Source organism: Rattus norvegicus, chromosome 10 (genome assembly GCF_036323735.1).
Source record: "Rattus norvegicus strain BN/NHsdMcwi chromosome 10, GRCr8, whole genome shotgun sequence".
Taxonomy (NCBI): Eukaryota; Metazoa; Chordata; class Mammalia; order Rodentia; family Muridae; genus Rattus; species Rattus norvegicus.
The window spans coordinates 104030213-104089788 of NC_086028.1; the positions used below are offsets into that span (position 1 = coordinate 104030213).

The 59576-nt window shown below is 51.4% G+C and overlaps 2 protein-coding genes across 15 annotated transcripts; both read right to left on the reverse strand.

The window, feature by feature from the left end:
* Window positions 1–11391: 11391 nt before the first annotated feature.
* On the reverse strand, window positions 11392–59002 carry Timp2 (TIMP metallopeptidase inhibitor 2). 14 transcript variants are annotated; one of them, XM_039085773.2, is made up of 6 exons: window positions 46114–46358; window positions 45339–45471; window positions 24428–24528; window positions 21862–21970; window positions 14300–14424; window positions 12152–12460 (listed from the first exon to the last, which is right to left on the reverse strand). In XM_039085773.2, coding segments are annotated over exons 2-6 (534 nt in total). In that variant the 5' UTR covers window positions 45340–45471; window positions 46114–46358; the 3' UTR covers window positions 12152–12262. The 14 variants fall into 14 exon arrangements, with proteins under 14 accessions (NP_068824.1, XP_038941701.1, XP_063124909.1 ...); XM_063268839.1 differs by having other exon boundaries at window positions 45339–45431; window positions 46114–46338; XM_063268841.1 differs by having other exon boundaries at window positions 45339–45435; window positions 46114–46338.
* Window positions 36440–49575, reverse strand: Cep295nl (CEP295 N-terminal like). The gene is made up of 2 exons (NM_001017481.1): window positions 49481–49575; window positions 36440–38122 (listed from the first exon to the last, which is right to left on the reverse strand). Exon 2 carries the CDS (start codon window positions 38118–38120, stop codon window positions 36495–36497), a length of 1626 nt encoding a protein of 541 aa, NP_001017481.1. The 5' UTR covers window positions 38121–38122; window positions 49481–49575; the 3' UTR covers window positions 36440–36494.
* Window positions 59003–59576: the final 574 nt, after the last annotated feature.

Genomic DNA, 59576 nt, shown 5'->3' on the forward strand with positions numbered 1-59576 from the left:
CCCAACCCCCACCTGGAGCTTCTTCTACATGTGTACTGTACACTTGTAATGAGGCAGGCAAGACCTCCAGTCCCTGTGATCTCCTCCTGCGGTCCTTGGAGAATGGTGTGGGCAGACAGCCAAAGGTATGAATGGGAGCCACTTCACAGTCAATCAGGATTAAAATAAGACAGATGGCCCACCTGCCACCAACAGTAATCCAGAATTGGGATGGCAAGCAGAGGGAACATCCCTGTGGCTGGCTGTCCAGCCAGCTTAACCTGTGTGTGGTAGGTTCAGGCCGTTACAAAACCTTGTCTCTTTCTTTTTGTGGCATTTCTGGGGAATGACACCTGCGCTGATTTCTGGCCTCCACATTTACCCACACCCACACAAACACCAAGATTTGTTACAGTTGCTGAATTTATTATTAAGTGGCAAATACCGCAACCTACAAAAACAAAAAACTGTTGTGGTTTTTACAAATGAGAAATCCAAAAAGGAGCCCAGCACCAGGGCTGGTGAGGTGGCCTAGTAGGTAAAGGGACCAAACTGAGGCTCTGAGGTCAGAATCTGTTCAAGTAGTTCTGCCTTTCCACCCCACCCCATCTTTCAAACTTGGGCCGGTAACTGCCAAACTGGGTAGCTCGCCTTGAAAGCTCCCCTGAGCAGTTCAAACTTAACCATCTCCACCTTCTCTGAAGAGGCCATTCTGCCCTGTTGCTCATTTCAACTGCTGGGGCAACACTGGTGAAATCTGCCCAGTTCCTTCAGCTGGTCTTCAGCTAGGTGAGGCGGTACCTCTATTATCCTTCCTCTCCCCTCTGGGATCTAGCAGTGGCCGTGGCCACCGGTGGGTCTTCTCCTTAGACTCTAACACACCTGCCTCGATTCTCTCCCTCCAACTGAGACAGTGCTAATTTCCTGCTGTAGCTAGTTTCTGGGTTGTCCATTGTTCCCTAGCTGGCATTTCTGGCGTTCTTAGATGGGGACACGACCAGTTCCTGCGTTGATTATGTTTTGAAGGCTGATCACAGAAACGTTATGGTTATTTTAATTGAGACCATACCGTTACAACTGTATACCTACTGCGGGCCCATGTCCTGAGCCTTCTTTCTCAGGTAAATCACCAGCCTGGTGTGAGCCAGCTCAGTTGATAGAGTGCTTGCCTAGCTTGCACAAAAGCTTGCATTTTGTCTTAGAGTTTCCGTTGCTGTGAAGAGACATGGCAACTCTTGCAAAGGAAAACATTTAATTGTGGCCGGCTTACCATCTTCACCAACATCAGTAGAGCTGCCAAACACATTGCTCAAGTGCCAAACAGAATCCCATATTTAAGCAGGGTGTGGTGGTTACAGATGACTTAATCCCAGCACTCAGGTCAAAGCGGGAGGATCAGGAGTTCAGGGTCATCCTCAACTACATAGCTAATCCAAGGCCAGCCTGGTCTACACAAGACTCAATCTATGATAATAATAGCATTGATAGCTTACCCTTGACTGCATAGCCCCCTGACTGAAACTGCTTCCTGCCCCTGGTGCGGACTAAGAAGCTGAGAGAGGGGGAGCTGGAGAGATGGCTCAGTGGTTAAGAGCACTGACTGCTCTTCCTGAGGTCCTGAGTTCAAATCCCAGCAACCACATGGTGGCTCACAACCATCTGTAATGGGATCTGGTGTGTCTGAAGACAGCTACAGTGTACTCATATACATAAAATAAATAAATCTTAAAAGAAAAGAAAAAGAAAAACAAGAAAACAACCCAAAACTTAAAAAAAAAAAGAAGCTGAGAGAGTCTCTCATCTGCCCCCCCACACACACTCCCCTCCCTACCCCGCCTTGCAAGTTGACCTCAGCCTCAATCCAATTCTGGATTCTTCACAGCCAAATCCAAACTCTCCATCTTCGCCCCAGTCAGACATCCCTGCTCCAGGATCAAGCTGGTCTTTGACCAGGAATCCCTTTCCCACCTGCCTCTCAACCCTCGGCCCAGGCACTGCCCACTCCTAGAAGTCACCCTGAATTCTTTACTTCCTGGCCATTCTTTTGGAATATTCCATGGACTTCTCTTCTGTCCCTACCATGACTTGCAAGAGCCAAAGAGCACTGCGTCTCTGGAACTAGTGTGTTTCGGGAACACTGTGGATAAAATGTTTCGGAAGAGACAGAATTCAAAGCAAGATATTTCTAGGGGAGACAACTGAACACTCTATGAATCATAAAAGAAAGAACAGGAGAGATTTTGTAAAGGAAGGAACTAGCTTTGTCGTTGTTTTTCTCATCATGTAGCCCTGGCTGTCCTGGAACTTCTTCTGCAGACCAGGGTGGCCTCAAACTCACAGAGATCTGCCTGCTGGGATTGTAGCTGTGAGCCACCGTGCCCAGAGGGACACGTTTGTTTTAAAGCTATACTCTGAATTTATGGAATTAGATTCAACTTGGGAAAAAGTTGAATTGATGGAGTAGTAATGTTGCCATTATTTGGTCTCCTCCCTGCCTTGAAGGTCAGGTTGAAATGGACTCAGTCCCTCTCTCCAAATTCATGCACCCTGGATGTTGGAAGATGTCTCCAAACACCAAGACGGACTGGGGCAATGGCTTAGTGGATAAAGTCCCTGTTTAGCATGAGAACCTCATTGTAGATCCCCAAACCCCCATAGAAAAGCTAGATTCTGTGGAACGAGTCTGTAACCCCAGCACTGGGGGAGGTGAAAGATCCCAGGTCTAAGTGAAATGCAAGCCCCAGGTTCAGAGAGAGCCCTGATCTCAAAATATAAGATAAACTACTAAGGAAGACAACCGGATGTCAATCTCTGGCCTTTACACACACACACACACACACACACACACACACACACACACACCCCACAGACCACACACAGAGAGAGACCACACACACACAGACTACACACATACAGAGACTACACTCACAAAGTATATACATATACAGACACACACACAAAGTACACACACACAGACCACACACACAGAGACAACACACACACACACAGAGACCACACACATGCACATACACACACCATATCACACAAACCACACACACACACACAAACACACACCACTCCACACCACACCAAAATAAATAAAAAATGCAAAACCTAGCACTCCCTGTGGTGGTTTTTAATGAGAATGACCCCTGTGGGCTCACATATTTGAAAGCCACAGCTCCATCCAGTTGGTAGAACTCTTTGGGAAAGTTTGGGAGGTATGACTTTGTGTTGGAGACCTCAGAAGGCCATGCCATTCCCAGTTAGTGCTCTCTCTGCCTCCTGCTTGTGGATTAGATATAAACTCTCAGCTGCAGCCCCAGTACCATGCCTGCTTGCCTTGCAGCCATACACGGTAATGTATGTTTAACCCCCGAGAACTGTGAGTTTCCAAATTAAATGCTTTTATAAGTTGCCTTGTTGTGGTGTCTCTTCATGGCAATAGAAAAGTAACTAAGTCCCTCCCACCATCATAAACACTGCTGGTGTCTCTGCATGTGAGACGGCTGTGCCAAATTACATTAACTCTGCCAGTTTAGCTTTAGACTCCCTGCAGCCCTAGCAAGCTAAGGGGTCACCTTGTCCCTGAGTTGTCATAGCAACTGACCCTCCCCTCAAGCAGAATCATCCATGTGACCTTCCACTGCCTTGAAGTTTTCATTCATGGGCAATGGTACCAACCAGGCACAATGGCACGATGTATTCTGTGCTAAGAGTGGAACTCCCCTCGCCTGAACCTGTGTTCACCCAAGCCCCACCCCATTCAGATGGGGTTTACAGCCCAGAGCCTTTTCCCTGTAGGGCATGGCATGTGCTGACAGCCTTGGCCCCTGGACTCTGACCTAGAGCATCCTCCCTGTCCTTAGGAACAACAGTGGTACATACCATCTTCCTTACCAGTGTAGACAGGACCAGTGCAGGCGCAGACAGTAACAGGTTCCGGGTGGTGGTTGCCTATTAGTATTGTTCCAGAGACCTGTGGAAGGCAAATAAAAGCCCATACTGCTAGCTTCCATCACTCTGGGGAAAATGTTTCTTGTGCTACTGTTACTGATTGGGACCCGAAATGGATACTTCACCCAGGCATTTGGCAATCTTGTAACAACCACCACCACCACCACCACCACCACCACCACCACCACCACCACCACCAACAACAACAACAACAAAGTACAGTAAACCTACTTTCCTAAATGGTAGTGTTTCTCAGCAAGGCAGGCAGAGGTCCTGGGCCCCTGAGGACCTCGGCAAGCTCAAGGACTGCCGTGGAACTCTTCCACACAGCCAGGACAAAGTTCGTAGTTTTACATTATGCTAGCAATGTGTATTTATTTAATGTCCTCCCACCATAGTGGGTGGGAATCGAGCTTCATTCATTTGGGGCTCCCTTTCTCTTTGAGATACATCAGTCCACCTCTAGGGCTGAGTGAGGGTTCAAGATGCCTGTTCATTAGACAGGAACCCCCGGGCTCCTAGATCCTTACATTTTGTCCCTTGGGACTCCCTCCCCCCACCCGCCTCTCCCCCTACCCACCCCGCACCACCTGGCCAGCTTGGGCCCAGGCTGGTAGGGCCCTTTTCCCAAATGTGGCTGAGTAGGACCCACTCTCTCCGTAAGTAAGTTGTCCCTAGGGATTGCTGACCTACACATGCACACCCCTGGACAGACGTCTGTAATACATGCCGCACGTCTCTCACGTGTTCAGCAACCTTTCTCATCATGGATATCATACAACCTAGTGACACTCATCTCCTTGTGCCCTCATATCTACCCTTTGCCCCTGCAACCTCCCCCCAAAATAACACACACACACACACACACACACACACACACACACACACACACACACGGAGGGGGGGAGAGGGAGAGAGGGAGGGAGGGAGAGAGAGAGAGAGACCATAGAAACCATCTTATCATGGAAGCTGTAGTATGTCACAGTGTGTCCCACAGCCTATTCCTCTGTCCACACATCTCACATCTTCACTTGCAAATGTTCATTGCAATGAGTCATTGGTCTGGTTCGAGATCTCTGGCTTCTGTGACACCATCAATACTGGTTCGTCACGAGGCCTCCTCTGGTTGTTCTGCTGTTGTCCAGTGTCATGGAGATCCTGCAGCTTCAAATCGGCAAAACAGGCTCTTCCAAGCTTCCCAACCATTTGCAGACGATAAAGATGTTGCGGTGGTCCAGCTCAGAGCCCGGGGTCTGGGTCTGGGTGATAGCTGAGCTGGTCAGTGTGCCGGCTCCCCGCTAATCCACAGCACCAGGGCAAGGCCCCCAGCTTTATTCTGGCTAGGCTACACAAAGCCGCCATCGGAAGGAGGCAGGGTCAGCTCTCCTGCTCATCCGCACACAGTGCTGCCCAGTCAAGATATGTGGTCCATTCTCCCAGGAGCTGGAGCCTGGGAGGGGCGGGGCCAGCTCTCCCGCTCCCAACCCCCACATAACCTCATAACCTCGGGGCTGGCTCACCTATGCCTTAGCTGTCAGGGCCAGCTCCACTGTGTTCGCTAGTCGAGGTTCAGGGCCTGCTACAGCCAGTGAGGAGACAGGCCTAGCTCTTCTGCTCTTATGCCCTGGGGGTTAGCTGCCCCAACTACCAAAAGTGGCAAGAGGAGGGCACCAACCCCCACACCCAAGCTACCTCACGGCGGACACGACCAGCTCCCAGCTCTCCCACGATTCCACCCTCAGGCAGGCTCACCTGCGCCCCCACCAGGAGGGTCAGCTCTGCTGTGCTGTCCAGGTGAAGTGTAGGGTCGGCTCTAACTACACCTCTGTAGCTGGTGAGGGAGGGGTAGCTCTCTCGTACTCATGACCATGTAGGCGGCTTTCCCAACCACCTAAGATGGTGTGGAGCAGGGATTAGCAGAGGGGCATCGTCTCTGCACACATACCACCCCACAACAGACAAATGGGGGGGGGGGGTCAGTTCTCATACTCACAGCCTCAAGGCCAGCTCACCCACACCCTGCCACCAGGGCCAGCTCCACTGTGTTGCCTGAGTGAGGCTCAAGGCCCAATTGCTTGCTCTCCTGAATGCTGTTGCCTGTGAGAGGTGGGGACAGCTCTCCAGAGCACCAAAGCCAATGAGGGGCGGGGCCAGTCCTGCACAGCCCCTGAACATCCGCATGATACCCAGAGGCTGCCCTGACCAGGGACATCCCCATGTTCTATAGTGCCAAGATGAGCCATCGACACCGAACCCTGCCATTGCATAGCATTGGACCCAGACATGGCCCGCGGGGACAGCTCAGGCTAAGACATCTTCCATGACCCCAGGGAGCAGGGCTGGCCACTCACAACAGGCTATCCCTCTCCAGCCCCCAGTCCCATCTCTCTTCATACTCATCCGGCTGCGTCATTTCTCTTTCTCTCCCATCTGTCCACCATATACTCACACACTGTGGTAGCTCCCACTGCAGGCAGGTTGGCCACACTGCTGGCAGACTCCTTGGTGACATCCTCCCGCAAGCGGGTGACTATGGCCCTCCTGTGCCATGTACTGGAGGCAGGTGTCTGTCTTCCTCTCCTCCTGAGCTGCTTGGTGGTAGGCAGGGCTCTGTGGGTTCTATGGCCCGCCCATGCTGTGGGGTGGAGGGCAGACCTGCGGGTGGTTTTCCCTGCCTGAATCATGTGGCATGGCAGAAACTAGGTCTCTCTCTGTCTTCCTTCTCTCACGCTGTGCTGCCTGGATTTGATTCCATGGGATTTTTATGTGTCCTAGGTGTAAGGCAGCTCTAGCCACACCATTAAGCGAGGATGAACAAAGGACAGCCATCTGCTCTGCCTCTGACTGATACAAGAGCAACAACATCAACAAAGTATCTCTTTGCCCATTGCCGGTGGGTGTGGGGTGAGCATGGGGTGGGGATGTGGAGGGGAGGTGTGGGAGGGAGGTTGTATCACTCTTTGAGATAGTCTTGCTAGGTTGCACAGGCCAGTTTTGATTTTTTTTTAAGATTTGTTCATTTATAATATATAAGTACACTGCTGTCACTGTCTTCAGACACACCAGAAGAGGGCATCAGATCTCTTTACAGATGGTTGTGAGCCACCATGTGGTTCCTGGGAATTGAACTCAGGACCTCTGGAAGAGCAGTCCGGGCTCTTAACCACTGAGCCATCTCTCCAGCCCCGATTTTTTTTTTTTTTTTTTTATCCTTTTGCCTCAGCCTCCCAAATAGCTAGGGTTACATTCCTGGCCCAAGCCCTGTGCTCTTTAGCTCTTATACACCTGCAATATTCATCCTCAGTCAGACCTACAGACGCTATGGAAAGCTTGCTGAGAGGATCCCAACCCAAAGCTCAGGAGCCTCTTCCTTTCCTCAGAAGATCTCAGGCCTTTGACATTAGCTTTCCCACTGTTCTGAGGTTACACCCCTTCCACCCATGGCCCTGCCCATGGCACTAAGCCTCACCTCTTCCAATAGCCCCCCACACAGCACTAAGCCACACCCCTCCAAATGACCTCACCCACAGCACTAAGCCACACCCCCTCCAGTGGCCCCACCCACAACGCTAAGCCACAATCCTTCTAATGGCCCCACCCATGACACTTAGCCACACCCCTCCCAATAGCTCCACCCACAGCACTAAGCCACAGCCTTCCATTGGTTCCACTCACACCACTAATCACCTTTAATCACCGTTTTTTTTTTTTTGTTTTTTTTTTTTACTAATCACCTTTTTTAATTTTCCACATTCCATGCCTGGTCACTCCTTCACCCTCCCCCACAGGACTTAAATGTATTCTAGCAACATGGGATGATTCAGGGCTCATAATGAGGTTTACAGGTGACAGCCACACCCCAGTCACCTCCTACAAGTGTGACACTTACCTTAAGAACCAGGTCAGGAATGTGAAGAGCAAGGGCCAGGAGTAGGAGAACAGGGAAGAGGGCTCCAGAAGGAGGCTGAATAGAGGACTACGGTCCAGGACAGGAGGGGCTAGCTCTTTCCAGGACTCGAAGTAAAGGTTATCTGGACATCAGCCAGCTAAGGCCGGTGTGTCTCCGCAGCTTGCCTGAGGTCCCCAGAATCCTTGACAAATGTGTATGGGAGACAGTCATGATTCATAACTTTTGATCTGATTCAGGTGTCTTGTATGTGTATGTGACATAGGTGCCGTGTATGCATAAATGCTCACACCCGTGTCAGGGGCACCCTCTATCACTCTCTGCCTTCTTCCTTTAAAAAACACTTTATTTTTATTACCTATTTTACTTACATGTGTGCATCTTTGTAAGTGTGTGAGATGTGTGTGCGGGCATCCATGGAGGCCAGAAGTTGTCCAATCCCCGGAGCTGGTCATGAGCCACGGTGTCTGTGCTGGACACTGAATCCAGGTCCTCTGGAAGAGCTCTGAGTGCTCTTAACTGCTGAGCCATCTCTCCAGCTACTGCATACGCCTCACTTATTTGAGGTAAAGCCTCCTCTGGATCTGGAGCTAGAGGGGTTTTTTGTTTCTTTGGTTGGTTGGTTGGCTTTTTGTTTTGTTTTTGTTTGTTTTTTGCTTTTTGCTACACTGGCAGCTAGCAAGCCACAGAGAGAGCATCCTGTCTCTTCCTGTGCAGCCCTGGGGTTACAGGGCTACACACAAGATCCCACCGGTTGTAAAATGAGTGTTGGGGTTTGAACTCATGTCCTTGCGGTTATGGAGTAAGTAAGCCCTTTCAACCACTGAGCCACTCTTGACTCTGGGTTTTGTTTGTTTTCTGGTTTCGAGACAGGATTTCACTGTGCAGTCTTGGCTCGCTGGAACCTATTACACAAGCCAGGCTGGTCTTAAACTCAGAAATTCACCTGCCTCTGCCTCCTGAGTGCTGGGATTAAAGCATGGAATTAAACCACTGTAACCCAGTGGGTTTCTTATCTGAAGATAACTTCAAGGTGAACTTATAACTGAATTTAGAAAGTAGGAGATATTTGCCGCACACTCTGGACAGCAGCTTTCCTGGCAGATGTATTACCTGCCAGGGTTTTGCAGGAGTTGGGGGGCTGTACATAGCTCATTGCTGGAGCACCAAGAATGTACCACTGACTCTGTACAGGTATTTGCTCCGACAGACATATTCCGTCCTAGAGTTAGCAGGAGGCTAGGAAGCTTCAGCCACAAGATTCACAAGACCCCTCCGTCCTCGAGTTATATAAGAAGTAACCAATAGCTGGTGAGAAGAGAATCTGATGGTCCTGCCTTCAAACCAAGCAGGGATTTCTAAGGGTGTAGCATCAGCTAGGGTAGAGCACCCTTTCTGGTGATACAGCTGCCTTTGAGTCACCCACAATCCTGTAGATGACCCCAATAAACTCACTGGCTCATCCAGGAAGACTGCTGAGTCACAGAGTCTTGAGTAGCCCAGGTTATCCCTAGGTAGCTGAGGATGGCTCTGAACTCCCGATCCTCATGCCAGGGTTGCAGTCATGCAGCACCACGCCCAGTGGATTCAGTCCTAGAGATCCTGTCCAGGGTTTCACACCTGCCCTGCGGGGCAAGCATTCTGCGGACTGAGGAGCACCTTCGGCTTCTGACTCCTCTGGTAGAGACTCCGCCCCCAATCCCTCAGCTTAAAAAAAGAAAACAAAACACAACTGAAGAGCCAGGGAGTCAACCTTGTCTTTGATAATATGATTTATTGTCCATTGACAGAGCAAACTCATAAAAATAAAAGTAAAGGCTGACACAGAGCAATCAGGCGCACTCGGCTTGTTGACTTTCAACAACTCTCATGTACGAATCGCCGGCGGCGTGGGGCGTGGGATGAGGGGGTTGGGGTGGGGTTACGTCTCGGACTTCATATTCCAGCACAGACATGGAGTTCCACCCCCTCCCCTCCCCCCCCCAACCCCCGTAACCGAAAGTTCAAACAGAAACAAGATCAACAAAGCTTTAAATTATGCAGCAAGCCCACAGATGTGTCTTAATACGCGTCAAGCAGCGGTTTGGAAACAACGACCGTGTAAACGTCATCTGAAGTATCTCGAGTCGCTGGCGGGAGGGGAGTAAGGGCGGGAAACCCAGGGTTTAGAACGCGACAGTGAAGCAACGCCTTAAACTGTATATGGCGACTGGTTTGCTCGCGAAGGCTTTTGAGTGGCTGTTGCTTAGCTGCCACCTGGCGCTTTGTCCCAATCGTTCGTTTGTTCGCTCGCTCTTCTGCCTGGTAAGGCTAGAGAACCCAGCAGGGGTGGGAAACAGAAAGGCCGTCTTTTCGAACTGACACACTCAGAGATATACACTCTCCCTCATAATGATTTCGAACCAGACACAAAAGACGGGAAGCTGGAAAGGCAGATATTCAAAGAACTCAGAGAAAGACTAGAAAGGGTCCCTCGGTCCCAGGCCAGCTACCGTGTCATGGTTTCCACTCTGGGTCCAATGCTCCCTCAATGCCGAAACGATCTTTTTATTTGTTTTTTTTTTTTGTTTTTGTTTTTGTTTTTTTTTTTTAAAGTGCAAAGTCTAATGCTACAAAAGGCATAAACACAGCACAAGAATGCTCACGGCAAACATCAGAAACAAACCAGAACATGTCAAGAGGTCAGCAGAAACGGGCACTGTTACATGTGATACCACGGCACAGGAAGCAAACAGGCAGGGTGGGATAGACTGCAGGGTCTTGTGGGCTGGTCCAGGACAGCATCCTAGGGAGAACATCACTGCACAACATGAAAATGCCCTCAGGTAGGGCAGGCTGATTCCTGGGTGTCCTCCCAGTCTGTCTTGAAAGGGCTGGCCAGGTCCTGGTACGTGGGTGTGGGTAGGGAGAGTCTGAGGGGGGTGGTCCTTAACAGTTTCTTTGGGGTTTCTGATGGTTAGGACAGGGTTGGAGCGAAGAGGTTTTTGGAAGCATCTCACAAAAGGGCCATTCACAGGCCGCGCAGACGTCGAGAGTCTGTGTCTGTGTGTGAGCATTTACATGCATGTTTGGATAATACACACTTGTGTCCTTGGGACGGCTTATTGTTTTTAAGACACAGGCAGAAGGAAGAGTGACTGTCTCTATTGTAGGTGATAAAGTTCTGCCTGGCTTAACCCCCATCCTATTAGCATCAGGGAAAAAAAAATCATTTTAGGGAGCAAGTAGATGCCCCAGTTCCCTACAAGGGCCTTAAGTGACGTTAAGACACAGAAGCAGAGCTGTATACACATTCCCCAAAGCCATGCGTGAGAATTCACCTTTAGGGAAACAGGCTGCAGCATCCGTGGGGGCTTGGTAGGAAGAGCTGCCTGCCTCAAAGTCTCTCCTGCCACGTGCTTAGTTAGTGACGCTTTACAGAAACCCACACGTCGTCATAAGGACTGCCACGCTAGCAGGGAGCATTCGCTAGACTTTCTCTAGGGGCCTAGGACTGGCCTTTTACCTCTTCAGTTTGTGCAACAAGAGGGGGTGCCAGAAGCAGCACCCCAACAGCGGGAGGGCATAACGCGACAGAGAGATGAGCTGTGCTGCTCACCCCAGGTGCCTGAAGCTTGGAAGGGGGTGAAGAAGCTTGGGAACCTTGAGAGTGATTACGAGGACAGCCAAGCACCCCTCACCACAGGTTCCTGCCCTCAGCATGAGACCTCACAGATCCCCACTGAGGGGGTGTGTAGAGACAGGGGAAGAGAGAGGAAGGAAGAAATATGAAGCCAGAAACACGGCTCAGGGAGGGCTTCCATTCACGGACGTCTGTGGGTTCGTAGGGCTGACTGGGACTCCTAGGCAAATGAAACACTGGTTGGAGGGCAATTCTTAGACCTGAGGGAGACTGGGTGCAGGAGGGATGGGGAGCATTTGCAAGGGCCTTGGGCCAGAGGGATGGCCACTGCAGAAAATGAGGGACATGACCCTCTCAGGATGAAAAGGACCTGGTAGGCCGGCTACACAGTCTTATAACAACCTTCAAGAGTTTCTGCAAAATGCACGTTCCCAGGCTCTGCCCTAACGGTGCTAGGGGACCCTTAATGCTGCCTGTCTGCTGCACGCAACAGGGCCAGAGAGGCCTGGTAAAGCCTGTGCTCTACTCCTGCCTGTACCAAGGATCAAAGACTGAGACACACAGTGCTCAGGCCGGCAGAGGGAGGGGGTATGGCAGGGACCCTGGCCCGCCTGTCCCTCTAGACCCACTACCATGTTTAGGGAAAATGGGGGTGGGGGGGCAGAATCACACTAGCGTGAACCCACTTGGATGATTGATGTTTTATTCATGCTGTTTCCAGGAAGGGATGTCAAAGCTGGACCAGTCTGAACCCTCAGAGGCTTTTCAATTGGCCACAGGGGGCTCTGTCAGCCTGCTTACGGGTCCTCGATGTCAAGAAACTCCTGCTTCGGGGGTGCCGCCCCGCGGTACCACGCGCAAGAACCATCACTTCTCTTGATGCAGGCAAAGAACTTGGCCTGGTGCCCATTGATGCTCTTCTCTGTGACCCAGTCCATCCAGAGGCACTCATCCGGGGAGGAGATGTAGCATGGGATCATAGGGCAGCGTGTGATCTGGGGGGACACATGCAGGAAGATTTAGTTTGGTCCAAGGAACAGGTGGGGCCGAGGGCACAACCTACTAAAGGTATTCAAGGACAGTAGTCCTGCTGAGTCCCTTGTCCCTGTACTATGGCTGAGGACAGGCCTAGGGGAAACCAGTGCACCTACCTACCTATGTAATTCCAGTATGATAGATGTGCCTCTGCTTTGGGCCATCTGGTCTACCTTAATTTTTTTCTTTTTTCTTTTTTCTTTCTTTCTTTTCTTTCTTTTTTTTTTCCCCCCCAGAGCTGGGGACCGAACCCAGGGCCTTGCGCTTGCTAGGCAAGTGCTCTACCACTGAGCTAAATCCCCAACCCCTCAGGTCTACCTTTTTAAAGGGTTAGTGTCAGCTTAGGCCCTCCTGAAACTACAGCCACCATAAGGGGCTTATACTGGAGACAGATTAGAACCAAATAATGCCCATACTTGTTCTAAGGCACCTGCTTGGTTCAATGGCTCTAGATTTTTAACAGAGGATTGTGGAGCTTCAAGAGTGTTCACCTCTAGCCACGCAGAGATGAAGAAAGCAGCTTGGGTTTTTTTTTTTTCATGTTCGTTCTTGAGATATAGTCTTTTGTATCCCAGGCTGGCCTGGAAGTTGCTGTGTAGCAAAGGATAACCTGAGATCGCCTGCTCTCACCTCCCAAACGTTGAGGTTAAGAGATGGGCCACCACAGCTGGTTTACGTGGTGCTAGAGAGGACTTCATGTGTGCTAGAAAGCACTCTGTCAACGGAGCTGCTCCCAGTCTGTCTTTCTTCTTGTTTTCTAAGAAAGGATTTCACTCTGTAGCCCAATGTGGCAAGGAAATCACTCTATAGTTCAGGTTGGTTACCAACTCAGCAATCCTTCTGTCTCGGCCTCCCAAATGGTGTGTATAACCATGCCCAACTAGTGTTTGCTTTTGAGGTGACAGGCGCAGTGGAGCCATGCTCACCCTGTACAAGGCTTGGCCACCTGGGCTTGGAGTCACACCTTTGATGACCAAGTGATGGGAAACACCAGCCAGAAGGGGAGGAGGCACCAGAAAGTGTGCACAGTCCTATGGCACAGGCTCTTAGGACATGACTCTACGACCACCTCCCAGTCCCAGACTCACTTCTGGTATCAAAAGGGGATGCTGGCTGTCCAGTGATGCATCCTGCACTGGGGAGGGAAAAAGCATCTGGGCCATGGACACAGTGGCTCCCTGTAGTTGACACAACCCCCAAATCTGGGAATGAATCCCACCCCTTTTTGGTCACATCTAAGCATGTGTGCATCTGCAGCGTTGCTCGGTGCCACCTCTGAGCAGATTCTGAGATGACAGGCAAATGCCCCCAGGATTCTCAACACCACATTTACAGAGTCTCACGAATGGAAGTCTAGAATGTTGGGAACATGCCTATGCTCTTCGACACACAATGTTTATGCCTGTACACGGTAGGAAACTATTTCCAGGACTGAATTCTCCCCCCACCCCACCCCACCCACACACACAAAATCTCCTTTCTCTGAGGTTTTTCTTCTTAGGAGCTTCCAGTCAAGTAGACTGATTTATAAGCTTTGTCCCACCCCACAACCCCTTATCTTCCAAATATTCCTTGTCAGGGACAAAAATTCAAGGCTCTCTGGGGACCTGGGACAAAAGGTTTTGTCTCTAGACAGATTGCCTCACTCCCTTACCTTCTGAGAGTTCATTCCAAAACCAGGACTTGCTACCCTGAGGGGCTGGGAAGCCAAGGACCCATCCCCACTCCACTTGGATACCTCATGATGGCCAGGGAGGGGTGAGGACGCACGGAAGGACAGGGATGCAGATCTTGCTCACCTTGCACTCGCAGCCCATCTGGTACCTGTGGTTTAGGCTCTTCTTCTGGGTGATGCTAAGCGTGTCCCAGGGCACAATAAAGTCACAGAGGGTAATGTGCATCTTGCCATCTCCTTCCGCCTTCCCTGTGGGGAGAGTCACCAGGTCAAAGTGAGCAACAAGTCTCCCGCTTCTGCCTTCCTCTTGCATCTGGTAAAGCTCCTTGTGTTGAGAGTCAGCACTGATAATACCATGGTCAGACTACTCTGAAGTGTTTTTGTGACTGATTTTGGTTGGTTTTGGTTTTTGGAGACAGGGTTTTTCTGTGTGGTCCTGGCTGTCCTGGAACTCACTGGTTGGACTTGAACTCAGAGATCTGCCTGCCTCTGTCTCCCGAGTGCTGGGATTAAAGGCTGCATGGCCACCGCTTAGCTACTCTGAGTTTTAAAACAACTCATGTTAGGGCTAGAGAGATGGCCAGTGATTAAAGGTGTTTGCTTTTCTTCCAGAGGACCTAAGTTCAGTTTCTAACACCCATGTGAGGTAGATTACAACTGCCTGTAACTCCAGTTTAAGAAGATATGACAACCTTGTCTAGCCTCTTCTGTGGGCACTGCATCCCCAGCATATTCTCTCTCTCTCTCTCTCTCTCTCTCTCTTCTTCTTCTTCTTCTTCTTCTTCTTCTTCTTCCTCTTCTTCTTCCTCTTCTTCCTCTTCTTTTTCCTCCTCTTCTTCTTTTCTTCCTCTTCTTCTTCTTCTTCTTTTCTTCTTCTTCCCCCCTCCCTCACTTTTCTCTCTTTCTCTTATTAACATAAAATAAAACAAAAATACAGCCCCTCACCTCCATTTTTTTTTTTTTCTCGGAGCTGGGGACCGAACCCAGGGCCTTGTGCTTGCTAGGCAAGTGCTCTACCGCTGAGCTAAATCCCCAACCCCTCACCTCCATTTTTTTGAAGCAGTGTTTCTCTGTGCGACAACCCTAGCTGTACTGGGAAATATTTTGTAGACCAGGTTGTCCTTGAACTCACAGAGATCCACCTGCCTCTGCCTCCCAAGTGCTGGGATTAAGGGTGTACACTATTTTTAAAAAGAAAGAAATAATGCATGTTTGAGCCTAGTGGGGTGGGGTACAAAGAGGTCCAATCAGGAGGATCATGAATTGAAGGCTAACCTTACCCATACAGTGAGTTTGAGGCCAGGCTATGTGAATCTCTATCTGAGAAGAACCAAAGGGGGGGGGGGGGGAAGGGATGGGTGTTTAGTATGGTTAGCTTTAATTGCAACTTGACATAACCTAGAATTACTGGGGAAGACAGTCTCAATGAAGAATTATCTGCATTGGGTTGGCAGGTGGGTATGTCTGTGGGAAACTGTCTTAATCCATGTGGAAAGACCCAGCCCATTGTGGGTGTCACCATCCCTTAGGCAGAGATCTTGAACTACATAAGAGTGAAGCTGAGCTCAATACAAGCACTCAAGCAAGTGATCATGCACGTACTATTTCCCTCTCTGCTCTTGACTAGCTGCTTCAAGTTCCTGCCTTGACTTCCCCACTCTGAGATACTATAAGCTGTAGCTGTGAGTTAACCCTTCCTCCTCTGGGTTACTTTTTGTTAGGGTACTTTACCACAGTGACAGAAACGAAACTAAAATAATGCTCAATGGAGGAAACATAGGAGTCCAACATTGAAGGACAGGGGCTCCCCGTTTCCTTATCTGCAGCTACCATCACTCTTCCTGGCTTTTTACCTGGGTCCTGGTATCTGAACTCAGGTCCTCATGGTTGCGCAGCAATCACTCTGATCAGCTGAGCCCCAGATCAAAGTGCACTATGTACATGTATGAAGATGTCACAATGACTCTGATTTAAATGTTTGTTGTGTGTATGATGTTTATGTGTATGTGAGCACCCCTACACATCACACTACACATGTGGAAGTCAGTGAACAACTTTCTATTGTCTTCCCTTTCCTTCTACCTTTAAACGGTTCAAGGGTTGAACTCTAGTTAGGCTTCTTTGGCAAGCACTCTTATCGGCTGAGCCATCTTGAGGGCCTGCAATTATTTGTATAATTGGTGAACGACAGTACAAAAGGGAAAAAAAAAAGAAGCTCCTTTAGCATAACCACACTTGGTTGGGCTCACATGGCGTAATCGTCTGTTGCAACATTCTAACGTGGAAAGAGTCTCGGGTATGTTTATGGTTACATGTTTACTTTTCCTTTCTGGAGAGAGAAACTTAAAAGAAAATTACAGGGGAAAATCCATACTAGTCCGCATGTGGAGCTGAATTACCAGCCTGGAAGGAAGAGGCATCCACAGCCAGCTGGCAGGGCGGTTTGCTGGGCCACGTGATTTCTGGATAGCCCCTGGTTAAAGGGCCTTTCCTGGCTCTAAAGAACGGGAAACATTCTCTGCCTTGCAAAACAAAGGCACGTCCAATCAGGAGTTTCCTGACCAAGCCCCAAGACCTGAAGAAAGATCAGGGAGAGTTTTTTTTGTTTTGTTTTGTTTTGTTTTTTGTACAGTGTGCCTCAGGCCTGGTTCCCCTCACAAGAGGAGAATGGGACTGAGTTGTCCAAAAAATGGTCCTTATGGGGAGAGACCAAAAGAGGCACAGATGAAAACATCTTTGGCTGTCCTAACCAGCATACAGCTGTCTGTAAATATTCTAAGGATGGCCCTGCGTGGGTGCATGTGTGTGTGTGTGTGTGTGTGTGTGTGAGTATATGGTAGGTATATACACATGTGCATGTTCATATGTGTTTATGTATATGGTTATACATGTGTGCATGTGTGTGTATTATATGCATGGGTACATATTCATATATGTTTTGTGTGGGGTATATGCATGTGTATGTAGTGTGTGTATGTGTATATGCATATGCACATGTTTAATGCACATATACATGTTTATAAGTGTTTGTGCATGTGGTGTGTGTGTGTGTGTGTGTGTGTGTGTGTATAGGCCGGATGTTAGATATATTCCTCAGTCACTCACCATCTTATTTTCTAGGACAGGGTCTCTCACTGATTTTACCAATTCAGCTAGACTGGCTGACAGGGAGCCCCAGGAACCTTCCTGTCTCTAGAGTTACAGGCATGTGCTGCCATGCCCAGTGGACCCTTCTCCCCAGTCCCCTCCCCACCAGAGTGGCTTTCTTTTCTGAAATAGGGTATCTCTGTGTGACCCTGGCTGTCCTGGAACACACTCTGTAGACCAGGTTGCCCTCCGACTCAGAGATCCACCCGCCTCTGTCTCCTGAGTGCTGGGATTAAAGGGGTGCCACACCACTGCCAGTCTTGGGGGTGGCCTTCCACTGAGGTCCCCTGTTCTGCTGCGAGGCTAACCTGCTCTCAACCCAGCTGCCACATAACCAACGCATTGGCTTCTATTCAGAGCGGCACACACAGGTGCCTGTCACCTGGCACTTATTTATGAAACACACTTACTCCTGGATGTGGACCAGCCCTGATAAAGGGTCCAGCATCCCTGTCGTCTCTTACTTCCATACGACAGCAACGACCCCACTACTGGTCAAACCAGAGCAGGTGTGTCTTCAGTGTGCACCTGGCACATGTCCCACCTGCCACCTTTCCACTGTTCTTATCTGGTCTCTGTGTACAAAACACAGAGCCTTCTTGGCATCTTCAATTCTCCTCCACTGGGCCAGTGAAATAGCTCCGTGTATAAGGGCACTTGCTGCCACACTTGCCCATCTGAGTTCAATCCCTGGGACCTGCTCTGTAGGAAAGTGCTGACTCCCTCGAGATGTACTCTGACTTCCACTCAGATGCCATCATATGTGTGCATCTGCACATGTATACATCATATGTGTCCATCATATGCATGCACCTGCACATGCATACATCATATGTGTCCATCATATGCGTGCACCTGCACATGCATACATCATGTGTGTATATGCACATGTATACATCATATGTGCCCATCACATGTGTGCGCCTGCACATGCATACATCATGTGTCCATCATATGTGTCCACCTACAATGCATACATCATATGTGCATCTGCACATGTATGCATCATGTGCCCATCACATGTGTGCATCTGCACATGTATACATGGAATAAGTAAACAACGTGTAATTAATTCCTCTTTGCCATGGAAGTCTTCAATTGCCTCAATCTCAGCTGACTTAATGTCTGAGTTGGAAATCTAATGGAAACACCGAAAATAGGAAATTATGGGCTGCAGAGATGGCTCAGCGGTTAAGAGCACTGACTGCTCTTCCAGAGGTCCTGAGTTCAATTCCCAGCAACCACATGGTGGCTCACAACCATCTGTAATAAGATCTGATGCCCTCTTCTGGTGTGTCTGAAGACAGCTACAGTGTACTTACATATATAATAAATAAATAAATCTTTAAAAAAGAAAATAGCAGGGTTGGGGATTTAGCTCAGTGGTAGAGCGCTTGCCTAGCAAGTGCAAGGCCCTGGGTTCGGTCCCCAGCTCCGAAAAAAAGAAAAAAGAAAAAAAAAAAGAAAAAAGAAAAGAAAGAAAATAGCTCTTCAAATTCAATGGAAAAAGTATCACAAAAAATTTTATGTATCCGTACAGCACTAGAGCCCCTGGCATAGCATCTCTAAGGTCTTGGATTCCATCCCCAGTACCACAAAATATATGTGTGTATGTATGTATGTGTATATGGTATGTACATGTGAATGTATATGTATATATGTAAGCGTGTATGCATGTATATGTATGTTTATATGGTATATAAATATGTATGTATGCATGTAAGTGTATATGAGCATAATATATATGTAGGTGTAAATGCATGTGTATGTATGTCTTCATACATGTGTATATGGGTGTGCACATGTGTTCACATATATGTATGTATGCATGCATGTGCATGAGTGTATGTGTATATATTTATGTGTGTACATATATATGCATGGTTATGTGAGTATATGTACTTATATGTGTATGTCTGCATATATGTATGTGTGCACATGCATGTATATGTATGTATGTTTGTGTGTATATATGTGTGCACACATACATATAAAAAGGCAAGTCATAGATCTGCTAGAACATGAACAGAACCTGGCATCATGCTCAGTAAAATAAGCTGCCACAGAAAGATTTATGCATGCTCAAACCTCCAGCTGCCTAGAGAGGCAAGTCCACAGAAACTGAACATAGATGGAAGGGACCAGGATCCATGCTCTGGGGCAGGACAAGGAATGAGATGCTCTTGGTCAGTGGAACGGAGATGTAGTTTGGGAAGATGGCACAGTCCTGGAATAGACGGTGACAGCCACACACTCTCGTGGCTATGTTTAGTGCCACCGAGTCCTCTGATCAGGCACAGTTATAGTGGCACACTCCAGGTTACATGTTTCTGCAGTTTTCGTTATTTTCACGTATTTTGTGTGTATGGGCAAGTGTGCACGTGTGTGCGCATGTGTATTTGCATGTGTGTGCATGTGTGTATATATGGGTGAGTGGGTACATGTGCATGTGTGTGCATGTGTGTATATATGGGTGAGTGGGTACATGTGCATGTGTGTGCATGTGTGTATATATGGGTGAGTGGGTACATGTGCAGTGAGGGCGCCTGCACCTGCGTGTGTGTACGTCAGAAGAGAACTTGAGTTGCTTTTCTTCCTCTACCATGCAGGTCCTGCGGATTCAATCCAGGCTTCCTGGCCGGTGCCTTCGCCCAGGCTATCTAACCGGCCTAGATACCGCAGGAGTTTTGTGGTTTTGTTGTTGTTAGTGTTGTTGTTGAAACAAGGTCTCACTGCATACATAGGACCTGGCCAGCCTTGAGTTCACAGAGACCTGTCTGCTCCTGCCTCCCAAGTGCCAGGATTTGTGCCACCATTACCAACCACACGAGTGCAGTTTTTAAAACAGCACGCAGCCTATTTAAGTGTCGTTTATTGACACTATGCTCTGTGGCTTGTCAGGAGACCAAAATGTGCCATGTGTCTGGGGCATCAAGTGTGATACAGATGTCAGGCACCCAGTTACTGAGTGACTTCAGGTACCTTTCGTCTGCATTATACCTGTAGCTACAGCGGAGCTGGGTCTTGGCAGGTCTAGAAGACTTGTGTCATGCTATCTGAGTGACATTCTTCTAAGACGGGGGTAAGAGCAAGTAAGGGTGGAGTATGGACAGGAGAAAATACCTATGTGGGAAACTTCTGATGGCCAATGTGGATGACAGGAATTCAGCATCTCAGAAACTGTGACATCCGCACACACAGTCACTGGAATTATCTGGCCTACCACGTGGACCTGGAGCCTGGCTCTTGCAGAAGGGGAGCAGAGGCATGGAGAGCGCCCTAACGTGCACCCAAGCCTACAATGCACACCCAGCAGTGATCATGAAACTGCTGCCCTGCAAGGCTCGCCCCGACCCTGCTTTCCTCAGGCGTCCTGCAGCTTCCTCACACCACTGAGGCACAAGGGAGGAGTGAGGCACGAGTTTGAGCCTGCTTACAGCAGTCACTGTGTGTCGGGGCTGCTGAGAGCAATGCAGGGCTTACCTCTGTGTGGGCTGCCTGCCCAGAAGCCCCTTAAAGGTCCCAGTGGGCTGGTTTCTCTCTCACAGGGCAGAAAGCAGCGCCCGTGCTTGGGATATCCAAGTGATAAGCAGGTCTGGCTGACAGGTCTGGCCCCAGGAGGTAAAAAATACTCCCAGTGTTCACGTGTATGGGAGTTGACATGCCCGTCTCCTGAGGTAAGCCCCTCCTAGTATGCACCAACAGCTATCGGTAACTCTGGGCCGTTGTCAGGGAAGGTTCTAGTTAGAAACTGGCTCCTAGCCCTGACCACACATGGATTCTCCAGAGGAGATACTCCAGCCCTAGATTCTCCTTGACTTGGGTACAGCCTGAGTATCTAGTGTGTCGCAGGCTGCAGAGAATCCCGGTGGGTAGCGAAGCAGGCAAAACACGCAGATACATAAAGATACATTGGTTGCTTTTAAAGACTTGGTAGAGCCAGCAGGGACCCTCCAAGGCTATGCTGAGGAAGCTTTACCTACCGCCTTGCCCAGGAGGAAAAGGCTCTCTCTGCAGTAGCTGATGATTCTATGCCAGAAATGCCACCCCCCCCACTCTGCCTGTTTTTAAGCTGCTAATATGATCCCAGTATAACCATTGGCTCTTAGCAAGTGTTGCAAGGGGACCCCAGGCTAATCACTACACCTGAGGCAAACCCTCTTCTGCACTGGGGGATCACAGCAACACCTTTATAACATGAAGGCAGAGGACCTGTGCAATCTCTGTGGAGAAATGGGAAAGCGCCTAATCATCCAGCCAGTGCCTACGGAAGGAATGTGGCCTGCAGGCCAGGCTGCTAATACAGACAGCTTCTGTATAGGTGAGGACTTGGTGGGTGCCTCAGGCAAAAGGAGCTGGCAAGACTAAGGACATCATGTCTCCACAACATGGACTATCAGCCATCCCTGGCCCAACGCAATTTGCTGCTTTCACCACCAGAGGGCAGTGTGTAGGAAGTTTGTTCCTTAGGGATCAGGACACGGGAATTCTCTGCACCACAATTCAGCACTCAGTGGGGAAGGGTGAACTCCCACACACCTGCAATTAGATATTCCTTCTTTCCTCCAACGTCCAGCGAGACCCCGCACACTGCTGAGGAGGGGGCCGTGTAGATAAATTCGATGTCCTTGTCAGGTCCTTTGAACATCTGTGAAACACAGGAGGGCAGGTATAAGAGAGTTATGACTCCCAACCAGAGCATGATAGGAACAGACACACATGGCTACACCCGGGGATGCCCACCCCCTCTAACCAAGATGCACAGAGGGGTAAACAGGTGTGTCCCATGGATTCACAAGCCACCTTTGCGAAGGTGTTCAGAGTCATCTGCTGAGGGAGGTGGAGAAATCTCAGCAGGTGAGCACAGTCCTGTCTTTCTCCAAGGACATTTCTGCACACGAGGTCATTTTAGGATCTCCGGGTAAGGCCTAGAGAAGCTCACTGGCTACAGAGGGCGCATCTCTGTTCCCAGGAACTGAGTTAATTCATCTGCTGTGCGTTTCCTCTTTTCTTTTGATCTTTATCCCCCACCCCCACCTCCATCCCTCTGCTTCTGGGTTAAACCTAAACCCAATAATTTATACCCCAGCCCTACTTCAGGATTCTGTTTTACTTTGTAGCCAGCAGGAATTCTCCTGCCTCAGCCAGATGCTGGGCTTAGAGGCTTGCACTACCACACCCTGCTTATTTCCAGGGATTTGGCTACCAGAGGGCAACAAAGGGGAGAAAGGAGCCTCTTGGAACCAGAACAGAGCCTCCAGGTCAGGAGAGGGCTTGATCTCTCAGTGTGTGTGTGTGTGTGTGTGTGTGTGTGTGTGTGTGTGTGTGTGTGTGATATGTGTGGTGTGTGTGTGTGTGGTGTGTGTGTGTGGTGTGTGTGTGTGTGTGTGAATGGGTGTGTTGTGTGGTGTGTGTGTGAATGTGTGTGTGTGTGGTGTGTGTGTGAATGTGTGTGGTGTGTGTGTATGTGTGTGTGTGTGGTGTGGTGTGGTGTGTGTGTGGTGTGTGTATATGTGTGTTGCATCTTTGGTATGTAGTGTGTGTATGCGTGTATACGTGGTGTGTGTGGTATGTGTAAAGTATGTAGTGCGTGTATGTGGTGTGTGTAAGTGGTGTGTGTGTTATGTGTGGTGTATGTGTGTGGTATGTGTGTTGTGTGCATTATGTGTGATATGTGCATGTATGTGGTGTATGTGTGTGTGTGTGTGTGTGTGTGTGTGTGTGTGTCTGTGTGTGGTGTCCCCACTTTTCCCATTTTACTCCTGTCCTTCCTAACACACTCCAGCCTGAGGCTTTTCTTTTTATCTCTTCCTCCCTTCCTTTTCCTTCCAGTGTTTAAAGGTTTACTTTATTTCTGTTTCATGATGTGTTTGTCTGCGTGTCTGCTGTCATGTGCATGGTGCCCTCGGAAGCCAGAGGAGGGCTCTGGATCTCCTCCAGCGGAAGTGTGGGTGGTTGTAAACTGCATGACGTGGAGGCTGGAACCTGAACTCTGAGCCACTGAGACCCTGACCTGCAGCCCCCTCCTAGAGAAAGGAGGAAGGATTCAAGGTCTTCTCAGGTATCTCAAATGACGCCACTCCCAAGGGTCAGAGTCGCTTCCTTGACGTTAAGCAATGAGGATGTTATGAAAGGGTTCCTGCTTCTCTGCCTCATCAAGAGCCTTTGTCTAGTCATCCCCTTGAGGTGACACAACCGCTATGGTGTGGCAGAGCTGTCCCTAACACCGGAGGAGCCAGCTGTCTTTCTTTGAACTTCAAGTCAATAAATGCCACCAGCAGGTGCCGGCACATCACATTTGCCATGCTGGGGATCGAACTTGGAACTTCAGGTATGCTAAGCAAGCACTCTACCAGTTGAGCCACAACCCCACTCTCTCTCAAATGTGAATCTCTTCCTATTTGTCCCCATTATGGAAACGTTCTGACACCACCATGGCAGCCATGTGCAGCCCCTCTGACCACAGTTCTGTCTACCCGACAGGACACTTTCTCAGTAAATAGCACAGCACAGGAAGGAAAATTACTCCTGAGCATGTCCACCTGCTAGACTCATCCTTTTACAACATGCTATACACCAGAGTATCATCCAGCAAAACCAGGATAGCATGCTTCTGGAACTAGACAGACTTGGTGGTCTGAATGAAAATGGTCCCATAGGCTTGGGTATTTAAATGCTTGGTGCCCAGCTGGTGGGACTGTATGGGAAGGATTAAGGGGTGTGGCCTCATTGGAAGAGGTGTGTCGCTAGGGGTGGGCCTTGAGGGTTCAAATACCCATGCTAGGCCCAGTGTGTCTCTCCCTCCACCTGCTGCCTTTGGATGGGGATGCCCCGGCCATGTTCCTGTCTGCATTCCACCATGATGACCATGGACTAAACCCCTGAAACTGTGAGAAAGACTCCATTAAATGCTTTCTTTTATAAGCGTTCCCTTGGCCCTGGTGTCTCTTCACAGCATAGGACAGTGACTGAGACAGTTAGTTGAAAATCTAACATTTCTGCCCGGCTTTTATGCTCTTGTAGATTGACAACTCAGCTCTCTGGCCTCGGGGTGGCTGGGTGAGTCCCGGGCTCTGCCCCTGCTTCCTCCGTGCAGTCAAGGTACCTTTATCTGCTTGATCTCATATTGAATCCTCTTGATGGGGTTGCCATAGATGTCATTCCCGGAATCCACCTCCTTCTCGCTCACTGCTTTGGCCCTGATCACTGCAAAGCACAGAGACACAGATGTGAGGAAAGTCCCCGACGACCAGGATCCGGGCTCCACCCATGGGAGTAGGATGTGCTCCCTGTGGGAGGTGTTGCGGGAGGTGAGCCTATTGTACACCTGCTGTAACCGAGGAGTCAGAGGACTCCTGGCTTGTCATAAGTAAGGAGAGGAGGCTCGACGGCTTGTCATGCTGGGGTTATTAGAGAGAGGTCTTCGCTATGACTGGGACATGGCTCAGTTGATAGAGTGCTTGCCTCGTCTGCACCAAGGCCTGTGTTCAATCTCCAGTATGGAGCACCAATAAAACTGGGCACAGTGACATACAGCTTACCAGCCCTTGGGGGGTAGAGTCAGGAGGGTCAGAACGTCAAAGCCAGTCTAGGCTAATGAAACCCTGTCTCAAAAGACAAAAACTGAAACCCAAGAAGCTGGACATGGTGACACATGGTGACACATGCCTTTAACTCCAACACTTGGGGTAAGGGGGTGAGGAAGCAGAGACAGGTAAATATCTTCCAGTTCAAGGTCAGCCTGCTCTACGTAGTGAGTTCCAGGTCAGCAAGGGCTACAAAGTGAGATCCTGTCTCAAACAAATCAACCAGCCCAAACCAACGAACCCCCAAATGAACCCTTTGCTGACAAGGGCAAAGGCAGAAGCTCGGAGCCCCTGCCCAGGTGCCTGTGACACAGCAGGCTGCAGCCTGGTTCTTCCTGCTTATTGGTCAATAGAGAAACAAAAGGGCTCAGCATACAACCCTGTCCCTGCAGGTAGGGCTGGTGGACAGCCAGTGGGGTGGCTTTAACCTCCCGGCACCTCATCCTCAAATAGGCTTTGAGGGCTAGAGCAGAGGGGCAGTCATCCACCTCAAGGAGCCTGGGGGCTTCACTGGGGATACTGGAGTACATACAGCTCAGGGCAAGGACCTGCCGAGCATGCAAGAGGGCCTGAGTGCCCTCTCAGCAATTCAGAAGGAAGAAGTTTCCAGGTAAAACGTCCTAGGGGCCATGCACATGAAGGTCAGAGGAGACCTTCATTTCTCAGATGCCAACTGCCTTGTTTGGAGGAGTGGAGTTGATTTATATACTTTTTAATTTATTGGAGGTGGGCAAGGTTTGCGTGCAGCAGTCAAGATATCAAAGTCAGAGGGCAACTTGTGGGAGACAGTTCTGTCTACCGTGTGAGTTTACGCACTGAGCCTTCCACTGACTCTCCCCTTGGCTTTTGAGACGAGGTCTCTCGCTGGGCCTGGAGCTCACTGAGTAGGCCTCTGGTGGGCAAGCCGCTGGGTCCATCTCGCCTTTCCCTTCCCAGTACTGGGATGACAAGTGCGTGCCACCGCACTGGGCTTTCTGTGACACATGTTGAAGAAGTAGGACAGAGACGCGGGGTGGGAAAGCATTAGTGACGCTGGTGTGGCTCGTAAACCTTAGACATCGATGGTAAGCAAGCAGGTCCTGTAGGAAACGTATCCCAGGCAAAAGCCATGAGAAGTGGTGGGAGGAAGAGACAGACCAGGAAAGTTCCAGAGTGTTGTGGAGCCTGGTCACGCCTAACAGGACTTTTCTATCAGGGATTAAGCCCCACTAGCTCCCTCCCTGGAAACCTACCACAGAGGATTGGCAGATGCTGTGACAGACTTGTTACATGGGACATTGCTTATTTTAATGGCTTTAATAGGCTTGACCTTCAGACAGCAGCAGTGTAAGGTCACTCCTTACACTGGGCACATGAGCTAGACAGAGGCGAGGGGCAGACAGTGTCGGCTCAGAGTCTCCGGCGGTTAGTTTGAGTCTTGGAAACTTCTGGCCAGGACTGTTTCCCAACAGAGGCAGGGAGGTCCAGGCACATGGGAATGCCACCTGCTCCTCAGACCCCAGTGAACTCTGGATCCCTCCCCATGAATCTCACACCACAGCCCAGGCCCCACCCAGCTCCAAGGCCCATTAACACTGGTGCTTTGGTCCTTCTGTGCAGCTGAGTAACCACTGGGCTGGCCGCAGGTTCCTGTTTCCCAGCCTAAAGCAAGCTTCAGTTCAAACAGCCACAACCTGGTAAAAGCCACCTGGCAGGCCATCCCAGAACAAAGGGCCCTCTCTTGGTTCTCTGCCTTCTCCATAAACATTTCCTGCAAAACGCCTTCTCTTTAACATTTGAGCCAGATGATGCATGCCTCTAGTCCCAGCACAGGGAGGCAGAAGCAAACAGATCTCTGCTGAGTTTGAGGCTAGCCTGGTTTACATTCCAGGACAGCAGAGCTACACTTTCTGCAACTTCACTTGAACCTTACTCTTTCCTAATCTATCCTGCTCCCCACATGCTCAGGTACCCAGGTATGTCCCACCCCAGAACAGAGAAGCTCTTCTGCCCCAAATGCCACCTCCAGCTCTCTACCTAGAGAACTTCCACTCAGCCCTGAGAAGCAGTCCCTTCCTGGCTTCTCCCTGCAGTGGCTGGTGTATTGCTAGCCTCCCACACACATCCTGCTGTAAACACCAGCGCACCTGCCTGCTGAGAGGTCCTAGCAGGTGGAGGCCATGCTATAGAACAGCTACCAGATGGACTTGGGCTGACCCTGACAGCCTCAGGATGGCAGCACAGGTGTGGCTTGTCCTTGGTCCCATCGCTGTGCTTATGCAAATGCGTGCGCGCACCCCGCAACGACTGTCCAGCGTTGCTCTTTGTGTAGCGCTGTCATCAGCTCAGAAATAAGAGGGGACAGGGGTCCCAAAGGAGGGACGTACCTCCTTCTACTTGCCTAGAGAACTTCCTAGCCTTGCTTCTCAGTAGCGGCCCCACTATACCGCACAATGCTTAGTGCTCCAAAGTGTTCACTAAGGGCTGGGGCTGTAGCTCAGTGGGTGGAGGGCTTATGTAGCTATCCATAAAACCCTTAGCTCAAGTCCCACCACATACAAGTGGACAGGGAGATGCCTGGAATCTTACCATTCTCTGGAACTACAGAGTTCTAAGCCTAATCTGGGCTACTTGAGACCTTGTCTCAACACAAGACAAACAATAAAAAGTTCGATAAAGGCACCACCCACTTGGCCATCAGAAAGTAAGCCCAGTGACTTCCAGACGGCCGTGACACCTAGGATTCACTTACTGTTGCTTTATGGAAGTCCCAACTTCCCACACGTGCTCGAGTCCCTGACATGATCTAAGCCAAGAGGTTAAGAAGTGATCGGGTGTGCGTGTGTGTGTGTGCGTGTGTGTGTGTGTGTGTGTGTGTGAGAGAGAGAGAGAGAGAGAGAGAGAGACAGAGAGAGAGGCACGGCAGAGATGAGCTCTGACTGCTGTGATCTTCAGAGACCACTTGACGGTGCAGGTAACACACGTCACCATCTCATGTTATACTGTGAGGCCCTGAGCAGGGCACAGAGGGATGGGCACACACTGTGGCAGAGAGAACTGGGTAGAGAGCTCTCTGCTCCTGTAAGACAAAGACCTGGAAAGATGCTGGCCCTCATCCCGTGGCAGCCAGATGGGCTCCAAGCCAGGGCAGCATGCGGCTGTGTGCTCACTTTGCCTCAGGGATGGGGGCCGTCTACTTGCTTTCTTGAAAGTTTCAGATGAGAAGTGATGGAGGAACTGAGAGTCTGGGGTAGACACTGGGTTTTTAGGCTAGAACGTTCACGGGGCAGCGGGGAGCTCTGGGATGTTTGTAGGGAGTGGGGAGGGAAGGACATGGCAGAATCTCCACTGACAACTGGGCTGCTTCTGGCCATGGGACCACAGGTGTGGTTTAAACATAGGTGGACACGCCTCTCCTACTTAACAGTCCTGTTGCAAGACAGGACCATCACTGTTGAGTGCAGTAGACACGGGTCTTAGCGTTACCTCATGAGAACAGTGGGTGGAGGAGGAGATTGGGGAGAACTTCCCAGTAAAAGCCTTCACTTCCCTGGCCTTAGATCTAGACAGCAGGCAGACAGATGGACAGGAAAGAAGAGGAAATAGAGAATTCTCTAGAAGCATAACCCCTATACACAGCAGTGGTCATCACTGCAACCTCTGGGGTGACTTCCGGGGCTGTAGAAAAGGGTGTAACCACACCATGGGATGGGCAGACTTCCTGTCTCCCCGGCCATTGAAGGTCAGGGGAGCGCAGAGACCCAGAGAATCAGGGATCAACCAGAAGCAAGGCATGGCTGTTGACTGGACACTTACATGCTAGGCTGGGGGCAGACACCAGGGTAGGACCAGCTACATCTTGTCCTGTCCCACTACCTACCCATAGAGCAGGACATGTCAGCTAGAGACTCGTGTTTAGTGCTTTATGCCCCAACCACTGCCCGCCACCCCCTGCAGCTCAAAATTTGCTTTTTCCTCTTTTCCCTCTGCTAAGCCAACATCTGGGTTTGCCATTGAGAGTGCTACCCTGGCTGACAGATTCGCTGCCAGCTGCTGGCTACTGGAATGCACAAGGGCTGACTTAATTCAAAGCACACGCAACCACAGAGCCCCTACCCCCATCCCTCTGGCTGAGGATACCACATGATGTCACTTCCCCCTAGAGGAGCCTGAAAAAACAATCCCAGTGTACCCAGCAGAAGGGGATGGAAAAGACCTAGGTGGGGGGAGTTGGCGTCACTGGTGATGAACCAAAGACGATGAGCTGTGATTGCATTTTGACCATCACAACTGCCCGGAGACAGAAACAGAGGCTGGGCTGTCCTGGTACTATCCATCCTCTCTAGGAGGGAAGTTGCTAGAAACTCTGGAGGTGACCGCCATGGCAAAAGGCAACTAGAGGATTCGACATACTCCACAGATATCAACTGTGGCAGAAGAGCCATGGTTCTCCCTCCCGAGGTGCTCCGGTCTGTCCCCTGGGTCACCAACACATGGGCCATTGAGCCCTAAGGGCATGTTCATAAATCCAGTGTGTGTGTGTGTGTGTGTGTGTGTGTGTGTGTGTGTGTGTGTGTGTGTGTGTGTAAGGGGGCTGGAGAGTGGTTATAGCACTGGCTACTCTTCCAGAGGTCCTGAGTTCCAATCCCAGCAACCACATGGTGGCTTACAACCATCTGTAATGAGATCTGATGTCCTCTTCTGGTGTCTCTGAAGACAGCTACAGTGTACTTACATATAATAAATCATGGGAGGGGGGATCTCACTATGTAGCTACGTAGCTTTGGCTAGCCTAGAATTCACTATGTAAACTAGGCTAGCCTTGAACTCACAGAGATCTACCTGCTTCTGCCTCCCAAGTGCAGGGATTAAAGGTGTACACCACCACATCCAGCTTGTCAACAACTTTAGATTTTGATGGTGTCCTTAGCAACATCATCGTGGAAGCCCCTTGAGAATCTAAAGACATACTATGCCTGTAGTCCATTGAAGGGTCATAACCGGAAAGAAAGCTGCCTACAAGTCTTCCTTGTTGGAGTCTTGTGGGCCACCTGCTCTTGGAATGTTCCCATATGCTGTGTGAGTATTTAAGCCCTAAGGACAGGCTTCCACTTAGTTCCCTCTCTGGGGTGTGAGCTTCCCACACGGAGCACAGATGGCTCTGTAGCTATCAACACCTGTCTTCTGAGGCTGGAAAGATTCACTCAGGATCACCAGAGGGTCACAAGGAGGCCACCCCATCCTTTAGGGTCCTTCTGTGACATGGGGCCAGCAAGGTCCTAGAGAAAACCTGTCAGTTTAACTCAGGGTCGCTTTTCCTTCTTGGAGAGGTGGAATGGAAGCCTTGCCGAGCTTCTGTCTTTGCCGAGAGCAGCCAGCCAGAATCTCCATGGCTTGCGGGACTCCCTGATGCTACAACTAGATTGGGTGAACCGAAGACAGAAGATGGTGATACATTGTTTTAAGGCTACTGGCCTTGAGGTGGGAGAATCCCCCATGGAAAGACCTCCCTCATCCCATTGGATACAAATGCGGTAACTTTAGGCCCAGCTGCAGAAGTCCCACTAAGGTCAGCCGCTCCACTTCTTTGTTTCTTGGGAGAGTTCTTGCCAATCAGTTCAGGGGGATTAGAAAAGAAACATCTCTCTCTCTCCCAGAGTAAACAAGACCTTGTGAGGTTCTAGTGGCTTTCTTCAGTCTGTTCAGGGTGGGGGTGGGGCACTATAAGGTCTCTTTATTAAGCTAGCCCAGAAAACAGTGTGTCATGGTCTTTTCCTTTACATACTCACTTCAGCTAGCAAAGTGCCAATTCCACCCATAACTAGACCCTGAGGCTGCCCCTTGGGATCAGTTTCTTGTCTCTTTAGGGAGGGCCTCACAGTACCTATAACTGGTTAGCCAGGCTGCCTGACCATTGAATTTGTCTTGAACTATGAAAATCAGTCTGGACAAGAACTTCTGCCCCAATTCTATACCCTCAGCTGGGGACATAGGACCAGACACACCATTCCTGTCACAGGAATTCCTATGACAGTTGCCATCAGATGGTTACAGTGTTCAGGATGCTGTCTTTGAATTGCTGTGGGACCTGAGTGGGGCTATGGAGGGCATGGGGAAGACCGCTTGGATGGCCCTCCCTTGTTCCTCAGAGTGGGCTGACTTCACTGGCTGGAGGAACCACTGGGGGATAGGGATGGGGAATAGAGAGGCTGTGTCCTGGGGCCCTAAGACCTACTCTGGCTCCCAGGTCAGCATGAGGAGGTAAAGTTATGGGTGACTTGCCAGGTGTCCCAAGGGATGAAAGGCTGGTTTGGCGCTCACAAGTCCTCAGGTACCAAGGATTCCAGCTCTACCTGCTGTCTCCGGCCTTAAGTGACCACCCTTCCCACTGCTGTGACCTCACGGTGACCCTCCCCAGATGGCTGAGATCGTCCACTGAACTCTGCCCTGCCCTGTCTGCTCCACACCCAGCCACTCTGGTTAGTGAAAGGAAAAAAAAAAAAAAAAAAAAGACCTTCCCCAAATCCCTTTTGTCTCATTTCCCTAAAAGGGAAAAGGGGGCTGTCATCCAGTAATTAGAAACAGACCCGTGCTGGTGAGCAGGATTCCGCACTGCCTCCCTGCATCAGCAGCCGAGACCAGCCCCTCCCACAGAAACCCCCAAATCTGATCATCTGTCCCCTCATGGGCAGCAACTGCGCTTCTTGGGGAGTGTGAAACCGAACTGGGCTCCAGCCTTGGGGTAGGGCTAAGCCTACTCAGGATGAGGTCATGACCTGTTCATCCACAACAACCCAGGCCGAGGAGAGCCCATGGGTGTGGCTGAGGGTGAGGGAGGAGGGGGATGGGGTTCCAAGACTCTGACCAAAGGACTGCGGGGCACTCAGCTCTGGGCCACACCACCCATGGACTGGTGCCTGGGAATGTGCCAGGCTTGCCTAGCAGCAGGCTCCCTGCCCACCGCTCAGATTCTAGCACGCTCACACGCACAGGAGGGCGGCTGTCCGCTAGATGCCCGTCTCCATGGAGACCAGTTTTCCCATCTCCATTTCCTGCCCATTCCTCTAGCTCTTCTCAGGGAGGGCGATGGCACATCTATACGAGCGAGTGAGCAGAAGCAAGCTACAAGCATTCTCGGCCCAGCCCACCAGCTGCCTCGTGACCCCCCCACCCCCAGGACCCTGGCTCTATGCTAGGCCTGGTGGAACCAAGCCTCCACCCTGCAACCCTTCCTTTCCAGCTGTGGGCCAGCAGGATCCTATGCCAAGGCCTTAAGTGCGGCCCTTCCCATTCACGTGCCGCTGAATCATTTGAAAAAAATTCATCCCACTCCTCCTGGGAGGGTTCGCTGAGAACAGTGTGGCTTTGTGGAGGAGGCTGCTGCTCGGCAAATTTCTCCGCCAAGAAGCCAAGGGCCTCACGGGAGCCAAGCTCAGCCCTGTAAATTTCGAAGCCGGGGAAGCTGGGCAGTACAGAGCACTGCAGAGAAAGCCTAGAAAGATCCCTCTGCCGACCCCTGTAAGCCGTCTGTCTTCCGACAGCACTGAGGAAAAGGGGTTGAGTGACGACAGCAGAGGCAGATAAGGATCTTCACTGGGTGGCTATGGACAGACGGACGGACAGACAGATGGATGGACTGGCGGAGAGAGCAGTCATCTTTCTTTGTTCGCTCCTTTCCCAGAAACAAACCTGGGATTGACCAGACCTTTGGCCCTCTGCTTTAGTGCTCAGTGCTGACGATCCTGGGCCTTTGAGTGGGACATAAAGGCATGGGGCTGTGAGCAGAGCCAACGTGCCGTGTCTGAGGAGACACAGCAGGATGCAGGTTCCCATTCCCCAGGCCCTCATCAGTAGAGCCCCACCCCAAGCCACCGAGTATGGACGGACATTCAGGAGAGCTCTCAAGTGTCCACACAGGTGGTCTAGGGGAGCAGCTTTCCCAGCCTGGATCTCTGAAGACTGGTTGGAGACCAGTCTGGTCTCAGAGTCTGAACTGACCTCTTGCCGTTATCTACTTGTTGGAGGGGACAATACAAGTTAGAGAGGGTCCCCATCTCACTCCCAAACTCACGCCCCTTTTCTAAACATATCCTCTCCCTGGTATGGAGTCCTGGGTGCTGCTGTTGGCGTGTGTGTGTGTGTGTGTGTGTGTGTGTGTGTGTGTGTGTGTGTGTGTATGTGCTAGCCATGCAGGTGGTTAGGTGGGGAGAGGGGCCTGAGCCAAGCGTGCCTCAGTGGATCGTCCTGGTCTGGTTCAGCCAGTGTGAGCGGTGAGCGGTGCCAGCACCTGCGTCTCTCACCCTGTGGACATTCTGGGCATGCCCCAACCTGTGGACAGTGGCATTGCTGTTGTCCCACAAACCTCTTGGGCACATAGAGTTCCTGTCCACCACTTGGTCAGCCCTAGGGACTTTTCCGAGGACATGTACGTTGGAGAAAATGTACAGGGCAGACACACAGGAGAGAGCTTGATGAAAAGGATTCTGAGGAGAATGGAGATAGAATGGCCAGAATGAAGGTTCTGTCCCCCGCCCTGTGTGGTACAGAGACACAAAGCCAGGGAGCAGCTCTGGTATACACAGTGCTCTGAGGAGGTGCAGGGCAAGAACCTAAGGGTGCTTCAGGAGACTTCGTGGAGAATAGGCTGCCTGGGCTCTCCTGCAACCAGACAGAGCTCTGTACAAACCCATAAACTGCACACTGGCCCTTACTACCCCGCTTCAGTCAACTGGAGGTTAGGCCTTATGGGTCTGGAGTGTAAATATGGACTGCCCCAATCCTGGCCAGCACTGCCATCTATGCAAACCAATGCCTCAGGATTTGAGAGGTATCAAGCAGGAGCCAAACGTGTCCTCTCCGAATACCCATCAAGAATGAAGGTGCCGGTGACAGAGATGGCTGGTTTGGGCATGCGGGAGGAGACGGGCTGTTGAGACTGGGGAGTCAGCGCGTTGGCCTCTTTCCTGGCTCCCCCGAGCGGCAGAACCTTTACTCTAGTCACTATGGCACACAAGGCTGATGTGTGAGGAGGGGAGAAGGTACCACAGAGGCTCCAGGTTATACGAGAGGACTTTGTGTTGCCACTCAGATGTCTCAGTGTAACCAAGAGGGTGAAATGGGGTCCACAGCAACTCCTGACCCTCTGGAGATGAGTGAGATGGGAAAGCAGCCATGACATCTCCTTAGGGAATCGCTGAAGTCATTGTTTTAGCAGGAGGAGATCCTAGGGGGTTGGAGGTACAACCTACACCACTGGCCTGAGCCGAGGCTAGCCCATCCCCCTTTAGTCTTGTATAAGACAAGTGGGAGAAGGCAGGGTTTCTCCTCATGCTCCTGCCAAGGGACGGTGTAGGTGTTACTGTCCAGGCAGAGGTGACTCATGTCTCAGCACCCATCTCTACACCTACTTTTAGCTCAGTGTAGCCGAGGAGGGGAAATTCCTTACTCAGAACACCGGCCACAAATACCGTCTTCGTAAATGGAAACAAAAACAATGTGCTCCGGGAAGATGGGTCTGCTCCTCGGGCTGCGGCTTCCAACTAAGTCGGGAGGTTCAGTGACGCAATGTGAGGTCCAGTTGTGACTGCAGCTTTAGGCCGAGGACACCGCAACACCCACTCGACTCCTCTGGATGGAGGTGGTGCTGCAGGGCGACCTGTGTTGTGCAACACTGAGCGCCAACCGATGGTCAGGCAGGGACAAGGTCTGATGACCGAGAAAACAAAAGCAAATTTCAAAGCCCTGCGGGATGCTATTCGGGTCCAGCCAGATGAGCATGGTGGTAGGAGGCCTCAGGTTGCTCAGAACTACACACAGGGCCCAGTATGTCCCATCATGCTGTAGCCCTAACTCCTGGGCAACACTGGTCACACGGGCTACTCATTGTTTGTGTCTTCTGCTATGTACAAGTTGCATGGACCTCATAGGCCGCTCGCAGCTTACCTGCTGGGACAGAGTTGGGGAAAGGGTCGGGGACAGGATTTGGCACTCACTATAAATGAAAACTATCGGGAAAGCAGAGGAAGCTCCTTCAGTAGAAATGGTGCAAACGGGAAACCGAGGGGCGGTAAACGGAGCCCTCCCACCTACGCCCCAGCTGCACGCTTTCGTTTGCAGCTTCCAAAAGCGTTTTAAACAAGAGTCGGTGCCAAAGCTGGGGTTAGACTCTGAAAGCGCGTCTCAGCACCAGGCCTCCTGATCCGGAAGGCGCTGCTGCATAGTGCTCTTCTCAGAAAGAGGCGCAAACACAGCTGGGATCCTGAAAGGCGGCTCCGAAAAGCCCCATGGGGATGTCAAGCCAAGGTGAATGTGTGGAGGTTCCTGGCTTGGGGGAGGGTCAGGAGCGAGGCTGAGACAACAGCAGGGAAGAGGAACTTTAACCCCAAGGAACATGGACCCGCCATGTTCAGTATGCATGTATATGCTGAGGGGCTGGCTCAGCGGGTGCATGTCTGAGGAAGCAGGGGGTTAAGATAAAATCGAAACATGTCAGAGAACCTCCTCTAGGTCATAGATCTAACTGGCATGAAGTCGTCCATTATGTGGCCTACAAAACACATATAAGAGATAAATATGGCCGACTACAGACTAATAGCACTAATGCGGTCATGAGCAAATATGACCAATCGAGCTACCTAGAAGTCAGTGAGAGGAAGACGGGACAGGGAGGGGAGGGAAGGAAGGAGAGAAGGTACAAAACTAAAGAGGAGGCGTAGCCAGCAGCCACTGCCTAAGTCAGTCAGGACCCACCATACTTGGCCATGCCCACTCATGGCTACGTCCACCTCACGCCCACCCCACTGCTAACGGCAACTGCCATTGTAGTGTTAGGGATTGAACCTAGGGCCTCATGCATCCTCGTGTAGCTTACGGAGCAATCTGCACTCCTCTAGGCTGCAGCCTAGCCCTTCCACCGCATCCCTGGGGCTGCAAAAGTCGAGCTGAATGGTGGCCAGATGCAGGCTGGCAAAAGGAAGGCAGTCACCCTCTGGGCTCTTCAGAGAAAGTCTGTTGCTTCCCTCCCATCTGCCTGGCATGTGCTCCCCATAGCCTGGTAGCTGCTGGTTTAGAGTCTGGATAGCTAAGGAGCAGAAATCTAAACGTCCAGATCTCCCCTCTGCCACCAACAACCCACAGCAGCTCTGGCCCCCGGATGGGTCACCCAGCTGGGTTGGGCTTGCCTGTCCCCCACCCATAAGGGTGCGCATATTGTTAAACACTGTTGTCTTTGTCCCCCATTCCCCACCCTGTCTTCTAAAGGAGAGATTTTTAGCTAATGGCACTGACATTGTCTCAGCCAGAGGCCAAGCGACCGATGACGTAGCTTTTGAAACTGTGCCCGTCTAACCCTGAGTGCCCCCAGAAAGTCCAGTGTTTGGCTAAACCATCTTAAGAGTCTATTTTACCTGGGGTTTCCATGGGTCCCCGCAGCCCATGAAAACAGACTCTCTGTAGAACACCAGCTAGGTTCTCTCTCTGGACCCCACGAGAATCCTGCTTCTGCAGGATGGCATTTGCTGGGACGGCAAACAAAGAGACTTAAGAGACACGAGCATGGTACAGGCAAAGCAGCCATCAGGGATGTATTTATCATGGGTGGGTCTGCTTTTAAAATGTTTTCTGAAACTCTTGCAAGCGTTTCCTGGCTTTTTCCAAAAACTCCTGGTGTATCTTGTTTTGCTCTAAGATCTGCTGTTGAAGGTCACGGATCATCTGGTTCTGTTTGTCCTCATCGAGAAGACCGTTGTCCAGAGGAATATTTCGTTCAACAGGCGGGGCCTGGACCCCTGTGGGATACGATTTAAGGAGAGCCAAACGCATCCGTCTACGCTCCCTGCGTTCTTCCTCCAGCTCAGCCTTGTAATGGATCTCCAAGCTCATGTTGGGGTGTTCTGTCAGCTCCAAAAGTGTCTTTTGCCTTCTCTGCTCCAACTCTGCCTTCTGCTTTTGCCTCAAAGCCATCCAGCTTGATACAGAGTCTGCCTGTTTCTGCAGGTAAGGCTTGAGACTATCGTCCTCCACCACAGGTGATGTGGGTGTCTCCTGTACCGACTCTGGACTGAGTGAGAACAAGTCGTCTTGTTCTCTAGATGTTCCTGCCTTAACAGGCACTAGGCTTTCATTCTTTAATGGGCACTTTGCCATTTGTTGGTACCTGGGGTACTCCGTGTCACTCAGTATCTGTTTCAGATTGGCTTTGGACCACATCTCAGAAGTCTCCACCTCTGTTGGGCTCTCAGACTCCTTGGTGGTTTCTGGCTCCTCCGTATTCTCCTCCTCTCTCAGGGTGCCAAAGTTCTCACTCCGAATCTCTGAGTAGCTCTGTTGCTCATCTGGATTCTGGTCTGCCTTGAGCCTCTGTTCAAGGTGCAAATTCAGATGTTTCTTCAGCTTCCTATTTGTGTTAAACAATTCCTCGAAGGTAGATTCAATTTCTTTGTGCCACTGATTCCTGTTGTTGTACTTGCTTGGGTGCCCCTGGGCTTCAGCCCCTTGTTTGAAGGTGTGGTCGAGGGGCAAGGATTCTTCTAGGACTGTTGCTTTGCCTTGCAGACTCTGGTCCCTGAGGTTGTGAGCAAGTCGAGTCCCCTTTGATGAGGGCCGCCTCCCCTCCCGGAAGAATTCCTTCTGTACTTCTTCCCCGAATTCAGTTTCTCTAATACCATCAAAGAATGGGTTGAACTTCCCCATGTCTGCCCTTCTGGTCACCCGAGGGCCCAAGGGCTGGTATCCACCACGGCCCTTACTTGAAGACACCCGTCTCCCTTTACCCTTCTCAACAGGGGTTGGGCCACGGGCTTTGGTAGAAGTCCGTCTCTCCGTGCACGATGCCTTTTTCCGGGACTTGGGGTGATGTCTGGAGTGCTCCTCCCTGCGGCCCTTCTCCTCTCTGTAGGCTGCTCGGTTTCTCTCCTTAGCCCTTGTGTGTTTTGGTGTTCCTCTCTGGTTCTGTTCATCCAAGCCAGAGTCGCTTCCCACGGCCCGCTCTGCTGCCTCATCCAACAGGTGGGCCAAGTAGAGGCGTTCGGCTTGTCGGACCTGCTGCAGCCGGGCCTCCTGCCACTCTGCCTTCAACTCCTCAGCCAGGCGCTGCAGCTGCCGTGCTTTCCACTGCTGCAGAGTGACAGTGTCCTCCTCTGGGGATTGCGTCTCTGAAGGCTTCTGCCTCAAAACCAAGGCTTCATCTTCGGAAGAGGGGCTCAGCTGAGCTGCTCGCTCTGTGTCTCTCTGCATTTCTGTGAGTTTTGCAGACATACTTGTAAGGAAAGGCGGCTGTGGCCGGAAGCAGAGGTTGCAGGTGCGGGTGCCTGGGGCACCCACAGAAACCACAAGAGATTCACAGCAAACCTACAAGGTCAGGAGGGCACAGGCCACTCCGAACAGCTGGAGGAGAGTGTGCAAAGCCCTGGAGACAAGTGTACACGGGGTTCTCAGTACAGGATACACTCAAAACCACGATCACCAGATCTCTTCCCAACCTCTGCCCACTGGCATCCACTCCTTGACCCTTGGTTTCTGTCCTGAACACCTTGGATGTTGTGGGTACGCTGTGGGGGTTTTCTTGTGGGGGTATGCGTGTCAAAGTATGACTGCAGAGGGCATCTGGTAATATCTGGAGATGATTTTTGTCATCACAACTAAATGGAAGAGGTGCTACCCATTTGCAGCTGGGGACAAGCCAGGGATGTCACTAAAGATCACTAAATGCACAGACAGGGTGGCCCCAGGACAAAGGGCAATAGCAGGTAACACTCCATCCCGGGAGGGAGGCAAGGTTAGGATTCAGGTGTGGGGGGAGGTTGCAGAAAAGAGCAGCTGAGAACAAAGGGGGAGGAGGGCGTCCCCGCCAGTGCATGAAAAGCAACAGTGTAGCCTGACCCGAGGTGAGAGTTGCAACAATGTAGCTTGCTGCTCACAGGTGATGAGATGAAACAGAGAGCTGCATGGAACTGTGTTCATACATCTGTGTTACAAGACTGTATGCACAAGAGCAGGGGTGTGCATGAAGGAGTACACGTGTATACACATGCTTATTACGTGGATGGAGTAAAAACCAGAGAGATGCAGGCACACACGGAACTGTGTGCATGTCTATAAGAACAGGGTGTATGCAGGCATGTGTATGGAAGAGCACATGCTTGCTACATGGATCTAATACAAACCAGACAGAGAGGAGGAGACATGCACATTAGGTCATGATGCTCGGCCTGGGACTGTGAGGTCGTTGGGGAACTGTTGTGTGTCCTTGTGGCACCAAAAGAGCCCATCTTTGCCAGACCTTTCTAGAAAAGCTGTGCTTCTCAAGGGGACAGCATCACGCCTGTTACCATTTGGCCACTATGGTCACATGAAGAGCCCCCAACCGCCCCTTCTTTCAGTCCCTATAGGAGCAGGTTGACCCGACCCGCTTAAGCCATTGTCAGTCACAACCATCAGAAAGCAGCTGTGCATGGCCATTACTGATAATGTCACAGTCCAGGCTCCTCTGTGCATTAAGCAGTCATCATGCAGGCTTCCCTTTTGGAGATGGGGATCTCCCTATATATGGTTGGCGTGGAACGTGTGATCTTCCCATCTCAACCCCCCAAGTAAGTGCTGAGCTTATAGGCACACACTGCCACACACAGCACAGATCACTTTTGTCTAGCAGCCCTGGGAGGTAAAGCCCCATTACCACCTGAGATTCACAGATGGGGAAGATGGGGCAGGGAGCCAGGGGACACTGGAGCCATATCACATCCTAGAAAGGGGTCAACAGGCCCTCTCTGCCTAGGCAGACCACAGGGCCTTTGACCAGCCACAGCCAGTCACACGACACTGACAATGACAAATATGCCTTTGTGATAGCTCCTTTCTCCAGACCAGGCAATTAGACGCATGTTCTTAAAAAACAACAGCTGATATTACTCCCACCAGCCTGACAAGCACCATGGTAGCCAAAAGGAGAAAACTAGAGGAAGATGGAGGCCTCAACTCAGGGACTGAGATTTTCTTTCAAAGCACAGAAAATCATGCTTTTTTTCCTTAGTTTTTTTTAAAACAACAACAACAACAACAACAACAAAACCAAATGGTTTTGACACGGGAGGGTGCCTACACTCAAAGAAGAGGAACCCAGACCCTACCTTATATCGTACAAAAAAAATCAACTCACAGTGAAACCTATATAGACCTAATGTCAGGTCTAAAACTATAAGCATTTAGAAGAAAACAAGTGTGTGTATATGTGTGTATACACACACACACATGAATATTTATACATACATACATGAATATATACACATGTATATACACATGAATATATACATGAATATATACATATACATATACATATACATATACATATACATATACATATACATATACATATACATATACATATACATATACATTCAAAGCCCTGGCTTAGGCAAAGATTTCTTAGATTTAACAGGAAAAACCAAGCAGTTAAAGCAGAAATTGACAGGTGAATGGCATCACAAGCTGAGCTTGTACCCCTTCTACAAACACCAAGGTTTTCAGACCACAGATCCAGAAGGAGACTCTAGATCATAATATTTACACAGCTCCATGAGAAGACAACCTAACAGTTTACTTGGCTAAGACACACAACCGGAGGTCAACGGGATGGCTCAGCAGGTAAAAGACCTTGCTACACAAGCTTGTCATCTTGAGTTCAAGCCCCACGATCCCGTGAAGGGGAATCAACAGCTGGAAGTTGCCCTTTCACCTCTACACATGGGCTGGGGCGCACGCAGGCACTACTCACATACAAAAACAATGTAATATATACTTTTTAAAAGATACAAATAGAACTGTCAAGATGGCCGAGCACTGTTCTTCCGGAGGACCTGGGTTCAATTTCCAGCACTCATGTGGGGGTGGCTCACAATAGTCTGTAACGCTAGTTCCGAGGGATATGACACCTCTGGCCTCCATGGGCCCCACACTCATGTGCACGCATTGCCTGCCCCAACACCCATCCCCTGCACCTCGCTCCCCCTTCTAACCTCACAATCCCATCCCTACCATCCCACCCCACCCCACCCCGCAACAACATAATTAAAAATAAATCTCTCTCTCTTTTTTTTAAGGAAAAGATACAAAGATACAGATACATTTCCACAAAGAAGACAGATGCATGGCTTAGAGAGAGCATGAAGAGCCACAGTCACCAGAGAGAGGCTGACTGAAGATGCAGTCAATGTGACTGTCTCACGCCCTCTACAATCGGGAAGAGCTGGGGAAACTGGAACCTGCATCCTGTGGTGGGCGTTTAAAATGGGGCAAGGCACTTCGTCAACAGTCTGGCAGTTTCTCTAACAGGCGGCTGTAGACGGAGTGGCCTGGAATTACCACATCGAAGTCTGTAGCCAGGAGAAGTGGAAGCTCAGAGACACCGGATGATTCAGGCCCCGTCTCACACCACACCCTGAGCTTTACCCACGTGGGGAATAGCCTCATCCGTGTTGCCATGGGTGGGGAGGGTCTGTGTTGCTGTGATTATCTCTTCGATGGCGAGAGACCCACCTAAGATGTAAAGTCTATGTCTGAGCCTGGAGCCAGTGGCTCCCATCCTTTCTAGCTGGTGACAATTACTAAGACCTGCTATATTTCGGCCACCCAGAAGTGGCCCCATCTCAGTCAGTGACCCTTACCCTCAAGGAGAAATCTTTGGGACAAAGTTGAGTGAATAGGGACTGGAGAGATGGCTCAGTGGTTAAGAGCACCTGACTGCTCTTCCAGAGGTCATGAGTTCAATTCCCAGCAACCACATGGTGGCTCACAATCATCTGTAAAGAGATCCGATGCCCTCTTCTGGTGTGTCTGAAGACAGCTACAGTGTACTTATATATAATAAATAAATAAATCTTAAAAAAAAAAGTTGAGTGAATAATAGCTAATTCCGGAGTTCAGGAACCCTCGTCCCCATGACGGTTACCTTTTAGCTCTTTCCTGTGCCCTTCCCCCACCTTTCTTGTGACCAGAGGACAGGGTTCCACTAGGGACTCAGGGGGATCCTTGAGCCTGAGATTGCTAAGGAGAAGTACCTATTCACCTGGTGTCCTCATCAGCAAGTCCCAAATGTCATCCACAGCCACCAGTAACACAGACACCTGAGCCAAAGGGGATCAGCACCAGGCTGCCTTATAAGACCCTGAGGTCCCCCTACACACACCTCAAAGGTAATCCCAATGCCTTTTGCGCATTTGGGTAGAGGAAACGTCCAGTGCCTGCCCCCCCAGAGAAATCAGGAACCAAAGTAATACACTCAGAAGCCGTGTGCGGAGGCAGAGAATGGGCTCACACCAGCCAGGCTGGGTCTCCTGCAGCTGACCTGTGTAGATTCTGTCTCTCTAGTGAGACATCTCTCTCGGGGCGTCATCCTAGTACCTATGCCCCGTGGATGCCCTGGGTCTGCTTTCTGCACATCCACAAGGACAGTCACACAGCTAAACAGTGGCCACTCAGGCCCTCTACTTGCCGGTTTCGTTGTGACCGTGTGCCACACCCTCCTACCACCAGGTTCACAGTGGCCACGGGGATAAACCCACCACCTCATTGTAGCTGACCATCGATGTGGCCTGAACGTTCATCAGATAACGAATACGGCAGATGCCACCACCTTCTTCAGACACAGGTGAGACATATCAAGTACCACGACCTCAAGGGATGCCGGGGTGGGGTGGGGGGGGGACTTGGGAGTATGTGTTCTTCTACAGATGCTTAACCAAGCCAGGGGATACTTGTGACGTCAGGGCCAAGTGGAGCTAGCTGGGTGGACTCAGCATCCATAACCACAAAACCAGGTTGGCCGTAGAGCAGGTGACTTCCTGTCACTCCTGGGCTTCACGCATATCCCCCTAGTCCCTCTGCAGATGCATCATGGGGTAGCCGGAGACTCAGAGAGGTTTAGTAACTTGCCTAAGGCCATCCAGCCCCTACCCAGCATGCACCAAGGTCTCAAAATCTCAGCAGGCAGACCCTGATCCAGGTTCCTAACCTGCAGAGAGGGAGTCAGAACTGGAAGCTACTTCAGGATCAAAGCACATCAGCTTTGATCGGGGCTGTGTTTCTCCTCTGGTTACTCCTGAGGCCTGAGGTGAGCTCACAGGTGCTTCCGGGTATTAACCCAGGACCAATAGTGCCTCTGAGTCTGCCAGACGTTCGCCTGCACGGTTAGCTCTCTCATACAACAGCCTCTGAGCCCCTAGGATTTCTTACAAGCCCTCCTGTCTCCCACTCACCCACCCTCCCGTCACTACAGTGCACAGCACCAACCTACAATGGCCCCCTGTTGTCCTTAGGAGCAAGTCTGCAAATCCCACCCACAGGCAACAGCAAGTATAGCCCTGAACCTCTAGCAAGATCTGGGCTCCGCCTTAGTGAGATCCCACCCCAGCCTGTGGGGCAGCAGCGGGGGTCAGGTCACACTGTGCTACCAGCCACACAGCGGTGCTCAGTGCCGCCCAGCATCTTCACTGTGCCCATGGGGAATCGTCATGGCAAGGACACGCTCCCTCCATTCTCCACCTGTTCTCCCTGGGACATCCCACAACAGGAACTCTTTAACAGCCTGTATACTCAGGACTTGGATACCAGCATACTTTTGAAACACACAGAGATACCTATAGATTAGTGACATCAGCTAGAGGAAGCATTTCTATACAGCTCAGCCTTGCAGTCTCACACATACAGCCTGACACTGCCGTATCTCCCGAGAGTGACTGGCACATGACGTACACCGTTCACCTGTTACACAGCACCACTCTGGGTCTTTAGTTCTTTGGGACAACATAGGGGATCCTCAAGGGCTCTTAGGATATAAACGACCCCCAAATCTAATGTGGGCTTAGTAAATCAACTTTGTAGAACCGCCTGCATCCTTCCTGCTGGCTAGAACTGTCCCCTCTTTCCCTGATAGCAACCTGTTCTTCTAACTGCTGTGGCCTGGTGCCACAGGAATAAATGTCCAGCAACAGAATCTGACAGAAAAGAGGACAGGAGTACAGGGGTCAGTGGGCCTTTCCCTGGCTTCAGAGACCCAAGCTTTTGACTCAAGACTCACTCGTCCTAAAATGCAACACCCATAGGGCGCTGTTGACCCACAAGGCAGACAGAAAATCAGCCGCAAGGCTCCAGCTTGCACCGCTCTTGTGTGGGTAGCCTCTGACTTGTGATCCTCCTGCCTCAGCCCCTTCCGTGCTAGGATTACGGGCCTCGTGCCACCAGGCCGACATCACAAGATTCTTCCTACAGTTTGAATCCCTGGTCAAATTTGACAGGACAACATGCAACACGAATGCACCGAAAAATCTCACCGATTCCGTCAGTCAGAGCGTCGGTGCCTGAGAGACCCAAGCACTGTTTGTGGCAGGGAGCCCCAGGGCGATTTCTATCTGCAGTCGGAGAAGACTCTAACCCTGGGCTGGACATCTTGGGCTCAGACAGACAGAGGGGCATTTCCATGACGCGGCTGCCGCGCCCTGTCTCTACCGGGACGTCCTAACGGCAGATGAGACGGCCTCTGTCACTGAGAACGGCACCTGACTTGAAGGGAGCGCAGCCAACATTGAAGGTAAAGACAACATTAACATCCGGGAAGCTAAAGGGCAGACTGGGGTCTGTGATGTCAGAGGGATGAGAAGTGCCTATGACAAGGTCACAAGATAATCATTTTAAAGGCACAATGAGGGGCTGGCCGAGGAGGTGACTCAGTCAGCAAAGCTCTTGCCTAGTCAGCTTGAGGACCCGAGTGCAGATCTCCCATGTAAAATACCCGGGTTCAGCTCATGCTTGAGACCTCGCTAAAGGGGAGGCAGAGACTAGGGGACCCCTGGTGCTCACTGGCCAGGCAGTGCATCCAAGCCAGTGAACTCCAGGTTCAGTGTCTCCATATGTGTGGTAGAAAGCAAACGAGGAAGATGCCTGGCGTGGGCCTCTGGTGTCACAAAACCCAACAAACAAATGGAAATCATGAGAGCCAGGTCCAGAGGTGCACACCTTTAGTCCCAGAACCTGGGAGGCAGAGGCAACGAGAGTTCTGAGTTCGAGACCAGCCTGGTCTACAGAGTGAGTTCCAGGACAGCCAGGGCTACACAGAGAAACCATGTCGGGGGGTGAGGGGGAAGAGGGGAATGGCTAGGAAAGTACTGGATGACGAGTTATGTACGTGATCTGAGTAACAACAGCTGGACTAAGCGTCCGAAGAGTAAGGGAGAAGATTTTCCCCAGATGGTTTTGAGAAAGGAGAGAGATCAGGGCAGGAGGAGAGAGGCCAGCAAGGATCTCAGAAGGACAATGCCAAAAATGAGAGACCTCTGTGGGGGGCTGGTGGGCTCTGGAGGAGTGCAGGTGGTGAACAATGCTATCTCAGTCCCTCATCTGTGAAGTGGGTGACGGCAGCCTCTCCCACCAGATGCAGTTATGTGGGGAGAGGGCGGTACTTACTGTGTGTGTCTCCAGATGACTAAGCCAGGCCAGTGAGGACACATTACAGGGAGGCAAAGGTTGGCCGGGAGAATGGAAGCGCTTTCTATGGAGCTGTCTTGAAATCATTGGGTAGGCAGTGAGACACCCATCACTGGAGGCATCCAAGCCAAGCCCAGGTGAAATAAATATCAGAAATGTTTTTAACCCCACTTCTCTGAGTTCTAGCCTCTAAGACTATACTCTACGACACTCAGTACGCTTCCTTACAACCCCGTCCCTGGCCCCTCCTCCCTCAGCTAAGCCCCAGAGAGGGCCTGTTCCTAAAGGCACTGGGCTGCATTTTGTAGATGGGATACCAGAACCTCTTCTGAGGAAGGCGCGGTAAAGTATACGTCCAGGCCAAGCTCATAGCTGGTTTTCACCCAGATCCTGGGGGTGGGGCTACACGCTGACATTTGACCATCTCCCCATGCTCTACTAGAAGAGGGTGGGCTCTACCAGGCCAAAACAGCAGGGCAGCCAGTTGAAGGGGTGGGGGACAAGCTCAGATCCCCAAAGACAGACCTTGTAGCAAGCTGCCCTCTGACCTCAGGGTCCAGGTATCCACCAACCAAGATAGGTCCTTGTGGTTGATCCAGCTGGTGCCTTACTAAATATAGGGGTGATGTTCACCACTTGCTTTTCAAGTCCCTAGCCAGCTCAGGGGCACCCAGCTGCCGTTCTTACTCTGCCGTGACACCTCCCACTCCTCAGAGCAGCTTGTCTTCCCACCCCCAACCCCCACTGTCAGCACCTATTCTTGCTGGTAAGACGGACTTTTAAATCTGCATCAGTTCACGTGGCCTGGTCACACGTTCTCCCCCAACAGCCGGGCACAAAAAGAACCCCCCCTCCCAGAGGAGAAGAGGCAGACACCAAAATCTTGTCCTAAGGTGGTCCACGTGGGGTCTCGGGGGTCACTGACCCAGGTTAGGTGGAATCACCACTCCCCACCTCTGCCAACAGCCCCCCGTGTCTGCCCTGGCTTGTTAATCATGGGAGGCTGTTGCTATGGGAACAGCAGAGCTGTGTTGCTGTGACATCACCTCAGGGGTGAGGTCAGAGACAGAGACAGGCCAGCCAGAGGACAAGCTTTCAGGTGAGAAAAGCAATCAGAGATTTGTCTCAAGTGGCAGGGATCAGCTTTTTGAAGGTGCCTGTTTGAAGAGGTGTTGATGAGCAGAGGCTCGGCAATGTAGAAACCCTCAGTTCACAGCCACAGCCTGGAGGACAGTCCTCCCTCCCCTCAGCCTGGCAGCATCATGACCTCCTCAGGCGGTGCTCTCCCTCCCCAGCTGTCAGAAGATTAAGAGGACAAACTTGAAGGTCACAAGGACAGGCACTTCCCATCCCTTCTCCTGCAGAGAAAGCAGCTGGCTGGGCTGGGGCAGAGGGTATGGGCTATTTCCCAACAGCTCTGAGAATCTGAGGTGGGAGAAGAATCCTAACCCGGGCTCCAGGTCTGGCCCCGGCTCCTCTTTCCCTCATAAACCTACCTAGACCTCAAAGCCAGACATCCGTGACTGTGATTGTAGTGCGGGACCATCCTCTGAGGGCTTAGTTTGGGGAAGGTGGCTTTGTAAAGTGTTGGAGCTTAAAGTTTCTATCTAGGAAAAGGGAAGGGCAGGGCAGGCTGATCTGTGGAGAGCACAGGATGAGGCGAGCTGAGCCTGGAACCACAGGCTTTGGCTGGATGGAGTGAGCCCTATGAGTTATCCACACAGGAGGAACTTTCTCTGTTTTTCTGGGCTCACACTCTTGTGATGGTTTCTTTTCTATGTCAACTTGACTGAACGGAGGAATACCCAAGCTAGTTAATGAACTAAGGGACACCCAGCAAGCTGGTTAATTTGGAGCTGTTTGTCTCTGTACAGGATTAACTTTGAATCATATGTCTCGGTCTACAGTGTCCAAATTTGAGAACCCAGAAGATGTGAACATCTTCTCTGCTCAGGAGTGGACATAGATCTGTTGTCTCCGGCCGTCAGGGCTCCTGGTCCCCTGTCCTTTCCACTCTAGACACTATCCGCCCCCATTCACAGATGAAATCACACCACTGATCTCAGGTCTGCAGATGGCAGCTTGGGCTCTTTCAGCCTGTGGGAGCCCATTCCCACACCAAACTCTGGGTCTTCTCTCTGTGTTGTTTCTCTGGAGAACTCACAAACAGAGCCCTGGGATTGATCTTTCTGCCTCTTTCTCCTCCTTCCTGGTCTTACATCAACCCTTCAGCAAGAGAAACGTTCCTGGAGAGAGGTTTCTAGAATATGCTGGCCCTTTTGACAGGTGGCTCTTTCAGCCTGCCCCAGCAGGCTCACTGCTCTCAGTTCCCACACCTGGTGCTGTCCCACTTGGCTCTCACAACACCTCCCTGGTTGCTCCTAGAGTCCTAAGCTCTGTGTTAATCCAACCAGCAAGCTGGGGAGATGCTGGCTCAATTTGACAAAGTGCTCGCTGGGTTGGCATGAGGACCTAAGTTTGATCTCCTGTATCAAACTGGGGTGGGTTGGAGACACATTCTTATAATCCCTGTGTTGAGGAGATTTAGACAAGAAGTGAATCCCACGGGGGTCACTAGACAGCCAGTCTTGCCTAACTGATGAGCCTCAGGACTTACACACACACACACACACACACACACACAGAGAGAGAGAGAGAGAGAGAGAGAGAGAGAGAGAGAGAGAGAGAGAGAGAGAGAGAGACAGAGACAGAGACACAGACATAGACACAGAGACAGAGACACAGAGAGGGAGAGGGGAAGGGAGAGGAGGAGGGGGAGAGGGAGAGGGAGAGAGATGGGAGGTGGGGTAGCTAGGAATAGTGGAGAGCTCTTGTAATCCCAGCACTAGATAGAGGGAGACCAGGGATCCCCAGGGGACTCGATAGCCAGCTAGACTAGCCTATTCCATAATGTCCAGTGAGAGATATTGTTTCAAAAAACAATGTGTAGGACTCCTAGGGCCTGATACTATAGATTAATTGCTGGCTCCTATACATACGCACATCGGCACACACATGTACACCCATGCAAACACGCACATATGTAAAAACCATCCACATAGCCACGCTAGGTAGTACATGTCTGTAATCCCAGCGCTCAGGAGATGGAGGCCAGAGAATCAAGGCCAGCCTGGGCTACACGAGACCCTGTCCCGAAAAACAACAAAACAAAACAAACAAAACCCCTGAACATGCACTGTGCTAGAAGGCAGAGGCCTCGCTGGCTGCGGCAGCCAAGGCTAGAGGGGACTAGGCTGATGGCTGCCTGTTATTAGACAATTCTAGCAAGTACTAACTCGAAAAATACATGTATAATTCAAGTCCATTTCAGTAAAAACAAAAAGGAGTGCACTTGCACACAGGAGTCGGATTCCCTCTTATGGCCTCATTGTTACATTTTAGTTAGAAACACCCAAGCCAGGCTGGGGGAGGATGCTCGGTGTTGGAGTGCTACAGTATCGGAGGTCCTGAGTTTATCCCAGCACCACAGCAGTGAACAAATTACTTCATACCTGCAGGCTCCCAGCAGTATTTCCTTATGACCCCCAGGCACTGTGTGCAGCTGCTTCTAGCCTCCCTCCCACCCCACCGGGTAAAGCAAGACTGAATAAATGTGTGGCCAAACGCTGGCTGGTGTCTGTTACCAATTCTCTCGGGGGGGGGGGGGGGGGGGAACAAAATTCCTGGATACAGGTTTGTTTTTATAATCCTGATTGCTTCTGCCTGCATGCCCATGGGAGACTCGAGAAGGTGCACGTTGAGACACACACAACATCTTTGCCACCAAGCCTCCTGCCCCATGGAACAAGCACCCTCCAAAATCAGGAAGCCTGCCCCTGTTTGAGTCTCCAGGGACTCCCGACACTGCCCCTGTACTGGGGACCTTAAGCGAGTCACAGACCTTCCCACCTTCCCCGTCTGGAGGAGTAGAGGAAAGCTGATCTGAGTCCACATATCCCTGAAGGGAAGGGTGCCTCCTTTCCATCCACAGCGTCACAGTATGAAGGACTGGGGGAGATAGCCTCTTCTGCCCCCTGGGCTTTTGTCCCTGTAGCTCCCAGGCATAGGCCACAGGTTTCCCGGGAGTCTAGACTTCTAGAAGGAGACAGTGGGACTGTCACCTGCGCAGCTCCTCGGGACATCTTGGCCCGTGATGATAACTTCACAACAGCTTCTCTACTACACTACCAGAGTCTGTTAGTCAGGCACCAGCTGGTTGCTAGAGAAGAGGAAACAGCTAGGAAGGCTCATAGTAGGGCCTCAATTAGCCCACAAGGCTCTGAAGCCGGGGCTCCTGTCCAGACAGCTCTCCTCCTTCATTGGCTAAGAGCCAGCTGGCCAGTGTTCTAACCAGGACTCTGTCATAAACAGAGGTGCCTGGCAAAGGCTAGGCCTGCAACAGCAAGTTCTGCCGTGTCTCTAGAAAGTGCTTGAACTGCGCTGGGGTGCCAGGAAAGCCACAGCCCCCTGCAACCACAATTTGGAAAGGGACAAGGTGTCCAAACCACACGCTGACCCCCAAGACACACTGACAAGACCTCTGGGCTCACTCAGAGGGAAATTCACACAAAGAACCATTCTCTGACCACAAAGCACCTAGTTCTCTCCTAGGAGCCCAGGGCAGTTTGGAGGGGACTGACTGTAGCTCCAGGGTCAGCTTGGAGAATGGCTCCAAGGAATCCTTTCTCAAGTCCTCCTGCTTGCTTGTAGAAATTACAGATGAAAGTTACCATACCAAACACAAACCAGAAAGTGCACCAAGGCCAAGGACAGAGAAGACTTGACTATAAGGGATGGACTATTGAGGGCTCATGCCTCAGGGTCTAAATAGTCTCTGCTATATTCATTCAGCCCCCACCGTTGTAGCATAATATAGCCACAGATGACGCCCAATCTCAGTAAAACTTTATTTACAACGGGCCATCTGTCCAGCAATGAGAGTAATTTTGCCAACCATGGAAAGAAGCCAGGAAAATATTGGGATGTTAGCTGCCTTCTATGGGGCGAAGTCACACAATGGGATGGCACATGTGTCCTGATGCGGCGTGCCTAGCTGCACAGGAAAGGGCCGGTTCCTCTGGGGAAAGGCAAAACCCGAGGCTGCCCTGGAAGCCTCCGACGACGTCACTCGTGCTCTGAACTAGACAGGCCATCTTGGAAGGGTCTTGTGGTCCAGTGAAAAACACTAAGCCACATGCTTTAAACACGATGTGTATGTCTGTGTGCACGTACGTGTGTGCATGTCAGTGCAGTGCCTGCAGAGGCCAGAAGAGGACATAGGATCCCCTGGAGCTAGAGTCAAGGGCAGCCATGAGTCCCCTGACACGAGTGCTGTGAACAAAACTGAGATCCTCTGGAAGAGCAGTCAGTGCTCTTAACTCCGGAACCATCTCTCCGGCCCCCATGATTCGTGCATTTTAAGGGGTGATCGGTACGGTGCGTGAGTCATGCCTCAATAATGAATAATACTGACCAGCAGAGCCCTTGTTAGAGATAGAATGCAATACTCCCAAGGCAATGCCCAGAACCTGACCCGTGGCAGAAAGAGGACGGACACACCTCTTGAAAGTCGTCTTCTGACTGGGGTGTCTGTACACGCATGCGCACACGAGTTTAAGAACAAAAGCCTGGAAGGAGACGTCAGCAAATTTACCATGATGGTGGCTGCCCACCCGACTGATGGGGTCCCACCCTCATGTTTGGTGATAGCTGTTGAGGGCTGGGCTGATTCGAGGCTTTCCCTGAGACCCTGCTGTATGGAGAAGGAATATAGTCCCCCGTCTATAACCAGGATTACGCTTGGCAGAGCCAGTAAGGGCCTGTGGCCAGGGCCTTGGAGGAGTTGCGCTTCCCATCCTAAGAACCCAATTCTTCCCACCCTGAGGCCGGACTTCGCAGTTCCAAGGCCGCCCTGTACTCGCCTCTGACATCCTGTGCTCCCCTTGTGCAACACTGATTAGCTGTGTCCCGTTACGTGAGAGCTTTGGGCGGACTCCATCCCATTCCAAGATGCTGTACTTTGTAATAAATTTTCTTGGGAAAGGACACAGCTTGTGCAAGACCTCCGGATACCAGCTTGCAGTGTTTACCTTCTCATCCCCACCTCCCCCACTTAGAACCCCATACTAAAGAATGACCTGCTAATCCAGGCCAGGCGACAGTACTCTGGCTTCTTGACCTGGGTGTCCACTCCGTACTATTGTTAAAATGGACGCTTGAGGTTGTGCACATAAAAGCCATGGGCTGGGCAAGAATTAGGAATGGCCAAGCTCAATACCCAGGCCACCCCTGGGCTTGTGGAGCCAACTCGCTCCGAACCTGTTTCTGGATCAGCAACGTGAACCTATTTGCAGCAAGCAACAGTTTACTTTTTCACAGAAAGAATGGATTCACGGGAAAAAACCGGCAGACAAGTCTCACCAGCCGCAGCTGCCACTAGTACTTCGTACCTCCTTCAGGGTGCTACACGTCACTCCTGGACCCTCAGCCTGCTTCCCAGGGACCACTCCAAGTCCATGTGGGTACGAACTGGCACCAACCAAGAAACACTCCTCTTCCTTAAAGACCTCCTTCCTACGCACAGGGCCAAAGCGTCCTCAGCGCCACGAGCACCCTCCTTTGTCAGTCTGGGCCTTGGGATGTTTTTTGCTTTTTTTTTTTTTTTTTTTAATCTTTATTATTACTGTGTGCACGTGACTGCATGCGTGGTACATAGGTGGAGGTCAGTTACTTTCCTCCTACCGTTCTGTGGATCCTGGGGCTTGAACTCTGGTTGCACAGGTTTGTGTGACGAGGGAGAGCCGTTTTGCTAGCCCTGGGCTTAGACTTTATCTTATGCAAAATGGAGGAGCCAAGGAAAATGAAGTTGAGGAGCAGCAGGAAGTGAGGGTGTGGTTCCTCCAGCACCTGCTGCTTCAAGGAGGCTGCCATAATGGCTGCTGGTACCTCCCAGGACCCTGGCTGTCACCTGTTCCCTGTGGGGGCAGATGACATCAAATCTCTCTCTCCATCGCTCTAACGACCTTGTGATACCTGCATCTCAGCCGGCGATAATGTTGACTAGGGGTTAATGAGGACTGAGAGGCAGGTCTGGCTCAGGGGGCTCAGGGTCAGCACAAAAGAAGCTGCTGGGCCTGGCTGCTGTCACCAATAGGTTCTGCTCCTGAGCTGTTGGCCTCTGTCCTTTCGCCTTCACCCTCAGTCTAAGAGGGACATGACTGAGTTACTGTCTCCATTTCACAGATGGGACTGGAGGCGGGGAGTCAAGGTCACTGTGCTGGTCTCTGGCCATCACTCTGGGCAGAGCCAGACTCTGGCCACACTTGGCTGTAAATGTGGGCGCCCCGCCCTTACTGGCTCCTCCCCCATTTCCTGTTCTCTCCACAGCCCCCTTCCCCCTACATTTTTCCACAGTTTGCTAAAGAGCTGACTGGGCACTTCCTCACCCAGACCCACAGAACTCACAAAGCCCTGTCCCGCCTAACCAGCTGGCCAGGCAGGGACACACCTGCTGCCTACTCTGGTGTGTGGGTGTTTAGTTGTAAGGCCCCATTGTCCTTAATTAGTCCTAGCTCAGGTGCTGGCACTGCCCCATAGTCACTAGATTGTCTACATAGGGCCCCTGACTCTGAATCGCTCCCAGAAAGCCTCCCCGGGTCCCACTGACCATACCCCAGGCCCTGAAGCTCTACCAGCTCAGCCTCAAACACATTGGCTCCTTTCTCCTTTAATCATCCCAGGTCTTTCTGGTCTTGTTTCCAGGTCCCTTGACCTCCAGGATTATCTGACCTGATAAACTCCACACCACATGATCGCCCAAGGCTCTAGTATAATCTCTCCATCCAACAGAACCCTGTCAAGGCCATAGACAAGATCACCCAGGAGCTAAATCCCATCCTACACGTCCCTCGTCCCTCAAGACAGGTGCTGGGGGTGACTCATTCTTTACAAATTCCTTGGAGCACCTGTCAGAGAATATAGCAATCCAAATGCAACTATTCAATTGTGCATGCGTAGAATAAACCACAAGAGAAGCGGGTGTCTAAGTCAGTGCCACATTGGGCCCACAGGTGTCTAAGCCACACAGTCACGCCGAGCCCTCCGTGCCCAGGGGTATCACGCAGCTCTGATCAATACTTGAGCAGCTGATGGAGGATGAGTTTCCTCCCCAAGACTACAAAGAATCCCTCTTTATAAAAGTCAGCCCTCAATTTGCATGGCAGCATACTCTCCCAATCTGCCTTGTCAGGACTCCAAAGCTTTAACATGCTTGTCTGACACAGCCCCATCAGGGAGCAGCTCACTGTGTGGGAACCCCCCAGACTAACCCTCTCCATCCCCACACATGGGAACAATGGCAGAGATGCATCAGGCTGGGACCACAGACTGTGGATTCCAGCCATCTTAGACTTGGGGTGGAGGGGCATTGAGCTGAGTGGGTTCCCAAGGGGTTTAGGGCTGCAGGTGCTGGCTCTACACCACAGACTCTCCTCACATGCTAAGCATCTTGGCCACCCTTGGTTTAGAAGTCTGCCTTCTTCCTTATCCTTTGACCACCTCTCCTCCCCACATCTTCAACACCTCATCCGCCATACCTGGGGACACTCACAGCCCTGGCTGAGCACTCTCGACAACTATGTAGCCATTAAACATTGTATCATTATCTTACACAGACCCAGCAACCAAACCAAGACCCTGGCTCAGCACTCTCAACAACTATGTAGCCATTAAACATAGTCTCTGACTCTGCTGTCGCCACATTGTAGAACAGCTGCAGGATTGCTTGGACCACCTTAAAAATCTCCATGATCTCGGGGTTGGGGATTTGGCTCAGAGGTAGAGCGCTTGCCTAGCAACCGCAAGGCCCTGGGTTCAGTCCCCAGCTCCGGAAAAAAAAAAAAAAAAGAAAAAAAAAATCTCCATGATCTCAAGGCTCCCAGTGTCCATGATTCAGGCCACCAATCTATAGCGTGAGTGTCGTCAGGGGCTTGCTGTGGGTCCACTGTGGGATGGAATGCACCATGTGACTGTCCAGAGGGATGATGCTTGACCCCAATCTACACCAGCACCTGAGCCCTCTTCCTCAGTAACTGGGCACCTACACCTCTCTCTCTCCATCCAGCTTGTCTACCCAAATGATGCTTGCTCTGGACGCCAACAAGGTACACTTAGCAATGTCTGTGGCATTCTTTCCCAGCCTGCGTCCTCTACGCTGCCTATCCTACACATCTTTCTTCTGCCCTCTGGAGAAATAGCATCCTAGTCTCGGGATGCTTGGTCCCAGGCTTGTGTGTGTGCATGCTAATAGCATGTGTGCATATAACCAGAGGCAGAAGAAACATCCTGTGCAAGTGTTTGAGCCCAGCTCAAGGGTGTGTGTGAGGGGGTGTTCCTGCATGACCCCTCCTCCATTGCCTGAACCTTCCTCCTTCCCTTTGCTTCTTTGCTGCTATTTTTCTCATCCCTCAAGATTCCTGGGGGCCTAGAGTGTATCTCTCAAGTATGTTCCAATGCAAGCGCTCTTCCCTACCTACAGCCCTAAGCATTAGGCATCATGGTCCCCTTCCAGATCCAGTTCTAATCTAAAGAGCCATCTTGTTCAAAGCTACGTGGAGGTCCGGCTGAAGGTGAGGTGAAGGAAGGCTGTTCAGGAAGCAGCCTGGGGAACTGACCCCCCCTCTCACCAGAAGAGGCCTAGGCAGGTCCTAGACTGGCATTGAACACAGCATGTGGGAGAGTCCACACCTCCCTGCTTTATTGGTGCTCCATTCCTCCTTAGCTCCAACCCTGAGAGCTGTTCAACCCTGGGAGGGTTGGATTCTAGAGCCCCACCCCCAACCCCAGGAGAACATACTCATCGGAACACTAGTCAAAGGGTTCACGAGCCCCCTCCTCAATGGCCAACAGAGTCTTTACCTTTGTAACCTGCAAATCCATTCCAAGTTGCTACATGCTTACCCCTAAATTTGGCATGTTTGTCACTTAGAGTAATCATGTTCATTAGCTGCACAAAGTCTGACTCTCTTTTACACCTGCCAGTGACAAGTGCTGCCACTCGGCAAGGGTCTACGTGTGCCTCCTAACCTTGACCATCCATCTGCCCTGGTTGTAAGTCTCCCTCCCTAGTGGCTCATTTCTCCCTCCCATCCCTGTAAGGCAGAGCCAGCCGTTCTGGACTTGTGCATTGGAACAGACGCCTGAAGACCAGGAAGAAAACATTTCTTCAGAGAGCCACTGCCCACCAAAACCCTGCAAAGCTCACAGAGCCTGGTGGTGCCTTGTTTTGCTTTTTACCCTAAACAAAGACAGACTCCTTACTGAGTGTGTGCTGCACACTTTCTGGAGTGGCCACTCCTACCTCTATGGTCTCTGTCACCGCACACACACATTCAAACAGACCCCATAGAAAGCCAGTATGTCCTCACCCTGATCACCCTGGGACCTAGTACCTGGCCCTTTGGGTCTTGGCTTTGGCTTTGGGTCTCACTTCCTGGGTAGAAGGGGTGGGGTTTTGTTTGTTTGTTTGTTCTGATCCCCAACCCCCTTTACTGAATACCCTGATGCCAGAGAGCAATCAAAGTAGCCAGGGTGTGTGCCAAGTAGCTGAGAGGACTTGGTCACTCCAGCTCTCCCATGTGGTGCTGCCGAGGCTTGCAGTAGGCGGTGCAAGACTCCATTAGGTGAGAGAATCAGATCGGCAGCGTGCCTGAGCAGTGCCAGGACACGGACAAATGTTTCCAGTCTGTCCTGACCTGAAAATGCCTTCCAGGAGTGGGCCAGGCCATCTCTTATCCCTTCTATCGAAGGGTCACATTCTCTTTGCCCACACAGCTCCAGACCTGTACTGGCAGAGAGATCCCTCCCAGGAATCCAGTCCTGGGCAGGTGTTGCACCAGTCAATAAAGCTGCATACTGACCACAGCTGCAGGGAAAGCCACCCTGAGTCATGGTTCTGGGTACACAAAATCTGAGAGGCCCTGAAAAACTACAGCAGCTGAAGTCTGGCCTGGGCCTTCTGTGTCTGCTCGGGAACCCAAGACGAGAGAGCAATGGGCATTTCTTTTTTTTTTTTTTTTTTTTTTTTTTGGTTCTTTTTTTCGGAGCTGGGGACCGAACCCAGGGCCTTGCGCTTCCTAGGCAAGCGCTCTAACCACTGAGCTAAATCCCCAACCCCAGCAATGGGCATTTCTGATCCTGGCCAGACCAGGATGCCCTGCTGAGCAAGTCACAAATCTGTACCACTTCCGGGAGAACAGACCCTGGGGAGGCTGCTGCTGACATGGCGGGATCACTGCTGTTCCCTACTCTCGGTTGTCAGCCCCTTTTTAGTCCAAGCTGGTCATTCCTGGAAGGGGTGAGTGAGGCTAAGACAGAACACCTAGCTGTGCTGAGTTCAGCAGTGCCCCCTCCACAAATTAATGGCCACCCAGAACTTGTGAATACAACCCTATTTGGAAATCTCTGCCGATGTAAACAAGTCAAAATGGGTTCTAGCAGACACTGAGTCCAATGGCTGGTGTCCTTATAAGAGGGGATTGAGCACAGCTGTATGTAGACAAGGAGAAGTAAAAGGGCTTCACCCACCCACCATCCCCCCCAAGAACACTAAGGTGTACCAGCAGTGTCCCCCTCCTAACTGGGCCAGACTCCAAAAAGGAGCCAGTCCTGCCAGCATCTGGATTTCAGACTTCTGAAGCCCAGAACCACGAAACAGTCGGTCCATTGCTTTGGGGCACCCATTTGTGAACATCTGTCACAGCAGCCACGGGGGATGCTCCCCTGTGGGATAGGGCCTCTGTGCTGGGAGGAGTTCGAAGTCTTGGCTTCGTGGTGACTTAGATTCAATACTTTGGACACCAGTGCTGGGAAACCTTGGCAGAGGAGATCAATGTGCGAGCAGAAAAGGACCTCTAGGCATTGACGAGAGTCTCAGACCTCTGATCCAGACCAGACCAGTGCAGTTCCCACCCTGGCACTGCCTTGGCTGGGCAAAGACAGAAGAGTCTTTCTGAGCAGCCCCCCAACCTGCAGCTATCAGTGTGGCTATCCCAAGTTAGCTCTTTCCCACCCTGTAGACCAGGCTCTCAAGGCTTCACAACTTGCTGGTCAGACCTGTCGTCTAATCCCCTTGCACTCTCAAATGTTCTGGTACTCACTCCCAAAGGATGTCCCTGGAGGAAAAACACCAAGCATTCCCTCGTTGGAGAGGGCCACTTCCTCAGACCCAAATTTTGCTGACCGTTACAGAGCTAAACCGCACAAAGACTCCCATTTACCCCAAATCAGACTGCGTTTGCAAACTTCTCCACACACATGCACCATGCCCTGTGCCCAAGTGGTCAGAGTTAGGCAGCTCCACAGATAGGATCGGCTAAAACCCTCCAAAAAGCTAACCAGGGTGGGGCTAGGAGCCACCGGAAAGGGCACCAAGAGGACATTTCTGACACCTGGAGAAACAGGAACCGTGGCTTCTGTCTGTGTGGAAGAGGGGCATAGGATACTCAGAAGAGATGTAAAAGCCAAACCAAAGGGAAGGTGGGCTGGGAGTCTCACCTGCTGAATACCTGAGTAGTGTGGGAGAGGCCTTCAGGGGCTCAATTCCAAGTGGAGCCTTCTACTTCTGCCAGCTTTTTCAGGTCCACATAACTATATACAATCCCCCTACCTGGGTCGATAGTACCCATCCTTTGGGTTAAGGAGTCCTAAGGGTAGCATACGCCAGGCAATCTAGGCAGCCACACAATCCCATGACCTATAGTCAGCAAGTCATCGTGCCCCCCACACCACCCCCGTTTGTGTGTGTGTGTGCATTCTGAATTAAAAAAAAAAATTCAACAGCAGCAAATACTAAGGTTCCTGGACCCTCCTGGCCCTATTGGTGGGGCCTTCTAGGGGACACGCAGTGGGGAAGTAGACTCTAGCAGCCTTCCTCTGTCCCTCTGAGCTCATGGGATCTGCGTAGGGGGCTTCCATTCTGCCCTGTCAAGCAAAAACCCCCAAATGGCTGCAGAGGAACCCTCCTCATCCAGCCAGCACCTCACCTGTGGAAGTTTCTTCCTGGGGTTCCCAGTCCTTTAGCCACCGCACCCCCCGCGTGTCCCCCACTCCCCCACCCCCAGCGCTGGCATCCCAGGGAGGCGGCCTGCCAACACCCAAGCGTTCCCTGGCTCCCTTTCCTGGGGCCGGAGCTGCTGCGGAATTTCGGTGGAATTTTGAGGTCGCCAAGCATCTTCCAGCTCAGAAGGGAAAGAAAAGAGAGGAACGGGGGAGGGCGGGGGTACGGGAGAGGGAAAAAGTGTGCTTGGGGCGTTCAGTTTCAGGATGGCAGAGGGAGCCCCAGCGGGCTGCACGGGCAGGGAGGTGGGCCGCGCGAACCCGGCTGCTTACCTACGTCTGCATTGCAAAACGCCTGTTGCGGGTGCACCGGGGAGCAGCTGCAGGCGTCGGCCGGGCGCAGCAGCGTGGCCAGCAGCAGGAGGCCGAGCGCCAGCCGGAGGCTGCGGGCCGCGGCGCCCATGGCGGGCGCGCTAGGGGCCTGGGTCCGGCTGCTGGGGCGCGGGCTGGGGCGCCGGGCACGCCCCTCCTCACCTGGCCCGCTCCCCCGCGCAAACTTTCTGTCCTCTTTGTCAAGGGGCGAAGAGGCGAGGGGACAGCGCAGGGCAGTGCACCCGGCGGAGAAGAAAGAGGCTAGGGGGCGGCGAGCGAGCGCAGCCCGGCTCGGCTCCTCCGCTGCCTTCTATGGCTGTGTTTGCTGCGGGCTCGGGCCGAGCCGCCGTTTTATTGCGCTCCGAGGATCCTCTGCTCCTCCTCTCGGTGGCTGACGGCCAGTGCAGGCCGGGCGCTCCCAGCAGCCCTCCTCCCGCGCCGCGCCGCGCAGCCCAGCCCTCCCCAGAACCCCGGCTTTTGTTGTGTGCCCAGCCTGGCACAGGCTGCGGGCTTCCCGCACCACCTGGCACGCTGCGCCGCAGGGCCACGCGCGCTGTGTACCTGATTGCGGGCCGGGGTGGCACCCACACACTTCTGGTTCCCCCAAACGGCCAGCTGTGCGACGGGTTATTCCTGATGGGCCCCTGATTCTGGGTGGAACTCAGGCCTTGTCCCTGAAGGCCACCAGGCCGCTGTCCCCCTCGCCCGCCCTGCCCATCCCCACGATCCCCCCAACTTTTTCCTCTGGCCAGGCCCCAAGGTCTTCTTTACTTCTCTTTCCCAGGATAAATT

Coding starts and splice junctions, on each gene's coding strand:
- Cep295nl (NM_001017481.1), bottom strand. CDS start 38,120: ATGCAGAGAGACACAGAGCGAGCAGCTCAGCTGAGCCCCTCTTCCGAA.
- Timp2 (XM_063268830.1), bottom strand. CDS start 49,501: ATGTCCCGAGGAGCTGCGCAGGTGACAGTCCCACTGTCTCCTTCTAGA. Junction 38,123..49,260: donor CAGACGGGGAAGGTGGGAAG/GTCTGTGACTCG, acceptor CAAAACTCACAG/AAATGCAGAGAGACACAGAG.